The sequence below is a fragment of the Trachurus trachurus genome (assembly GCF_905171665.1).
Source record: "Trachurus trachurus genome assembly, chromosome: 1".
NCBI lineage: Eukaryota > Metazoa > Chordata > Actinopteri > Carangiformes > Carangidae > Trachurus > Trachurus trachurus.
The window spans coordinates 10,274,130-10,339,886 of NC_139891.1; the positions used below are offsets into that span (position 1 = coordinate 10,274,130).

At 43.1% G+C, this 65,757-nt stretch overlaps 1 protein-coding gene across 1 annotated transcript; it reads right to left on the reverse strand.

Annotated features, from left to right (window-relative positions):
• Nucleotides 1–32,538: 32,538 nt before the first annotated feature.
• On the reverse strand, nt 32,539–60,218 carry LOC310993962 (von Willebrand factor A domain-containing protein 7-like; the record flags this gene model as incomplete). Its single annotated transcript, XM_083982453.1, has 18 exons — nt 32,539–32,559; nt 33,119–33,478; nt 33,620–33,779; nt 34,727–34,860; nt 38,452–38,723; nt 40,142–40,234; nt 40,377–40,529; nt 40,642–40,774; nt 42,111–42,284; nt 42,374–42,490; nt 42,591–42,703; nt 42,902–43,071; nt 43,159–43,345; nt 56,056–56,175; nt 56,601–56,694; nt 56,810–56,954; nt 57,114–57,250; nt 60,033–60,218. The coding sequence occupies 18 exons, from the start codon at nt 60,216–60,218 to the stop codon at nt 32,539–32,541; spliced, it is 2,769 nt and encodes a 922-aa protein (XP_083838579.1).
• Nucleotides 60,219–65,757: the final 5,539 nt, after the last annotated feature.

The window sequence follows — 65,757 nt, forward strand, 5'->3', positions numbered from 1 at the left end:
TTCCTAAACCAGTGACAAAGAAACAGGTAATGTCATGTTTGGGCATGACAAGCTATTGCAGACAATGGGTTGCTCATTATGCTGAAACAGAGGCACCATCAATGAGCCGATTGATTCATCCGTGGTCAGTTTATCCAAACAACACCTGTAAGGAAATTCTCCGACGTGTTCGGAGGAGTGCAGAGCCACTAGAGCAGCCGAGCGGCACAAGCGGCTCACAGAGGCGGCGGCGGCGGCCGGTGTGCTGACCTGATGCCTGGGCGGTCAACCTCCCGGTGTCGCGGTAAATTGAGCACTGTACAATGAGCGCGGCATGGCGCATTTACTGTTTATTAACAGCCAGGCGCGACGTGTGTGTGTGTGTGTGTGTGTGTGTCGTGAGAGAGACAGCAGGTAGAGGGGCTGACTGGCAGAGATGAGAGATAGTGAAAGCTGTTCTTTTTTTCTGTGAGAGACTGCTGCGGCGGACCCAAACGGAACTGTGGCGGCTGATTAATGTAAAACACTGGTATAGTAACGTTATGCCGTTTCCAATTCAGCCACAGTGTCACTGTCACAGCATCAGCTGCACTGCTGTGGAGAGTTGATGCGCGCTCCCGCACCAGCTTGGCTGATGGCTGCAGTAACCCTGACGGCCGCTACGGCCGTTGTATCGCTAATGAGTTTTATTCCTTGATCTTGCCTCAAGCTCCTTTAAGTTATTTTAAAAAATAGTCAAAACTTCGAATTTTGAACATTTATTTCTCAATAACATGTGTCGAAGAACTTGACAAAAATGTGTGTGAGAAAGTAAGTAACTTAAAAAATAAAAAAATTCAAAATAAATTACTGTACACCAGGGGTCTCAAACTCAAATGAGCTGGGGGCCACTGCTGGCACTGCCATCTCAGTGGGGGGCCACTTGTTCGAGACAAGTATAAAAAAAATCACAAATATTTCAGAAAACGGGGTTTATTTTCAAATATTATATGATAATATTACAAAACTATTAAATTCACAGTAAGTGCAAATGTTTTTGGCCTCATTCTTAAATAACTAATCAAAGCCTTTCATGAACTGACAGCACTTATGTTCATTCATCTTCATATTAAATAACAACACAAAAAAGAACTCCAGCTTTGCACATTTTAACAGTTAGTGCAATTTTTACCTTCAATAAACCAATTTTAACATTTCACTCAACTCACCACACACTTCTGAGTCCATTTGCGCTTTATTTCTTGCCAGATACCTGGCAGCGCTTCTGTCCACATAGCTGAGCTGTATTTACTCTGATGGACGTTGCAGTTGAAACTCTGAGTACAGCCTCAAGATGAGCATCTGTAAGCCTTGTCCTGTACTTGCTTTTATTAAAGTTCATTGTAGAGAACAGCTTCTCACACACATATGTGCTCCCAAAAAGGCACATAACACGACTGAAAACTCTCGACAGCTCTGGGAATGAAGGAGGCAGCTCTCTGAGGAACTCACCAGTCTTGTCTGCTTTTCCCTGTGCCTCTCTGAATTTAGTTTTCAGTTCACTGCTGCACTGTAAGTCAATGAGTTCAGTTTGCAACTTGCTGGGGACACTCTCCACATCAGCTGAGAAGGGGTCTGCAAACAGCTGGAAAGTGTCACAGTGAGCCTTGAAATCAGCAAATCGCTCATCAAACTCTTGCTGCAGGTTTTCAATAGCAGAGACATATTGATCACCACTGAATACTGTTCCCTCTTCTGCCAAAGATCTGCATGCAGCAAAATGGCACAGGTTTTTTGCAGACAGTTGAGTTTTCCACAGTCTCAGTTTTGTGCAGAAGGCCTTCACGCTCTCATAGGCTGTTGTGATGAGCTGACCAGGACCCTGCAGCTTTAAGTTCAGGATGTTTAGTTGTTGTGTTACATCCACAAGGAATGCCAAATCCATTATCCATTTTGGATCATCTAGTTCAGGAACATCCAGTCTGCCATCTTCCATGAATGTTTTTACCTCAGCTCTTAGCTCAAAAAATCTCTTCAGCACGTTCCCCCTGCTGAGCCACCGCACCTCAGTAAAATACAGTACATCACCATACGAGGCTTCGATTTCTTCCAAAAAGGCACGGAACTGGCGGTGTTGCAATCCTCTGGACCTGATGTAATTCACACATTTCACGACGACAGACATGACATGTTCAAATTTCAAGCATTTGCTGCACAGCGCGTGCTGATGTATAATGCAATGCAGCGCGATCGCTGGGTCAGATTTTTCCTCCGCTAACTTTCTCTGAACCAGCGCAACCAGTCCATTTTTTTTGCCGGTCATGGACGGCGCACCGTCGGTTGTAATGCCCACCAGCCTGTTCCACGGCAGACCAAGCCGCTCCATCGCGTCACACAGTTGCTGAAATATATCTTTCGCTTTAGTGTGGCCGTGCATCGGACACACACTGAGCAACTCTTCTGTCACCTCAAACCTGTCATCTACACCTCTGATGAATATTGCAAGCTGAGCACTGTCCGTTGCGTCAGTACTTTCATCAAGTGCCACAGAGAATGCAGTGAAACTTTTTGCTTTGTCACGTAACTGTTCATAGATATTATCAGAAAGTCCATTAATCCGCTCTGCCACAGTGTTTGCCGACAGCGACATGTTGTTAAACAGGCTTTTCTTTTCGGGACACAGAATATCAACAACTCGTAGCATGCAGTCCTTCAGAAACGGCCCCTCGGTGAATGGCTTTCCCGCCTTGGCGATCAATTCACTGACCACGTAACTTGCCTGGACAGCAGCATCGCTTTCCTTAGCAGCTTTGTGGAAAACTTCTTGCTGGGATAACAGTCCTCTTTGAAGCTGCTCGGCTCGCCTTTTCCTGTCATCTCCGCTGTATTTCTCATACTGCTCTCCGTGTTTAGTCGCGTAATGTCGCTTGAGATTATATTCCTTATGAACGGCAAGTTTCTCTTTACATATCGGACAGATGGCATTTCCACCGAACTCAACAAAAAAATATTGTAATGTCCATCTTTCTTGGAATTGTCTGTGTTCGTCATCCACTTTCCTCTTACGTTTGGAGAGCGACATCTTCTGCTTCTTCTTCTCCTACTATTTACCTTTTCTTCTTCTGCGCTTCTCTTTCATGTCGCCAGCACTTCCCGTTCTATTTATTTATTTATTATTGGGGTTTTTAATTTAAATTGCACGCAAAATTATTCTTGTAATTGTGTAAAACAAACAAATAAAAATAAAAATAAAATAAATATTTTTTTTTTTTTTTTTTTTTGACAATTAAATTTACTTTTTATGTCAAGATGCGGGCCGGATGTAGGGGGGCCGCGGGCCGGAAGTGGCCCGCGGGCCGGGAGTTTGAGACCCCTGCTGTACACTGTACTTTTTTTTTTTTTACATTAGAACCTATAACAAACAAACAAACAAACCACTCAATCAAGAACCATACGAGTCAACAGACTCAACACACTTTAACAGTTCTTTTTCAGGAACACGAGCATGTCCACCTTGTCAGGTGGAGAATACTCTTTCTGAAGGAGTGGAGGATGCCTGTACACAAATATATTTTTTGCCAAACTAGCCAGTGTGGTGTATTTCATTGGCATTTGGTCAGACTTTTGCCACCACCACAGGAGGGGATTGATGGAGTTGAGGACAGATGGAAAGCTCCTGTAGGGCTGCAGCTCTTTCTTGGCCCTGTCAGTCACCGAGGGAGCACTGACATCCGCCTCAGTCTGCAGTAGCAGGGCCTGGTCCTCATCTTCAAAGAGCTGACCAAGTGCTGACAGCTTCTTTCTTCTTACAGGTGGTGGTGCTACCTCCTCTTCTCCTTCAGACTCATCATCTTCCTCCTGCAGTACATTTCTTCCTCTCTCCTCCTCCTGCTGGGTCACCACTCCGCCCTTTAAAATATGGCATAAACAACAAGTAATTAAAACAATATGTTTGTAATAGAACAGAACACATAAGTCTACTTTATGACCCAGATTAACAAACCTTGTTTCCACTTAGTGCCACAGCTGCATTTTCTAGCCGGGTCCACACAGCCTCATCATGAACCCGGATTTTGAAGCGTGGATTTAGCGCTGTAGCCTCCTCGAGGAACTCTCTGAGCTCTTTATTTGCCTCCTCCTATACAAGAGCATAAAATTATTTTGGTGATCCATTTTAAATGTGAATAGTTGTATGGTATCATTAAGTGAATAATTTACTAAATGAACAGTCAGTTGACTTGTAACTACATACCGTGTAGCGGCAGGACAGGTCGGCCCAGACCTTCTCTTTGATGGCTCTCTTGAATGCAGAGTCTTCATCTGTCACCTCGAACTTGGCCCTCAGTTTGTCCAGGATGGGGAGGATCTGCCCTGCTGTGGCGCTCTTGTCAGAGGAGACTGCAAGTGTGGATGTGTATAGGACCTTCATGGCGTTGTTGCGTTAAAAAAGAGGAAACCAACAAATGCGTGTTCGTTGATTTGAGAGAGGACAGACAACGACGTTCTAGTTGACCATTTATTAAAGTTGGATCATCAAAAGACTTGTACAAGGATCTTCACTGTTAAGGAAATCGCAGTCTGCAAGCAGTTAGCTGCAATCACCCGCCCAGAGAAGAGTGACGAGAAAACGTGACAAAGCTCTTAATATTATTCGCACTATGTGTGTGGTAATTAATTTCTATTGGTTAAAACTGATGGGGAGGAACTGCGGTTTTAGACTTAGTTCCTCCCTTCGTTGGTGCACAGGTTGGTCCCAACCTCTTGGCACACGAACATCCATCTTCCAGCAACCTGAAAAAAGAGAGAGAATTCCTCCCTACTCTGCCTCTGGTCTCCCGTGACCAAGAGCCTGCTCTCCTATCTCTCCAAGGGCACCTGCCTACGTCTTGTTCCCTGTATGTATCATTTTCCCAGCCTGGATGCTCATAAATCTGTTACTGAAGACTGGATGCTCTTAAATCTGTTACTAAGGGAGACCAGAATGAATAGCTCTATTAATGAAGTACGGCCTGAAGTTACCCTTTTAACCTTGAGAGTGTCTAAGCTTAGCAGTTTCTCACAGGAAAAGTATGTGGACGTGAGTGATCAGGGAAAGAAAGCAACGACCAAAGCTGTAAGGCTTGCTTGAACAACTTTGGTTTTTCTGCCTAATGAATGATCAACATAGAAGATATATTTCTTTAGAAAGCTTAATAATGTAGTTAATTAGTCTAATAAGATATAATCAACTAGGATGGTTAGTACGTAATTATTCTAATAAAGTAAAATCAACTGGGATTATTGATACGTGAATCTGTGGAAACACTTGACATATGGAAGCACTCCTGACGTCCTGACCTTCTGACCTAGCCTCATACTCTTCCCTGGTCATGCTCCACAGGACGCAGCAACTCAACCGGTGCTCTCCCGGTTGTAACTCAATTAATGTTTTCTCAGTTGCAGTTTCCACAGTTCAGTAAAGGGTTAGTCTATAGGAGAGGGGTAAGAGAGGTACATTTAATGCACAATGTCTTCTGTGTTCACATAGATCAGGGTTAAGTGTTGTGTAATGTCTGTGTTATTCAATGTGTTTCTAATGGTACGTGTTTCTTAATCAATAAGGTAGTATGTGTTTGTCAGAACAGCAAATAGATCAGAGGTATTGTTCAATGTCTAAATCATATGTCAGAGGTAATCATCAGTGTCTGAGTAAAAGATGGATCAGAGGTAATGGTAATCATCAGTGTCTAACTAGAGGATAGATCAGAGGTAGTAATCAATATCAGAAGTATATATGTGTATCAGTGGTGATCATTAGGGTCTAAATTTAATTTATCCTAACAATCCCTCCTTTCACACCTACTAGGTGTGAACAATTAGGAAAGGGAATGGAGTTTAAGTTCACACTCCAAATCAATATCCACGTCTGGCACCATTCGCTCCTCTTCCTCAGCCAACAAGGGCATCTGGTAGGGAGGAGGAAGATGTTCCTTGGACAAGGCTGCAGTTCATGGGGTGTCCAATGTGTTTTGCCATGAGGAGAATTTCTCATTGACATAAGGACCACAGGCAAGGCGTCGACCCATGAGAGTTTAGTGTCTGCACAGATTTTCGCCATTTTCTTTTCGTACGCTCCAGCTTTGTCTTGCATGTCTTTAATGTCGTCATTAGTCAGTTCTGGGAGTGGTGCACCCACGACTGTCAGCATTTGTCCTTGATATCCTCCTGCTTTCTTGGCTGCAGCGTCGGCAGCTTCATTTCCTTTAGCGATGGTGGAAGAGTTTTTCTGGTGTCCTTTGCATTTCATCACTGCTACTTTCTGTGGGAGGAGTATGGCTTTGATCAACTCCTCTAGTTGTTCTTTGTGTTTCACCGGGGTGTTTGCTGTGTGAGGAAGCTTCTTCTCACCCACTGTGGTCCATCAACATGTACAGCTCCATGGGCGTAGGCTGAGTCAGTGTAGATGTTAACTCTTTGTCCTTCACTGAGCTGCAAGGCTCTGGTCAGTGCTATTACTTCGGCCAATTGTGCTGATGCTGGTTGTGGGATGACTCTTTGTTCTAGCACTTCATGTTCATTTCCTGTCTGTTTCACAACAGCGTAGGAAGCAACGTTCCTTGTTCACCTTTGTAGCAGCAACAGTCTGTGAAGGGGGGTGAGGTCTGGTGTCTGCAGTGGTTGTGCTTGTAAGTCTGGTTGGAGCCTGACGTCTCTTGCTGCCACATCTGCACAGTTGTGTGGGAGATGTTCTTCCGTGGTCATGTTGATGGCCAAGTTGATGCTTTCTGTGTAGTAGGTGATGTGGGGTTGTGTCAAAGCAGTTGAGATCTTTATTTTTCTTGACGGTGAGAAGGTGAATGCACTTGAGTTCAGAAACGCAAGTGGAGTGGTTTGTGTTAATGTTCAATGGGTGGCACATTACCATGTGTTCTGTCTTTGTTATGGCTTTGGTCAGGGCGGCAAGATGTTGTGCACAGCCTCCTTGTCCTGTTTCCATGTTGTCAAGGTTTCAGCTTTGAACTCTGGTACATCAGTACTCTTCTTTCTCCCTCCTTTTTCTGATAAAGGACGGCGTTAACGATGCCGTTCTTTTCAGAAACATCCAAGTGAAAAGGGACATTGTAGTCAGGGCTTGTCAGTGTTGCAGCTTTTGTGAGGGCACATTTTGTGTCTGTGAACGACCTCTCCACTTCAGGAGTCCAAGTGAGGTTGGCAGTCAGGTTTCTGTTGCCTGCAGCAGATATCATTTCTCGCAGGGGTTGGGTCAAGCTGGGGGTTAAGGGAAGACAGAAGAAGGCGTTGGCCAGGTCGATGACGGTGAAGTACTGGTGGGAGGGGTTCAGGTTTTGGAGTGCAAGGCAGGGATCGGGGACAGGCAGGGCAGTAGGCACAGTTGCATCATTGACAGCTCTGAAATCTTGTACCATTCTCCAACTCTTTCCTTCACCCTTCTTGACAGGGAGGATGGGCGTGTTCCATTTTGAGTGACAGGGGACCAACACACCTGCTTGTAGGATCTGTGGTCTCCATACGGGGCGTTGGTTTGGCAGGGGCTTAACATCAACAGGATGTGTCGTGATGAGACCGACATCATAGGGTCCTGATGTCCAGAGTGATGATGGGATGTGTGCCAACAGTGTGGGCGTGTCATGGTGATCCACAGAGTCAGATCCATATTGTCTGGGGAGTTCCTGAGTCTCCAAGACTCCTTTTTTCAGTGCTTGAGAATGTGAGTCTCCACATGTTGGCATCTTCATTTCTGTAGAGGTGGGGAAAGGGAGACGGCGTCCAGTTGAGGTTCAGTGCACTTTTTATCATAAGGTCTGGAGACTTGGCGTGGTGGCTCTGCCCAATGGCCAGTGTGGGGCGGAGTCAGTGTCCAGGGCGTACCAGGTGAGTTGTTCTGGCATGAGTTTACAGTACGCTGCCTCACCCTCCTTTCCAAAGTAGATGTCTCCGATCTCCAGAGATTCAGTTCCTCCCTCTTTGTCTTCAGTCCAAGCTTGAGTGTACTCTTCGTCAGGAGTAGTTGTAGGTGCAGTCTCGAGGGTCAGAGGGTTCAGAGAGTGTGAGTTGAGACTGTATCCAGGGTTTCCGTTCCATATAGGCGTATTGGGCGCGTGGAATCTTTTCTCCGGTGGAGGTCAGTCGTGACCAGAACACTTGTGTGAGTTTGTCTGTGAGTTCTTGTGATGGGGCCATGTAGAGGATCCTGAGGTGTGGCGTGGGGGTCGTTGAAGGGGGATGAATGATGAGACCAGCATCAGCGCATTGTATAATGAGGTTTAACTGCACTAGGAGGTCTCTTCCTAGCAGGTTCACAGGGCTGTGTGGTGCATACAGTAGGGGTTGCACAGACTAGTCGACTAATCGACTAGTCGACTTTACTGCTCCACAATGACGTTTTCAGCTTGACGTCGACTAGTTGCTGATCATGTAACAGTAGGCTACAAGAGTAGCGGCTTGAAACAACAGCTGAGTGCGCTGAATGAAAAAAATACGAGCGCCGTCAAGCTGGATAGAACGAGCGCGTACCAGACAGGAAGTCGGGCACAGAAAAGGCGAGAGAATCCGGTCGATTTTCAAAATAAAATAAATGATGATTAAGTTTGCTTGTCCGCCTAGATATGTCAGTTGCGTCTGCACACAAGACACACATCCATACACACAGCGCTAGAGACAGACCTGTAGCCTACAGACGGGTCGATGTTTGACCGGAGCGGAGAGAGCAGGAGAAGCTGCTGCCTGACACCAGCCAAGCGCCTGTGAGGCGCTGCGCTGCCGCGGCCAGTGTGTCGGGCTGTCGGCAATTAAAAAAACAAAAAAAAAAACTCCACTCATATCGACAGCTTTACGTCGCGCACAACGACAACCAACAACAGCAACAACCAACCAGAAAAAAACTGTGAGTGAAACTGTGAGTGTGCAGGACTGTGACGGTGATGAGGCCTGTGTGTCGTTTTCCTCCCTAATTGTTTAACGGACAGTAGCTACAGTATTATCTTTTGCACTTGTATAGGAGTGCATGTTACAGAAAAACAAACTGATTTACAGCTTGTTGTTTATAGGCTAAAGCTGCTGTTCTGTGGACTAATTTCTGTGCATGAGCGTCTGTCAGTGAATAATCTACAGATTGTTGCAAAGCATTTCCCTCCTGTAATTTATGATGGGAAAAATATGAATGACGTCATCAGCGACTAGTCGACGTCGACTCGACTTTCATAACATTAGAGTCGACTTTTAAAAATCTGAAGTCGTGCAACCCCTAGCATACAGGAATTGATGCTGCAGTGTTAGGGATCTGAACTTTACAGCCAATGGCATTGTGAAACGTTGAACTTGTGGTTGTCCTGAGTATACGACGATGGTGAGAGTCTGTGAGGGGGGGGGGTGATACTTGACACTGCAGCTCCAAGTCACCATTGGTTCGGCTGCTGGTGGATTCGGCTGACTTGCGTTGTACTCAGGAACCCGTCACTGTGGCATTTGGTGGGCGTTTTGGGCTTGGTTTTCTCCTGAATTTTGGGCCTGGTGTCGACTCGGGCATTCTCTGATCCAGTGTCCGAATCTTCCACAGCCGTGGCAACGGGAATGTGAGCGTGAGTGTGGGTGTGGGCCTCCTCTTCCTCTGTAAGATCCTCTTCTACCTCTCATCATTCCTCGATTTTGGTGCGCTTGAGGTTGCTGGGGTTGGGATGTTGAAGGTGGTGGTTGAGGGGCCATGTGGGTCTGGGGTGGTGGATGTAGAGGGTATAGGAGAGTGTAGTACGGGGGTGGTGGATATGGATGGGTGTAGGGTTGAGGTGGGGAATACAGGTAAGTGTGAGTGGGAGGAGTCTGGGAGGGGGGCAGAGTAGGTGCTTGCATTGGTGGAGCCGGGCAGGGTGGGGGAGCGGTTGAGACATATCCTGCATCCGGTAGGATGGGATACATGTGGGGGGCAGAGGTCACCTTCATGTTGTTCTTCTCGTCTGTGACTTTGTCTTTGTCTTTGTCTTCTGTATATTTTTTGCCATAGATCTCCGCTTCTCTTGCTTCTCTCATGTAGTTGCAGATCGCTGTGGTCACCATTGATTTGTTCTTTATTTTGTCCACAGACCCTTTTCTCCACAGATGCTTTCCTTCTTGTTCCCATTTGGTCTTGGCCTGTGTGTAGGCTGATGTTGCTCCGACTGATATGCACATGATGGTGGCTGAGTTGGGAAGTCCAGCATCCGGGTCAGCAGTCAGGAGTCCTTGTTCTGTCCATCTTTTCCATTCTTTCTCCACGTTGTTTCTAGTGTCCATCCCATTAAGTCCTGCTGCTGTTGCGGTGGCATCCAGTCTTTTGATGATCCATTCCTTCAGTTGTCCCATGTTACAGAGGTAGGGGTCTGTTTCCTTCATGTTATTCATGATGCTTTAATCGTAGTTCATGTTGAGCAGAATAGTGATGATGAAGACGAAAGTGATTAGGACCAATGTCACTACAAAGACGAGGTAGATGGTTGATTCTTGGTCATGGAGGTTCTTGTCGAATGTTGATACGATTCTGTCCAGACGTTTTCCAATTTCAGTTTGGTCAGGGTTAGGCCTGGGACGATAATCAATAAATCAATTAATCGCACGATAAATGAAAATGAACTCGATAGTTTTTCCGGCCTCGATAAATCGCCATGTGCGCACGTATTTGTTTTCCTGGTCTCTGGCCTCCAACCAGGCTGGATGACAAGAGGCTTCACTCTGCATCGGTCTCAGCACCTGGGCCGTTTGTTTTGCAGAATGAACGGAGTGAACCCTCTTTTCAGTCATCCAGGATCTTTGTTTCCCAGAATGCATTTTGCAGCAACCGGCAGCGCTAGCTGTAAAGCTAAGCAGCTAAAAGCTATTTTACCGTAATTCTTGCTGCCGCGCTGTTAACACGTCACTTTTTAAAGTTTTAATATTTTTTCATGCCAGAAAGTCACAGTTTAGATCCCAGTCTGTGGTCAGTTTATCCACATATCGCTTGTTAGGAGATTTCCTCCGACGTTTTTGGAGCTAATGTGGTAGCAGCGAGCAGGAGGAGCGGGGCTTCCCACAGTCTGCAGCCGTCTGTCTGCAGCAGCTCACGGGCCGGTCAACCTCCGTCATTGGGGGAGAAAACGACTAAGAAAACTTATCAGCAGGTTTTTAGAGGTTTACCGCCGGCTGGTTTAATACTTTTTAGGAGATAAATGCTAGTCTCATTGATGAAATCTTACATCTGTGGAAGTCACATTAGTTTGTTTGAATGAAAAGTGGAGCTTCAGGTGTGTAACGTTATTGGACAGAAGAGCTGCACTGCACTGTTTATTATTTTTTGTTTATTTTATTTATTTAGGATAGTAGCTATATAAGTTCTTGTCATTCCAATTACAATGGTTAAAAAAAAATACTCATGAGAAATAAAAGTTTATCGCATTTAAAAGGGTCTACTTGCATTATTATGAAATATTATTATTATATTAGTGGTTAATTTGTTCTAAAAAAAATGTGTCAATAATATCGTTTATCGTCAATAATTTGTTGGACAATATATCGTCCAGCAAAATTTATTATCGTCCCAGGCCTAGTCAGGGTCGTTAGAAGAGGGTAATGGCTCTTCCACTTCTTCAATGACCGAGTCAAATGTCACGGTTTTCTTCATTAGTCCAGAGGAATCTTCTCACAGCAAAGACACCCATTGTTGTTGTTGTTTTTGTTGGATTTTGAAAAACAAATTTGAAGTAGTAAATTAATTAATTAATTAATTAATTAATTAATTAATTAACTCATTGAGTGCCGCGCTCCTTTCCAAAGTTTTAGTCAAGTGTACCGGCAATTTAGACCATTTTTGACTTTTTATGTAGAGCCACAGTGTATTCTATATTATTGCCACCAACACATACTGTGGCTCAATTGAAAGGTTTACCTTAATGCTTCAAGTGGCCACAAACCGTTTGTTTCTACGTGCCTCTGTTCCTGAGGAAAGTCAAGCTAAACATGGCTGGGTTTCACCAAAATCCCTCCTTTTTTTCTAGAAAAGGAGATAGAGCGTCTTTTATGAAAGGTGCGCTGTTTGTGTCTGTCGCTCTTCTCACACTCGCATTTCTGGATCAAAGGGCTCGTATAAGATAAATATATACAACAGTTGTTGTTCTATTCACAAAACCACCATCGGGGGCGGGGGGGGCGCCACTAAACAACAATAACACAGACGCACCGTGCCGTGTCTCAGCTTCTCCCCGCGGAGCGTGAGGGTCAGTCGGCCACCGCGGCTCGGGAAGACCGGTCCCGCCGGTGGTCGCGGTCCTTCTGTGGTTCGGGTCGGTGATGCCGGTCTGCTTTGGCCCAGAGACCATCAGATTTTACCGCGGGAGGACTTTGGGGAGGACACGGTGTTGCTCCAGATGAAGACCGGGCGGACTGTCGGCTGAGAGCTTCCTGGTTCAGCTCCGAGCAGCTCGAGCAGCTGGAGCAGCAGCGCGGGTGAGAGCAGAGCAGCTGCGCTGCAGCAGCTGCTGCATCTGCATGCAGAACTCGTTTGCAGAAGCCGAGTTATGATAAAAACTTCCAGATCATGAGCTGTCATGTGACTTTGATCGTCATCTATTTCAGTTCTCCTCGTCGTAGAGTCCCCAAATTTACATATAATGTGTATTAAAGTGTCTATTTTCATAATTTAAAAAAAAAGCAAAAAACGTAAAATTACGTTTTCGGCACTCAACGCATGGGAACGAAAAACGAGAAATTACGTGGTTGGCACTCAATGAGTTAAGTGAGGTAAAGACTTAATTATTAATGTATCTGAAATTGCAATTTATAAATCAAATTAAATGAATGTAGGTATGTAACTCTGTGGTAAAGTAATTAATGAATTAACTTGGATTGTTATTCACGTGTCAGGTGTCAATGTAATGTTCAATTATTATCTTAAAACACTATTAATGCAAAAACAATGTGAGGTGGTGTAGGACTGAAATGTAGTGTTCAAATAATTTTTTATTTTTTATTTTTTGCTATAAATACATAAAACAGCGTAAATTGGAATAAATGCAGTTATGGATCGATTGACTTCCACATTAGGCTTGTTTGTAATCATGATCAATGTAATGACTATGAAATGATAAATCAATTTCTCCCTCTTTTTTTCATGGGATATACAGTAGATATGTGGGTTGTATTCCCAAATTATCATTAAACAATAGCTCTGGGATGTTTTCTTTGTGTTAAATTATTGTTGTGATTTCAGAATAAATGGTTTCAATTATTGCATGCAATAATTTTGTTTGCCATTAGTATTTACTTTGCAGTACTGCATTTTTACTCTTTGCAAATTTCAATAGTCATCATTATCCAAAAGTATTTATGTATTTCCCAGGGATAGTGCACATCAGTTTCTCCAAATGCTGTCAGTATTATTTGAGTGGCCACTGTTAAACTAAAAACACTGACAGGAATCAGATGACAGCCTACAAGAGCAAAACATTAACATATCATAAAGCGCTTAGGCCTGAATCTCAAATAGTAAGGTTTAAAGGGAAAAATAAAATAATAGCTAAAACAGGACAAAATACCGGTACAAACATTCAAACAAACATGCTGTGAGTAATAAATCCAAACAACAAAAGCAAAGCAATCATTAGGGCCCACAGCCGTGCAGGGAACAGGGCAGAGGAATAGACAGGTCACATGATACACAGCACTTCACACACAACACTGGAGCACAAGAGGGGGGGTAATGCAAGCCAAGCCACAGACAGAGCAATAACAGTTTAGGATTTAGGGAATATTAGCTGCAGTTTTAAACCGGTTGTTCAGAGTTGGACTTCAATTTTGCTTTTGCAATATAATTATATTTATTTTATTTGTTTACTCAGATTATTCCCATTTTATATTACTTCATTTGCTTCAAAAATGTTATTTATATTGTCTGATTTCTTACATTATTGTTTTTATTCATTAGTGCATTGTTGTTGACCAATTAGCATGACTGTTATTTAGTGTTTTTTTTTTATTTTTTCAGTAATGACTATATTCCATCTATTTTTCAGCAGCAGCCATTTTCAAACCAGCAGCCGCCATTTTATCTTACAACACGCCCAACAGTTTTTCCAAACTCTTAGTTAAGTTTCATTTATGATTCTGCCATGGTAGCAGTCGCATCAGTGCACTACGGGGAGCAAAGTTCTCCAAGACTCAGAGTTTTGCCGTGAACATGACCTGTGACCCATAGCCGCACATTTTCCACAGGTACGTTTACCAAGGCTCACAAGTCAAACTACACAACACAACATTTGAACAGCAAACACACCGCCAACAGTCACACCACAGCACTCGATGCATCCATCCTCTCACAGTCACATCCTCTGGCACCCGCTTCCACAGCCTCTGGCCTTTTAACACACACACTGGCTTACACTCAGAAACATTCTTTCCATACATATAGACCTGATTACATGCACGCAAACAGTAACACATCTCATTCACAGAGACAGGCAACACCATGTGCACCTATTCAGGCACATTTCACATACACGCCAGACACACCCATGTCCACAGAGCCGCTTCACAGTCTCCTCTCAAGCACACACATACACACACTTTCTCTCCTTTCCTACAGGGCACTCCCGCTCGCGTGCACACAGACCTCTGCCAGAGAAAGCTTCTGTGTAGCCTTCTCCCACACACACTCAGGCTTTCTCACTGAGACACACATTCAACAGAGTTCACCGCCCAGTCTCCATACACACACATTTCGCTTACACATTGAAATAATATAGCAGCAATCTCCATATCGCAAGCGCTTGATTCACATCTCTTTTATGAGCACCTTTCCCAAGAATTTTCTTACCCGTGTCTTTTGTTGCATTTTGTTACCTCAACAGGACTCTAACCTGACTGACTCAACAGGACTCTAACCTGACGGACTCTAACCGCGTCACATACATTAAGTTACATTAACAGGACTCTAACCTGACGGACTCAACAGGACTCTAACCTGACGGACTCTAACCGCGTCACATACATTTAGTTACATTAACAGGACTCTAACCTGAATGACTCAACAGGACTCTAACCTGACTGACACACACAGAACATGAACATCAGCCCTCGGTTTATGTGAGGTCAACAGCCACGCTCCAACTTTCACGGCAGCGGGCTACTTAACCTACTGTCAGCCTCAAGAGCCACAAGGAAGAACAGCAGTACTGTTTTGCTGTCCGCCTCAAGGGCCACAAGGAAGAACAGCAGTACTGTTTGCTGAAGTGTCACTAATGTTTATACACAGTCAACACAGCTGGAAAACAAAAACGCCTTTGTCCGCAGACCCTTAATGGTCTCTCAGTCGACAAAACCGCACATCACACAGGTTATACCAGGAACACAGAAATGCCCCTGTCGACAAACCCTCAACGGATTCTCAGTCGACAAGACCACACATCAGACAGGTTACACCAGGAACACAGAAGCGCCCCTGTCGACAAACCCTCAACGGATTCTCAGTCGACAAGACCACACATCAGACACTGCAAATGTTATCAGACACTTAATGCAAACATTATTTAACCATTTCACAGCCAAACCGAATGATACTCTTAGCTTTTTTATGGACCCCTCCTCCAACGGAATTTCAACCAGTGTAATAAATAAGTAAATGCATACAATTGTCGGCCAAATCCGACATCACTCTTTTAACTTCTATGGGCCCTTCCCCCAACGGGATTTCAACCAGTACAAATAAACAAACTTTTAAAAATGTTTTTCTGGGTCCTTCCCCCAGCGGAATCTTCAACCAGTACAAATAACCAAACCTTTAAAAATGTTTTTATGGGTCCTTCCCCCAGCGGAATCTTCAACCAGTATCACATTTAATGATCCAACTTATGCATTTAATCAATTATTTTTATCATTAACATTTAACACTTATCATTAAATTTTATGACACTCCACCTTACCTCCTCCTCACTCACAAAATTTAGAATATTCAATATGCAGAATTTGGTTTTATTCTACAACAGGTTTCTGCTTTACCTTATCCTTGGGGCCCCTGTGAGTGGTGAGGAGTCTGGAGAAGTGGCTCCGGTGGCGGCGAAGGCTGGCAGGCCGCCTGTCCCGGTCTTCAATCTCTAGGTCTCTTCTCAAATCACGTCGGGGTCACCAAAATTTGTTGCGTTAAAAAAGAGGAAACCAACAAATGCGTGTTCGTTGATTTGAGAGAGGACAGACAACGACGTTCTAGTTGACCATTTATTAAAGTTGGATCATCAAAAGACTTGTACAAGGATCTTCACTGTTAAGGAAATCGCAGTCTGCAAGCAGTTAGCTGCAATCACCCGCCCAGAGAAGAGTGACGAGAAAACGTGACAAAGCTCTTAATATTATTCGCACTATGTGTGTGGTAATTAATTTCTATTGGTTAAAACTGATGGGGAGGAACTGCGGTTTTAGACTTAGTTCCTCCCTTCGTTGGTGCACAGGTTGGTCCCAACCTCTTGGCACACGAACATCCATCTTCCAGCAACCTGAAAAAAGAGAGAGAATTCCTCCCTACTCTGCCTCTGGTCTCCCGTGACCAAGAGCCTGCTCTCCTATCTCTCCAAGGGCACCTGCCTACGTCTTGTTCCCTGTATGTATCATTTTCCCAGCCTGGATGCTCATAAATCTGTTACTGAAGACTGGATGCTCTTAAATCTGTTACTAAGGGAGACCAGAATGAATAGCTCTATTAATGAAGTACGGCCTGAAGTTACCCTTTTAACCTTGAGAGTGTCTAAGCTTAGCAGTTTCTCACAGGAAAAGTATGTGGACGTGAGTGATCAGGGAAAGAAAGCAACGACCAAAGCTGTAAGGCTTGCATGAACAACTTTGGTTTTTCTGCCTAATGAATGATCAACATAGAAGATATATTTCTTTAGAAAGCTTAATAATGTAGTTAATTAGTCTAATAAGATATAATCAACTAGGATGGTTAGTACGTAATTATTCTAATAAAGTAAAATCAACTGGGATTATTGATACGTGAATCTGTGGAAACACTTGACATATGGAAGCACTCCTGACGTCCTGACCTTCTGACCTAGCCTCATACTCTTCCCTGGTCATGCTCCACAGGACGCAGCAACTCAACCGGTGCTCTCCCGGTTGTAACTCAATTAATGTTTTCTCAGTTGCAGTTTCCACAGTTCAGTAAAGGGTTAGTCTATAGGAGAGGGGTAAGAGAGGTACATTTAATGCACAATGTCTTCTGTGTTCACATAGATCAGGGTTAAGTGTTGTGTAATGTCTGTGTTATTCAATGTGTTTCTAATGGTACGTGTTTCTTAATCAATAAGGTAGTATGTGTTTGTCAGAACAGCAAATAGATCAGAGGTATTGTTCAATGTCTAAATCATATGTCAGAGGTAATCATCAGTGTCTGAGTAAAAGATGGATCAGAGGTAATGGTAATCATCAGTGTCTAACTAGAGGATAGATCAGAGGTAGTAATCAATATCAGAAGTATATATGTGTATCAGTGGTGATCATTAGGGTCTAAATTTAATTTATCCTAACAGCGTCCACAAAGTCCTCACACTTGCTTATGTCATCATCTGACACCCTGTCTAACCTAGGAGCAAAATACAAAGTATATATATATGGTGTTTTGTGTGAGCAGAATATTTGTAATTTAATATTTGTTATCTCTTTACTGTTGACTTATTTTTTTAGACCTGTCTCTGTCCATGGCCTTCTTTATGTGTGGGTCCCTTGCAGCAGCCTGGATGGCAGGGTACTGCTCAATGAACCGCTCCACCATCAGGAAGAGGCTGTTCCATCTAGTTCTTACATCGAGTATGAGGGAGTGCTCATCAAGGCCTAAAAGAAGACAAAAACATGAGACATAGAGTTTTGCCCTAGTGAAATGTAGTTGTAAGAAAAGTACACATAAAATAATTTGCATTTCTAAAATAGTAAAGATATTAAAAGTAATATTAAAGTAATAATCATGATAATAAAATATCAACACAGTAACTACTTAGTCATTAGCTAGCCCTATCACACACATAATCACTCATTTATACAATTAAATAAATTACCTAAACCATGGGGTGTCCACTGTGGTGAAGGGTAACATCCCTTTGACCACAAATGCGGTCACAGCTCTGTGACACTCCTCTGCTCTACAGCGAGGCAAGGCAGCCTCCTTAGCCTTCGTGAATGGTGTAACCGTTGCAGCTCTCACCCTAACTGAAGGGCGGGTTGAGAGTAGGCCAGACGGACCTGTAAATCAACGTAAGAGTGTAACTTTAACGTTAAGTGGAACCGAGCCGATTATAACAACAAATGCCAATCAAAATGCCAGGTTAGCGGGAACACTTTAGCTCATTATTTAGCCTACCTGGAGCCGACGAACTTGATGATGCGTCGGTAATTGAATTGTTGTCGTCGTCGTTGATTTTTGACGGCGATTCTTCTCCCTCGATGCCGGCTGCAGGTGACGAACTGCCGGCGGCGACTGTAGGCGTGCTGACGGTAGCTGCTGGGCGAGTCGTAGTAACAGCCTGCGTTTTAAGGCTTTCGAAAATGGTGCACTCGTCCGCCTTAAGGTGTATTTTGTGCTTTACCAAGTGCTTCCTTAGGTTTGTGGTATTGCCATGGCTGGCTTTGCACTTGGCATCGCAAATATTGCAGCGTGCACTGTCTGCATCAATTCTTGAGAAATGGAGCCAAACTTTCGAGCGCTTGCGGTCTGCCATGCTTGCTCACTGATTAACAAGCTGCCACTGACGTAATCACACTTACCGCGGCCGCACGCAAGACGTGAAGGTGCGTTCAAGTGTAAAAAAAAAAAAAACGGGCGTTTAGGTACCGAAATGTGGTACCGATTGACTTCACGTGAATCGATACTCGGTACTTCGGGCCCGAATCGGGGGCGCATGGCGTCTGTCCGACTACCCATTTCTCCGACCATACATTTCTTTATTTTTGCGTCCATTAGTCCGACCTCCCACTTCTCCGACTTAAGTGGCCCTAACCCTTTACGTTACCCTAAACCTAACCTCAATACTGTAGAATGGGTAGTGGGAGAAATGAGCTGTCGGACTTTTGGGCAGTCGGACTGATGTATGCTCCCCCCGAATCGGTCGGTACCAAAAAAGTACAGAATTTCGGTAGGTATCCATCCCTAGACACCACAAAAATATTTGTGTTCTCAGATATCCAGGTACACCCCCAAGCAATAAAGGACATAGAAGGAGTCCAAGTGCCACTACTCCTCGCTGGTGACCCTGCATACCCACTACTACCCTGGCTCATGAAGGGCTTCTCTGGTCCCAATTTAACAGTCACACAAGAGACTTTCAATCAACATTTAAGCGCCCTCCGTGTGAAGGTTGAGCACTCCTGAAGACGAGATGGCGTGTCCTGTCCAAGCAGTCTGATATAGACTATAACTTTATGCCAGTGGTGGTGGCTGCTTGTTGTGTTCTACATAACATATGTGAGCAAAAAAGACAACATCTACCACCTGCGGCATTACATCCTGCAGGGCCCAATGCTCAACAGCCCCAGGGACATCATCATCAGGACCATCCAGACCTGGGAGCAGTTGCAATCAGAGAAGCACTTGCCCGGCATTTGGTCACAGCTCATTAGTTTTCCCACAAACAAGCAAACCATCTGAAATATCTTTTGGTCAGAAGCAAAGTTAAGTTTAGCTTTGTGCATAGTTTTTACAGTAACACAAAGGCACATATTAATGGTTTATTTCAAGTTTAATGTGTGGTTTCACAGAGCTTTTTGTAACACAAAATGTTTTCTTTTCTTTGTCATATAAAAGTAACAAATAAGTTTGGCTCCATGTTTATTAAAATTTGTGATTCAACACAACTTATTTTGCTTTGTTGCCTGCTTAGAAAAATGTATTAAATAAAAGTGCCTTCTCAAACAGAATAGGTAGCCTATAGCTCCATCTTATTGCACACAAAATTAACACGTTGGCAACAGTTTCAGCATTCAGTGTAACCGTTAAAGGCCTCAATAAACATACTCAAACTTAGGGCAATTAACTGCCATATATAATATAATATTATATCGCTGGTGATGCTGCGGACCTCTTTCTGAGTTTTCTGACCGGAGGGTCAAGATTAGCTGTGTTTGGAATATCACAGCACACCACACACAATACGATCAAAACTGTTCAATCACAGATTTTTTATCTTCATGTGTGGGGTCTCTCACAGATAAAAAAAATCGGTTGAGATTAATAAAATCTTTATGTGTGTACCCCCCTTTAGCAGGGCAGTATGGGCAGGGCTCTAGGAGCAGTTAGATTCGACTCTTCAACCCCCCCTCCGCCGCATTCACACCCGCAAAATCACACAAGGGAGAAAAAAAAAGTAATAAACGCACATCGACACTTATGCTATAGCGCTAACGAGCTACTAATGAGCGACTCTGACAGCACTATAGCGGACACTACTAGGAGAGGACGCCGGAGCCGTGACAGTGCCAGGGGGAAAAAAATACACCAAATTGAAATATTTTGACTAAAATGTCAAGAGTTGGACCAGAATCAATCGACAACACCACTTCATACCCAAATATATTTGTTTTCAGCAGAAGAAAAGTGGTTTAGGGGTTTAGTTACTCTTTAACTAACTCGTTTGGGTCCGCCAGTATTATTACGTTTCACCGTCGCTCATCAGTGCCTCTTCCTGCACTCTCTCTTGCGTGCTTGCACACGCACACAAACACACCTACACGTACGTACATCCATGACGCACTCAAACACAGGCGCATGAACAGGTTGCGCTGTAATGAACACAATTCCTTTGTCTGGTGACATATTGGGTGATTTTATGATTACTTTACATACATTTCTTACATACAGCTCCTTTAAACATATCTGCCTGAATGTTGAATGTGTGTTGTATGTCTTTGAACATCAAACCATGGCTTAACTTTTCTTTTTCTAATCACTTCTTCCTCCTCATCTGTTTGTAACTCTTTTGTGTTACACGTCAGTGAAGCCTTAAATTTCTCTCTTGCCCTTAGATAATCGCCTGATCAGAATTCACAAAAAAATAATAATCAGTCTACTTCATATTGAAAGAAATTGAATTGTATCTCCAAAATGGATCCTTACCAGCTCTGGAGAGGTCACAAACATCATATAGTCTCCAGTTTGCTCCTGGCTCCTCAACTTTTTGAACAGCTGTATTGATCCCCGATTGTTTTCCCAGGCCTTTAAATGTCCCTGATGGTCTCAAGTGTGTGTCATTTTTCATTCTGGCTGTCCCAGCCATGGCTATTTTGTATTTTGTACCTTGTTTGTAATTTTGTGTTCACTTAACTGTACAGCACTTTGGTTGTGCTTTATAAATAAATTGATTTGATTTGATTTGATTTGATTTGATTCTTTCATCACTTTTGTAGTAGGCCCCCAAGTGACACCATCCACAAATCATTTCTCCGGAATATTGTTAGCAGTTTTGCTGGATTTAAATCCGACAACTAAAAACATCTGAAAATGGAAATGTTTATTGTTAATTAAAAGAAAATAGTAACATTTTCCTTCAATAGTCATTTCATGTATTTGAGTATTCAGACATCTTTGTGGGGTCAATTCTTGTGTTCAGTGTTAAGTCAGTCTACAGCCAAAAAAAAATGTGTACTTACAAGGCAGAAGCACACACTCCTGAGAGATTTGTGATGGTTTGGCCACCTTAAATGACCCTGTTGGTTCTAATGACAAATCTCTCCATCTATAGAGATTGCCAGCGTGTCGTCATCATGACGTATTCCCGGCGGGGAACGCAAAGCATTGTGGGAATCTATGGCACAAACAAACGCGCCAGACTTTGAATTTGTGGAGGCAAGAACGCCAGTTTCAAATATCTACTGCTCTGGTTTGAAGATGCCGTCAACCTGCTGTGTTGTGAATTGCAACAGTCGTTCGCACGATAGACAGGGCAAAAAGATCCGCAATGGACTATCGTTTTTTTGTTTACCAGCATGGAAAGTTGGGCAGCAGGTTAATGTCAGCGGACCACACCTTATGTTCATAGGGATCCAGCCCTTTGATTGTCTTTATTTTGTCCTCGTATCGTTTCTTTGCGGCTGGATTTAGTTTTAGGCGGTATGGTTCTTTGTTGTTTCCCTTTGCCCGCTGCATTGTGCCAGTTAATTCTGTTTTTTTATTGTACTTTTGTTATTATTTAGGGGAGCGCCGGGTCGATTGATACACTTTTCATTTAGACGTCTTTTTCAAAGATGACGTTATGTACACAAACATTTTTATCATGTGATCAACAACTCACATGTGTATTCTCTTAATTACAAGTGTAATTTAACACATATGTTGGATGATCGCGCTGTTTTATAACTTTGAACGTAAGTTGGCATTTGTCTCAAACGCCCCACCTATGCGGGTCGTTTGAGACACAGAGGAGGGACGGTTGAAACAACATGTTTTAAACAGAAACTACTGACATTACTCTCGTTTTTATGCAGCATATCAGACAACATACTAGTGTACTAGTTATTGCCAAAATGTCACATAATTTCTCACAATATAAATAGGTCAAATAAATATTTTTGTCCCGTGCGTAATTGTCAAGATCCGCATTTCGATTAAACTCGCCTTTCTTCTTTTGTACGAGTTGTTGGACAACTGCATTTTCATTTCATTTACTTATTTCCCTGTCCTGAGTCATGTTTATGGATACACAGTTGAACATATTGTCATTTTACCCTCGGCATTTTCCCCTCACTTTGCTGAATATCTGTTGATTCACGTCATAAACACGAACATTAAAAATATGTGGTGTTTATTAAAAATACATGTTGTTCATTAAAATCGGTTGTTGTTCATTGCAAAACAGTTAGGCTATTAATTTGGTGATTTATATACAGATATTGATCGCGCAATGTGACCACAATCACTACGCACGGTGGCGTGAGGGACATTTGAAACAGCTGTATCAATCGTCCCTGCAGCGACTACTGACACTTCAACCTGTTTTGCCTCTAAACTTCAAAACTATGACATTGCATACATTAGGACCTGTTTATGTACGAATTCATCTGTTGTTAGGTCATATTATTATTGCATGAAACACACAATACAACTTTTGATCACAAAAAAACTACAGCACCTAACATTTTACTTTCCGTAGTCAAAAACAGGTTCGCGCTAATAACTTTTGAATGGCGTGACGTAATTTCACAAGCTTTCCCAGGATTGGTCGGTGTTGAGTGCTGAACATAGTGACAAAATCTGACGGTTCAAGCTTGTGTGGTTTTCGAGGAAATCGCTGTGTATCAATCGTCCCGTGTCTAGCGCGCTATGTAGATCGGGGGAAATTGGCCAAAGATACCCACAATCCTTTGCGTTTCTGATGACGTTGCCGCCCAGTTGGTCACGTGTCTTGGCAATCTCTATAGGAAAAATATTATCACGTGTGGAAACTTTCATGGACTCTACGTGTGACACCAAAAAATGTGAGGTGCATGTCATCCAGAGGGAATTTAGATACCATGCCCAAATCTAAACCGGAAAATCCATGTGCTCCCTCATGGTGATAAGACTCATCAGTTCTGTCCGAAAATGACGAATCACGCCGGGGTCACACCGGACGGTGGACGCGGAAGCGCTGCGAAGAGGAGCCATTTTCATTTCGGCGCCCATATCCACAGAATGTGTTGAGCACACCAGACGCGAAACGCCGCGATCCTCCGCGGCCGGTTCGCGCCCTGCATAGATTGTTTCGGCGACTGGTCTATTTTGTGCGCGAGCCGCGAGCAATCGTGTCAAATACGAGAGAATCCGGACGATTTTCAAAATAAAATACCGAGATTGACAAATACCAGAGTCCAATGTGTGTACGTTTGTAGCCTATTTGTGTTTATTAATCTAAACAAAGCGCAAGAGAGGACACATACATACAAACAAACACACACACACACACACACACAGCTGAGGGGCAGGATCATTAATAAGATGTGTGAGCGTTTGTAGCCTATTTGTGTTTATTAATCTAAACAGAGTACAAGAGAGGAACACACACACACACACCTACACATTGGCACCACACACACATACAGCTGAGGGGCAGAATCGTTAATAAGATATGTGCGAGCATTTGTAGCCTATTTGTGTTTTTTTTTTATCTAAACAGAGAACCAGAGATGAACACATAGGCTACATACACAGACACACAGCTGAGGGGCAGAAGCGCTTGTCGACCGCCGTGGAGAAATTCGCATCTGATGTGAATAGGAGGCCTGCGGCTCACGCGCGACTTTCATGGCACAGCCCGTCCAGCGTGGCCCCTGTGTCACTCTGTGACACTAAGTCATTAATGGGGTATGTCATTCTATTGTTAATATAAACATCTGGCTGGCAACATTTGTCACATCCGTGATACGCATTGTGAGCTTTTGTATTTTTTTTTAAAAAAAGCTCTAGCTGGGGTATCACAAATAACAGAATCCAGTTCAACGAAAAATCGTTTTCCTCTAAAAAAAAAAAAAAAAAAAAAAGAATCCTTCCTGCAGCTGCTTTAACTCATTAGTAAAATCTTTCAAATAAACATCAGGGGCATTTGGTTTTTTTGTACCACAAAAAAGTCCAATGACAACAGGTTCCTTCATTGGAACACTTGACAAAAGACCTAAAATGGGCCATAATTGTATTGAGCTCTTAAACAGTGGCAAACCGTCAGTATTTATTTTTAATCTAATAGTAAATCCGTCTGCAATGTTTTCTGCTAACTGGGTCAGGGTGTGCCAGGTTACATGCTGTCATTCCGACATCCCACCATTCTGACATAACGCTATTCCGACATGCGAACGTCCCACCATTCCAACAAGGCTTTCAATAAAAGAAATGTGCGTTACTCAACATAGTTGTGCGTAATAATGCAGCAGAGCGCAGACAGAGAGTAGTCTGCCTGTCTAGCCTCTACCTGGTCTTTTTACTAAACTTAACCAACTCCTTGGACTTACGCCCTTCTGGCCCTGAAAAATACATGTAAATACATGTGGGGAGCATACATCAGTCCGACTGCCCATAAGTCCGACGGCTCATTTCTCCGACTACCCATTCTACAGTGTTAAGGTTAGGTTTAGGGTAAGGTTAAGGGTTAGGGCTACTTAAAGCAGATATCAGCTTCACGGCCGTTTCGGCTAATGCTGCGTTCAAGGCAGGCTTTTGAAACCGTAAGTTACAGCTTCAAGTCACAACTACGACTTGGTAGCGTTCCAGGTAACCCGTAGCTCGTGTTTTTACCATCCTGTTGTCTGTGAAAGTTCCCTATAACGGCCACTCGTAACTTCCGACCCGTGAACTCGTACCAGATCGAACTGGTATGACTTCACAGGAAGGAAAAACACAAAGTACGAGTTTCTTTGAACGCACCATGAGTTAGCAGCCCCCGCCCTTGTCAGGCATCAATTGGTCCTCGTGCTACGTCACCACATTCACGCGCCATCCCGGGGTCATTCCTATGTTCCCACAGCCCTATGTTCCCTCAGCCCTATGTTCCCACATTTCTAACTTTTGTTGTCACTGAAAATTAGGCCCTATGTTCCCACAGCCCTTTGGTCCCACCATTGGTTGGGTTTAGGCAATGAAGAAAGGAGTTGGTTAAGTTTAGTAAAAAGACCAGGTAGAGGCTAGACAGGCTAGATAGATAGAGTCCAGATAGGTAGAGAGAGTCCAGTGGGAACATAGGGCCTAATTTTGAGGAAAACCTTAGAACTGTGGGAACATAGGGCCGTGGGAACATAGGGCTGTGGGAACATAGGGCTGTGGGAACATAGGCACGCTCCCCGCATCCCTTGGCTGCACACACAGCCCTTCATGCCGTTCTCTCTCCTCATTGGATAACACTTGTATCCCACAAGGAAAATTTTCTCCTCGGGTTACAGCAGAGCAGAGTGACGGAGAGACTCGTGTTTAGGCTGAAATACTTCATGTAAGTGATTGCTGACGGAAAATAGGACTATTTAGGACTTATATTAACAAAAACATTCCACTGATATCTGCTTTAAGTCGGAGAAATGGGAGGTCGGACTAATGGACGCAAAAATAAAGAAATGTATGGTCGGAGAAATGGGTAGTCGGACGGACGTCATGCGCCCAATACATGTAGGACCCACATGTTTGCTCAGAGCCAGAAGGGCGTTAAGTGTAGTTGGTGCCCTTCAACAGCATTCAAAATGGCTGAGAAAACTGCAGACATGGAACTTGTCTGAGGCAGAAAAGATTTTGATGAATATTATGAAACAAAAGTCTTATGTTATAAAAAACCTGCATGTTTTTTCTCCTCATGTCCTACACTAGAGAACTTGTTCTTCTTATCACCAAACGAGGCTGCTCTCTCTCTGACAGCTGATTTTTTAAATACCATAAAGCATAACAGACCTACCTGTTTCGACAGGGGTCCGCCCGCTATTCAGACATCCCGCTATTCCGACATGTCTCTATTTAGACATCCCGCTATTACGACATCCCTCTGTCTAGACATGCCGCTATTCCGACACTTTTTGGTATCGCTAGTCCGACAAGTCATCTTTTTTTTTTTTTTTACAGCTGCGATACCCAGGCGCGTCTCTCTCTTTTTTTTTTCTTTTCAGCATGCCTATCACTGGTTTGATGAGGGAGTGATGTTCTTAATCTCAACAACTCAACTATCAAGTCCCAAACAAAACTGACACACATGATAAACAAACAGAACTATGCTGCAGTTTGTTTGTCAAGTTAACCTGTCACCTTCAGCACCACGGACAGCGCCGCGGATGAGCCGCGGAGCTGCAGCTGTGAGCGTCTGGGCTCTGGGCTTATGCCTGGGGCCTCATTTATCAAAACTGTAAGTAAGCAGTGTAAAACTGCTGCTACTAAATGTTTTTGCTTAGGCCTACGACGAAAAGACACCCAAAATATTTACACCTTTTTCAGATCTATCAAACTGTGCGTGCACAACTCTCCGCAATTTATCTTTGATAAATCAAACTGGATCCAAGAATGGTGCGCACCATATTCCGCCCCCGGAATGCCTACACAACCATATATGGTCAGCACGTGCATATTAATTAGCCATGTGCGCTCTGTGGAGCGGCTACAAAGTGACAACGAAGACAACGGGCGGAGGGGGGGGGGAGAAAGCGAGATACGTGGCATCAGGCAATAAATCAGTCAGAAAAATGATCTTGCATTTTGATAAACTACAATAAAAACAAAAACCTCCCAAATCTCAACAAAAGGGAGCAGAAAGAAGAATAATCTTATGTAATCTGCCCCTTTATCCCAGAATATATATAACCGTAACCGTTTCGACAGGCCTTTGAACTGCATGGCACTTAATTACTGTCGTTGTTCTATTCTTTGCTGCTCTTCATCTTTGTATATACTGCGTTGTCTTATTATGTTTTGTGAAGCACTTTGTGACTTTGTGCTGCGAAAAGTGCTATATAAATAAATAATAATTATTATTATTATTATAACATGTATGGAGGAGAGACGCCCACTTGTTTATATCTGATATGCTCCACCACTGGCTCCATCTAGTGGCCACGGATTTGCGTTAATGCTCCTTTAAAAGAAAAAAAATATACCCTCCTCATTGTTGAGAGTGGAATGTCATGTCTCATCATTTAGAATATACATAAAGACATTTAACAACAAAACACACATTACAAAAAACACAAGAGGCTGAGTTCCTCATTTAGTTCAAGTGGTTCAACCGTGTTGAGGGTGTATATCCAAAATGCCTCCCGAGGAGCTTAATGATAATGTCTCCACCCCTCAGGGAGGGAGGGAGTGACTTTCTCAATGCCCCAGAAGTGGAGAGTTGCAGCAGAGCTCCAGAGCTCAACGGAGGCTGGTCGGCCATGCAGCCCAGCACAAGGCGCTGGTGTGCGGATGACTGGTGCTGGGAGGCTGGGCTTGAGCTCGGGCTCTGGAGCTTTGTGCAGCTGCGGTGTACCAGGATCACAGCGTTCCTACCCCCAAAGGTAAGTTACATACATACGTATTTCTTTTATTTTGTAGACTTCCAACTTGTTTTTATATCTTTCCTTCTCGGCAGCTGACAGATTATCTAAATGAGCTATCACGATCTGGCACCCCCTGTGCTCCGCCTCATGTAACATCAACGTACTGTAAAAAATGTTGTTGTTTAAGATGCTTAGAGTAGCATCAAGCTGCCACCACCTTTGTTAACCCGGTCCGGTCCAGTATTACAGGTCAGAGAGCACCCACCACAGACAGATATGTATAAAAATAGACAATCTTTATTTCCAATTAATTTTTAAGTTAGGGACGTCTGCACCCAGCAGGCCAATGAGGGCAGCTCCAGCAGGTCAGGCAGGTAACTCCACCATCCGGCGACACCAACACTGCACACAAGAGAACACACCCAAAAAGGGACACTGCACACAAATCACTGCACAGCAACTAGAACAGGTATCACACTACACACAATGGGAGCTCAAAATCACACTGGCTCCTTAGGGACCACTACAACATAAAGGGTCGAACCCCACTCTTAACACTAGGGGGAGATAGAGCGCTGCAAGAATAATGAGCTGCCCTTAACGGGGCCGCTGGCACACTGACGTCAGTTAATTAAAACCCTTTCTTTAAGAGGGAAATCATATAACACTTGGACATTAACTGACAAGACTACAAGTAAGTTTATATGAAAATCATTAAAATATAGGACTTATCCTGCCCCGGTCTGGTGACGAGACCCCCCCGTGGGGCCTAGGCAATGGAACTGTGCACCGGAGAACAGGCTGCTCAGCTGGCAGGCGTGGAGTCGTTCAGCGTGGTCGGCGTCACTGATGTGGCTGCTGCATGAGAGCACAGGTAAGGCACGGCTACTCCCCGGTCCCTCGCTACCTAAAGGAGGTTTCTGGCCTCCCCTCTTGGTACAGGACTGATCGACACGACGAACTCCCCTACTCAGCTGTCTTCACTGCCGGCAGCACTATAAGCTGCGAACAGCACCCACCCGCCACAGTGCCACTGGCTCCCAAAAAGCTCAGGCCGACGGCTCTCACGTCTCTTCCTCCCAGCGCTCTCTCCACCGCCTCTTTTCTTCCCAGCCGCTGACCCCGGTGGGTCTCCTCCCCCTCCCAGGTGAACAGCATCAGCCCTTGATTGCCCCCCACTCCGGGGAGTTCCTCCGCCCCACGTCACTCCCTCACTACAGTACTAATTTCATGTAGACATTGCCAGCGTAATCAGATGTAAACATTTATAGCCTATATTTTGAACCGGTCAATATTTATATAACAATTATTTCTATACTATAAAAACAAATCTGTAAAATTAATACTTTTATTGTGCACCCTTCTAGACATTCTGTGGGTGTATTATTTTTTGAAAAATGTATCATTTTGATGAAAAAGTTGTAGTTACATAACCTTTAACTGACAACAATAGTACAGCCAGGATTTTCGCATTTAAAATTTTTATTTGCAGCCTGCAAATCGTGTTTATGTTGTGATTTTGTGTTTTGGCCTGTTGCGCCACCCACCGCTCTCACCCAGTCACAGTCAGTGGCATTTCAGCCTCCGGGTTGCCAGTTGAGCTACCACTGGCCTGCAGCTACAGCTGGGAGATAAAGTGATCTCCAATTGAGATCATGATAAAAAAAATAAAAAAAAGATTTTGATTATCGGCTATGGTCGTATTTCCTTGATATCACACTCTGCCGTCTGATACACCGCCTCATGTCGTGAGCAGTTAGTTTGAGCTGCAGCAGCTTAAGCTAAAAAGGGAACAATTTCAAAGTGAAAGTTAGAAAAGATGGAGGAAATGTGGTGAAATGGAGCCGATGCTAAATAAAGTGTTGGTGAACGTCGTTACACCCCGCCTTTCCGAAGCCCTGCCTTTCCGAAAATAGACTTCCATTCATCGTAATAGCGGGGTTTTCTATTTTTTCTAAAGACCTCGCTACTCCGAAAAGGCTATTGGGGGAAACCCCCCCACTCCGAACAGACAGACGGACGTAATCAGAAAGGAACCGGAGGCTGTGCAGTGCGCAATGCGCATTGATCCTTTTTTCCTTTTTGGGGTCAAACGGATCATGTGCATAATTAACTGCAAACCAAGCAAATACTTCATATTAATGACATATAATGTTCATTATGCTTCTAGCCTGTCTAGCCTCTACCTGGTCTTTTTTACTAAACTTAACCAACTCCTTTCTTCATTGCCTAAGCCCAACCAAAGCATCTCCCTCAGTCAGCTGTCAGCACGAGCAGCGGCTGCAGCAGCCTCGCGCCCGTGTGAGCTCAAGCCGGCTTCAGCTGCGCTTGAGTGGAGCAGGGGGGGGAGAAAAAAAAGTGTATTTCTATTACTGTGTGGGAGATCTCCAACAACGGAGTCAGGGAGAAAGCAAGTGGGACAGATCTGCCCAGTCTCTGAGCAGTGCATGTTTCACAGACAAGCCGCAACACAGAGGGCTCTACTTTCGTGAACTAGGTGCAGGCGGAGCGGATCAGGCCTGCGCTTCGCCAACGGGGAGTGGTCAGGAGTAGATTGCAATTTTCCTTCGAGACGCAGCGGAGCGCATCCCGCCTACTTCCCTCCCACCGGCGCAAATGGCATAGAGGGAGGAGAGAAGGCGTGGAGTGGGTTTGACACAGCCGAGTCAGATCTTCACCAATCAAATGAGCTCCTCTCCTCGCCTTTAAATCCGCCGCGCGCGCAAGGCGGACGTTTGATTTCACCGTGGAAGAGAAGATTTGAATCAGCACCTACAGATTGCAGCACACATTCAGCACATCTATATCGATTGTCCCGTCACACTGATGACAGATCAAAGGCTGCACAGATGAAAGATGAGGATGGATTACTGCTGTGTTGACACTACACGATTATCTGCTATATTTATGTATTTACTTATTGATTTATTGAGCCGCATCGTCACGCGACCATAACAAATAAAACTGAAAACAAATAAACTATCATCTCTCACAGCAAACCACAATCAGCCTGGCATCATAGTGAGCAGATATTAACATATCCATCTCAGGTAAATTCTAAAGAAAAAAGAAAAAGAGAGACGCTCCGTGATGCCTCCATTGTGATCTGTGCACACGTGTTTAAATATAGGTTACTAAATATGAGTGTCTTTATTAATGGAAAAGGGGTGTGTGTGTTTTGTTTTTTGTTTTTTTTTACTGGGCAACAGCTCTCAATCTGTCAGAGCAAGTGAGACGGGAGGAAACTGATGTTCTCGTCCGGTCCAAGCTGGCAGTGTCCGGTCGCGCGAACAGACCTCACGGGCTGATGATGCAAAAGTAGTCTGGGAGGGAGGAGGGAGGAGGAGGGAGCAGGTCTATCTATCTATCTAACCTATATTTAAACACGTGTGCACAGATCACAGCATAAACAAACAGCTGTGCGTAACGGAGGCATTTCAGTTTTATTTGTTATGGTCGCGTGACGATGCGGCGCTGGCCCCTAATAAATCAATAAGTAAATAAATAAATAAATAGCTGATCATCTGCAACGGCACAGTGTGTAGTGTCAACACCTGCTCTTGGGACATCCACGGCTGTCTCAGTCCCTCCCTGGTTTCATCTGTGTTAATTCAGTCAGGCTGAGTTTCCATTACGCAAGCCTTTGGTCTGCCATCAGTGTGACGGGACAATCTATATACTGTAGATATAGGTGTATGTGCTGATTCAGATACAATAAATAGGGGTTATTGTGATTATTATTATTATTATTATTATTATTGTTAATTGCATTTAAATGTGCCTGGAAGTGTGGAAATCTGCCTGTGAGGTCTTGGTGACGTGTCTGCACTGCGCGCTGGGCAGTCAAATTGCCACTGCGCTGGCTGCGCTTCGCCTTGCGCTGACATTAGACCAGGTTGGAGCTGGCGAGCTTTCGGCGCACTCTCCGCGCGGTCTATCGGCAACAAATTGTCACTGCGCCACGGCGAATCTGTCGACACCTCCCCCTGCTGCGCGACCACTCCCATCTCAGCGCACAGCAGTCTGCCAATTTACCGAATCCGCTGCGCACCTTGTTGCACTGGACGAAAATACCACTTCGCCAGCTGCGTCAGGGCTCGCTTCGCTGCGCCACCCTGAGTTGCGCCAAGAAATTAGGGCCCAGAGTGTAAACAACGTCACGCGGTTCAGCACCTTGGACAGCTGCGGGCGTGGGGGGGTTGTCGGAACAGCGGGGCGTCGGAGTGGAGGTGTGTCGAAATGGAGAGCCGTCCCCGGTGAACGTGTGGAGCGGTTCAGTTCACCTGTCTCAGGTCGTAATGTGTTATGATCCGACGGTAAGAAAGAGGAGGAGAAAACTCTGACTGTGAACACTTTAAATATTATTATTTTTATTTTATTTTATTTTATTATTATTATAACACATTTATTCTGTGGTAACACGTCTCATGTTGGCTCATCTACGGCATGAAGAACATACACAAAGGCTCCTGTTGATGTAGGGTTACAGTGTGTGTGTGTGTGTGTGTGTGTGTGTGTGTGTGTGTGTGTGTGTGTGTGTGTGTGTGTGTGTGTGTGTGTGTGTGTGTGTGTGTGTGTGTTTGACGTGAACTCCGCTCATAGTTACTTTGAGTCTGAACAATAAAACAAAGTCAAAAGCTAATCAAGAATCTGCTCAAACTACAGAAATGCGAACACATAGGAGATATGTTTACCATGATAACAGATGTAGATGTACTGCTGCTTCATCCCTCTGACTGCGGGTAGTAATTAATGCAGTCTAACATGTGGCATAATCATCTTTATATTCAGACTGACTGTATGGTTGCGCAAAGCAGAGTTACGCATGTGGTGTTTACAAGAAATCGAAGCCAACAAGAAATCAATCAATAGAGTGGTACATAACGTTATATATCATAAACGATGTTACAATGTGCACATTTATGTACTTTTATCTGTCATGAACAAGAGATTACGGGGTGCATTTCTGTTGCGGTGCGCAGAGACGAGAGCTGGGACACCAGGGCGGTGGTCCCGATCTTGCAAAGTTGTTTTTCAGCCAAGAGACAGAAGGCAGAGAGCCTCCATTATCCCTCGTAACAAGTTAAGCCATCTTTAAACCATCACAATCATTCCAAAGCTGTTTAATTAAGGCAAAAATGTAGCATAGTTAAGCTACAAACCCTGCGCAGTAAAATTATGAACACTGTGCCTGATGATAACTCCAAGGCTGCATTACAAAAGGAGAAAGCAGGCACAACAGTGACAATGACAGAGTTGAGGCAGGTGGGCCACCTGAACGAACAATTGATTGGTAGCATTTTCCCACATTGCCAACTTTATCCACAGCTACAAACTCAACAATCTGAGAGCAGCAGGAGGCATTGTATTTCGCCTGGATATCAGGAACACTCAGAGATGTGTATGAGAGGGTTCCATCACCCTGTTGCAGCGAGATTCTCTCAATCCCAGTGCCGTTTCCATCAGTAAGGTTGGCCGAGAGCTCCCACTGGAAAGGTCCACACTGAGACACATCGTGAGGGCAATCATCAGCCAGCACACTCACCACTTCACACAAAGGAGGAACAAAATCTGTAATCTGGAAAGAGAACAGAAAAAGTAAAGGGATACACATACATTAACTTAAAATAATTAATGTATGATAGCTGTATAACCTTTGCATAAATGTCCAAAAACTTCATTACACTCCCTTCAACTAATCCAGGATGTGACTGGTTACCTTTTTAAGAACAGACATTCTCAGAACAATGTAATTGGTGTCGGCGCCACTGGACGACTTGGCTTCCAAAGTCAGAGTGACATCAGTGCCTGATGGTGTGTTGGCAGGTGGCGTAATGGTCAATGAATTATTAGAATATAATCCGGTTGTCAGGGTGATGCTGTCAAGAGAACAGAAAAAATGACCCTTCTTAGTTAGCTATAGGAAATGTATCTGTGTGTGTACAATTCACATATGTGATTTTGATTCATATTTACAAACATGCAGTATCCGTAATGGTACATGGAGTTGCACATTACTCCACGCAGGTTTTACTTTGCCCCAACATGCTGGATGGGGTTCAAATTGTGGGTTCAAAATAGCATACTGGGTACCCATGGGCAGTGGAGGATTAAGGTACAGTAGATGGGCTCTTGGCTATTCCTTGCTCTATCATGCTCTCCCAGAAAAAAAGTAATTTTAACAATTCTAACAACCTTGTTACAAAAATACACTAGAAAGGCATTCAAAGTGCATCTGCAAGCTCATACCAGATGTAAAACAAAAAACAGTAACACAGCAGCAGCAATAGGCTAATAGTGGCAGCAATGCAACGCACTGCAGCCTAATAAATAAACACACCTTACCATTTCAGGGCTCTCTTCAAGGGCTGCACAATTAATCAAATTTAAATGTGATTTTGATTTTTGAATAATGATTATTTTTGTTGTTTTCCTAGACTATTGAAATTTATTCCTACACTCACTCACTCAGTACTGTGAATGGGGCAACTCGTGTTTGGTGACCGGTACATTTAAATAAATAAAAAAATAGTCTGACCAATCCAAGGGCCCCTCTACACATGGGGCCGCTAGGCTGCAGCCTAGGGAGAACTCTGCACTAGCCCATGGGTTGTTGTTAACATAGTGTTGGTATTAAATGTTGAAGAACTCGTACTTAACCCTGTTCACATTTTGGTTTTTGTGCCTGGTAAACTAATGTTTAATGTAGCTTTAGAGGTGCTGGTGGATTTGGTTACCATTAGAAAGAAGCTAATCCAGCTAATCCAGCCACCCGTCAGTACTGATAAGGACATTTATGAAATAACTATTTTTAGTTGCTTCTCACCTTTCTGGGTATTTCATGGGGAAGTTTCTGTCATTTCTAGCACTGATGTGGTACAGACCACCAGAGCCCTGTGTCATTACACTAAAGGGGAGCCTGAATTCCTGTCCTGGCTCCACACTGCGGTCCACCACAGCCTAGGGTTGTATATCTCCACCACTGAGGCCGATTCGATACGCATCTCGATACGCTGCCACCGATACGATACATTTCCGATACACTGAAGCTCCTGTCGATACGATGCGATACGATTCACTCCTGCTCACGATACGATGCGATTCAAAAATGATTTGATAACGATACGACCGAATTTTAAAAAGGTTCAATGGTTCAATATGATGTGATCATTCAATACAGTTAGTTGCGGTATGAGAGGGTAATAGCCCACATCAGGTTTCTTACCTCAATAGCACAATTCTATTTTACTCTCTGTATCAATTTGAGGGATGTATTTAATATTTGGTTGTTGTTTTTTTATGGAGCAAACCAATAAATCATATTTAAAAAAAGACATAATTCAGTAGACAGAGCATTCAATTTTATTTATAATTAGCACTCCTTACTTCCAATTATGTTCTCTGTCTCTATAATTATACAAAATGTATAAAACTTCACAGTTAAACAGTTTCAGAAAGCACAGTATTAACAATGTGCATAGTGCAAATATGACCAGCAACACATACTACTGTCTGCCAGACTGATGTGCTTGACGATGTTTCAGTAAGTTGATTGAATTCTTACAAAGAATGAAAATCAAATAACAATGTTTTACAGACTCAAGTGTAAAAATAAAACTATAACTGGCAGCCAGTAACAGCTGCTGTAAACAATACTCTCACCAACTCTTACACCAGTGTTGGTGTAATTTCTATGAGAAATTGAACATGTAAATAAGATAACATTTCCTAACAAGTCTTTCTTAACTGCTCACAATGTAAGCAAAAACATCAACTACTGGCAATCAAACAATGCCATTTACTGCAAACACCTCACTGCATGATTTATCTCATATGGCTTAGTTTCAGGTTTTTCTTCAGAAATATTAACTGGTCTACATGTTCTGGGAGTAGCAGACTGCGCTGAGCAGTCACTATGTCACCAGCGGTACTGAACACTCGTTCAGAGGGAACGCTTGTTGCCGGGATGGAAAGGTAGGTTCGGGCCAATTTGGACAGAAGAGGGAGATCCACCTGCTCTTTCCACCACTGCAACACATCACCATGCAGATCCAAACAATCCCTCCCCCTGTACTTGGCAGTTTCCTCCTTAGCTCTTTCTCTTGAACTCTTCTTCTGTGCTCTTGGAGTGGAGAAACGTCCAAACATCAGGTCCAATGCTGACTTCTTCATGGGAGGCTCTGGGTCATCATCTACAGAAGAGAAGAGAAGAGAAGAGAAGAGAAGAGAAGAGAAGAGAAGAGAAGAGAAGAGAAGAGAAGAACAATTTTAGACAATTCTGAGAATAGAATAAAAGAAGAATAATATCATATCAATTTTCAAATCAACAAACTATTACAGATTGTAGTCCTACGTTTCAATCAAAACAAACCTTTTTCCTCTTCTTCTTCCTCCTCCTCTCTGTAGGAGCTCTGTTCATCCTCTGAGTTGGTTTCCTGTCTCTCATTCATCCTGCCATCCTCGTGTGTCTGAGAATAATGAGCAGATCATTTCTTTTAACTAAATCAGATAAAAAACATCAGTTTAGGGCAGAATAAATATAGGGAGTAAGAATATACTTAATGAACATAATTACCATATTCTCCACTTCGGCTGTTATCCACAGGAATACGGTGTCCCTACTATGGTCATCATTCAGGAATTCAAGTGCCTTGAAGCGGGGATCGAGCGCTGAGGCTTTCCAGAGGAAGTCTTGAATGTATGTGTAACGGGTGCTGAAGTCCTGCCTAAACCTATCCTTCATCTCAGAGATGACTAGTAGGTCACTGTCATCAGGGTCAAAATGCTCCTGTAGTTTTGCCAGTGTGGGCGCGATGATGGAAATAGTGGGGTTTTTTTCTTCACTGAGACATTTGGTTGCTGTTTTCAGCGGTGACAGCAGCTTGATGACCTCTGGCATCAGGGTAATGTCCTCCTCAGTGAGGCTGGGCAGGCTCTCTCCTCGACCCCTTGACTTCATCTTCCTTGTTGTCAAAGTCACAGCAGCCTGTTGCTCCCACAAACGCTCCATCATGTCCAAAGAACTGTTCCACCTCGTGGAGACGTCATGAACCAACTTGTGGTGTTTTAGTTTCAACTGGGATTGCACCTCACGCAGCGCCTCACAAGCTTTGGGGCTTTTGTGAAAAAATGTTACAAGTTTTCTTATTTTAACCAGGAGTGCAGTAACAGTTTCAACCTTGAGAGCTTTTTGGGAGGATAGATTTAGAGTGTGCGCTATGCATCTGACATGAGGCTCCATCTCTGCATTTGCCCCAGCGAGTAGCATGTTCCTTGCATTGTCAGTGACCAAAGCAGGTTTCTTATCACTAAGTTTCCATTCACAGCAAACTTCACGCAGAAAAGCTGACAGATTTTGTCCAGTGTGGGCCTCATTAAATGCTCTAGTTTGCAGAACATGGTTTTGCATATTCCAATCGTTGTCAATATGATGTGCTGTGACTGTGATGTATGACTGAGTGGCACAGGACGTCCAGCCATCCATAGTGATAGCAACTCGTTGGGCATTAATCAGGGATTCCACTACCTCTGTCTTCACTTTGTTGTACAGAGCAGGGATTTGTGTGTCGGTAAAGAACGCCCTTTGTGGTATTTTATACCTTGGGTCTAAAATGTGGACCAGTTGTTTGAATCCCTCATTGTCTACGACGCTGTAGGGCTGAATATCCTTGCAGATAAAGTAGGATATGGCATCAGTTATGGCCTGGGAGCGGGCAGAGTTAGCTGCCAGAGGTGTGTTTTGTCCGAAGAAACTAGCAATAGACCTACTGTCACCAGCTTTGCTACCGCTCGGTGTGGCCCGTGCTTCGGAAGCATCCGACGGAGGGGGGGGGGGAGCAGCCGCAGAGGTGTCCACGCCGTGCCGTCTTTTCATGTGCGTCGCCAGGTTCGTCGTGCTGCTGACATACTTGATAGCCGCCCGGCATTGTTTGCAAATTGCGTGCGTCTTGTCAAGTTGACCTCCTCGCTTAAAAAACCCGAAATATTGCCACACGTTTGATTTATGTGTCTTTTTTGGTGCATTAAAGATCTCGTCGCTGCTACCGTCGCTCTCGTTTGCCTCCATATCTGTTGTGTGTACAACACCTGCTTGCGTCAGTGCCTGGGGACGCGGTGGTGCATTCAGGTTGCCTCGGAAAATAGGACAGGGCAGGGAACATGCAATAATCGATTTAACAATGGTATCTATCGGTGCAGACAGGCTAAAGAGATGCACCGCAGATTCACCCGTAAATTATATCCGACGCACGTTGAATCTACCGGTGCAGTCGCATCGTAAACGTTTGTATCGGACCATCGATATGAATCGGTGAATCTCCACATCCCTACCACAGCCTAAAGAGAAATTGGAAGAAAGAACGAGGGAAAGAAAAATGTGAATAAGTGATATATCATTGTAATTCTTCAAAAAGGAAACATAGTTGGATTTATTTGAGTATTTACATTCAGTAAGCCTATTTCTTTGCTACTCCTTGTTTTCTGTAAATGATCATCAAATGGAAGCTGCATGAATGGATTCACAGGTTGTGAGGAGGATGTGAAGATACAGACCTGGATATTCACTTTGGAGACTGACATCTGGGTGGTGGACTGCCTCTGAAATTCAGTGTTTGACACTTTGTCTGTTCCTTTCAGAATGACAACAAACTCTCCTTCAGGGACCGTGTCAACAGTCACCAGAATGGATCCACTACCCATGTCAGTCACTGTGCTATTGCTCATAGTTTCAGGACCAGACACAGTCACAAGGCCAATGCTTCCAACAGTCATTGAGGACGGACCTCTACTTCCCATAACTGTGACCATCAAGGAGGCTGGCTGGCCTGGGATTCCAGAGGAGAGAAGAAAAGTAAGGACAGGAATGAGTGTAAAATTATTTTTATGGACAAAAGTGGTTGTGATTGTTTCAAAAGTAAATTCCAAGGGGGTTGGCATGGGTTGTACAAAAAAAATAACTAATAGGTGAAATGTCGGCCATGCAATCTGTAGGTTCCTAATCAATGAAGCCATGAGCTTGACGCTCTCCTCCCTCGTAACATCCACTTTAAAGGCAAAAAAAACTCCACACGTTCTTTCGTTCCTTTTCATAGTTTACTCCCAAAATAAAGCAAGATACAATCCAGCATGATGAAAATAAAAAAGGCCAGAGCAAAATATCTAGAAAATGCTGAGTAAAGGCAGAGGTAAAGGCAGAGGTCAAAAAACTGTGTGGCTCCACTCCATGACAACTGACCTGACTGACTGCTTCACGTGAATCACGCACACACGTATCTATCCGCATTAAAGGTTACATGCGTGATTTTTTAACCTCTAAACATCCACACATTTTTAAGTGAAATGAATTAAATAGTAACTTATTAATATTAACTGTTCACCTGTAAATAATGTAAATAACCAATTTTTATCATAATTAACAACAACCTCTTCTTAAATGTAAACTTAAATTATTATCCAAATACTAATCAACCAAAAATAGCATTTAGGCTCCTATACAATCCATTGTAAGAAAAACACTGATTAGCCTCATGAGCTTATTCTTAAGGTACAGGTGTATGTTACTGATAATTACAAACAACAAACTGTAATATTGTGTAAATATTAAAGAGGAACTATGCAAGATATGCACCTTAATTAAACAGCTTCAGGGTAATTGTGATGGTTAAATGACTTGTTACAGGGAGAACGGAGGCTGTCTGCCTTCCCCCTATGGTCTCTTGGCCAAAAACCAACCTTGCAAAATCAGCACCTTCCACCCGGTGTCCCAGATCTTGTCTCACAAGGAACATGGACTTTTTTTTTTACGGTACTATGACAAAAACAAGCCCAGTTATCCGTAATCTCTTGTTATAATATACAAGAGAATACATTGTTTACTGGCTGCTCTGTGCATTTGACTTCCTGTGTAGGGCGATGTATAGGCCTACGACATGGACCACCAGAGCTATGATGGAGCGGAGATGGAGCGCACACGGTGGAAATGCTCTGATTGACTTGAATGGGAGCAAATTGCTCCGGTGCTCAGAGGCGGAACGGAGACGGAAATTGGGGGTCAGCGCTGAGTTTTTATAACAGTGAAAATATGCACTCTGAGGCTGTAGAGGGAGCTCCATAGAGAAAAATAAAGCAACCAAAACAGTGGAAATTTGACTGACTTGCATAGTTATCCTTTAAAACTAAATTTGAAGAAAATATCCAGAACATATCAAATGTACAACTGCACCAAAACTGATTATTATATTACCTGCTTTTGGACGCCCACTGATCACTGCAAATCCTGGGTGAGGTCCCTTGAAGCTTTCCACAAAGTCATAGATAAATGTAATGGTACTCTGACCTGGAAACACAAGCACACACTGATATCGTGACTGCAGAGAGAATAAATGTGCAGCTTGTACAGATCAAGCAAAGGACAAGAGGATGCAATGTCAACAGCTTGTTTGAACAGGAAGTTCCTGTCTAATTGTACAGTGTCTGACCTGTGACTTTAAGAGTGTATGGTTGGGTGGACTTAATGTTGATCTTCCACATTCCTGTCTGCTTGTCAGCATTGAGACAAATTCTTCTCAGGTTGCCCACTGTCTGAATGGTTCCCAGTTTACCAGTGGCCTCAGTGTTGCTCTGGCTCACACCTGGAGATTTTCACCATTTATTATTCATCATAAAGAGACAAAAGTCTACGTCTAAGAAAGATGGAAAGATTAAACACCTTTTTAAAACATTGCTTTGACACTGGACTGCTACCTGCAGGGTTGGTCAGTGTGAACGTAATGGATGTTCCTGTGATATATATGGTGATGTGGTGAAGAGATTCATCCAGTGCAAAGGAGAAAGTCTCCTCCTTCCCAGGGCTCTTTTCTCGCTGAAGAACTGTAACCTAATGCAGTGAGGGTCGGGGTTAGAGAGCAAGAGAAGACATGAGGGTCTGGCTGCAGACAGCCGACGTAGGGCTGCTTTTTTTTTATTTTATTTTTTTATTTAAGGAGGACAGTGCACATTAATAAACATTAATAAACGTAAATGTGCCAATGTTAGCCAAAGGCAAATTTTCGACTGTAGCCATTAAAATGAACAACAAGGACATAAGGAACATAATTCAATTCATGCAGCAATGCAAAGACCAGAGCAGGGTTTCATTGCAGGCTCCACTCTCAGGCCACCTCCGCTGCCAGGACGCTCGGGACAGGAAGTGCACACAAGAAACTTAAAAATAAAACTTTGTAGACACTTTTGGAGGAAGCACCTTTGTCGTTGATTTATATAATTAATCAACACTGTAACACGTGTCTCTCAGCAACATTATTATTGCATTACATTAACTGTCAAATTGGGGTAGAAATTCTGTCAATATTTAGCAACATAAGTTCATAGAAAAACATTTAACTTGTTGATTGGACAGTCTTCCAGTATTTTATTTGTCAAAAAAAGAAAAGAAAAAAAAACCTCTCATATTTATCGTTGAATAGTTTGTACCTAAATAAGGAGGGTAGTTATTTGAAATCAACCAATATATTCATTAACATAATTAATCTAAGATTTTTTCATTGCCTCAGCATCTCATGTATAAAAATTATTGAAGATAAATACATTATTTAGTCTATATTACATGATTCCACCCAAGTCTTTATATGATATACCTATTAATGGTAATAAAAAAATAAAATAAAATATACCATCTGGAATGAAATTAAAAAAAACAAAAAAACAACCCTATTGTATTCGAAAGTCAACCAAGAGAGCAGGCTGGAATCGAACCCGTGCCACTCCAGTAAAAACTGCAGAGGCTATTTGTTGTGGACCATCTACCAGGGGAGCTATTGAGGTGACTTTTATGGACTGTAAAGACAAACTAAATCCTTATTTCATCTTCATTTAGACAACAAATAACCTGAGCGTCAACAGCCCACCCACATAACATTCATTCGGTAATTTGCGTGAGATACAGTACATACCCTACTGATAAAAGCGGCTAGTAAAACGGTAATGCAACCCGTGCATTTGTGCTTACATGTTGTCATGGTGGTAATCAATCAAGTCCTTTTGGAGGCGCAAAAAAGTGTGTTATTTCCAGGCCTGACAGTGGAGGCGGCCTGAGAGTGGAGCCTGCAACGGAAGCAGCCCCACGCTGAAGGTTTGCAGCCAGACCCCTCTCAGAGAAGAACACTTTTGATTCTTCAAACTGGTCCAACCACCAAACACCTGCTGAGTCTTACCAGAGCTGAGGTAGAGGTGTCAAGGATGACGTCTGTTGCCTGAGGCAGCTGTGCCTTGGTCACCTGGATGGCCTGGCCTCCAGAGGCCAGAGCCAGATCCTTGTAGTCATCAAAGCTAGCACTTTGGAGGGAACGACGACGCCTCGTTATTGTATTGGTCATGAAGAATGACACCTGTGGAAATTAGAAACATCTTTTAAAGTTATATGTACATAGATAAACCGAGTGAACATAGATAATCACTTATGTTGATCATTATTTACTTTTGACTTGGTGCTCCTGATGAGAGCAACAATGGTGTCCTTGAGGGCGATGTCTTTGGCTGGAGCATCAGTAAAAACGTAGATGTCGGAGTATGCTGGGGCACCAGTGAGAGCCAGCTGGGGAAACAAGCACCTCAAATACATCTAAAATATCTTCAAAAGTTTCCTATCAACAACCATTCACTTACAATGTGACAATATCATATAATTGCTTTACCCGAAGTCCTGACAGACACATCTCAGGTGTATCTCCCCCTCCATCTGCTTTGAGTTCAGAGATTTCTGTTCTCATTGTCTCAGGGTCTGTTGTCCTGGTCATTGGTCCAAATTCTACATAAAGAAGACAAAAAAAAATAATTTAATTATTACAGAACCACTGTGACTGTGTGCAGTTTTATAAGATTTAACACAAATTGCCCATATATTTTACAATGTATTTAAGATATGATATGTATTACAACTCAGCAGTGAAGAATTAAAAAACTGTTCTAATGATTTCTTATACATCCAGTAGATAAAGATTCATACCAGGGTCATTGAAGGGCACCAGGATGTACAGAGAGGGCTCATCTTGTGTTCCTTTTTTGCTGTCAATTATTTCATAAAGAACACTCCTGGCTTCTTCAACATCATCAGCCATACTGCCAGTGGTGTCAATAACAAAGCACACAGCAGATGAGCGAGCAATCCCCATCATTCTGGGAGAGAAAAAAAATAACTGTCACCATCCCATGATTCAATTTTCAGATTGTACAGCAAGTATTTTTCCCATCTGGCCGTCATACCTCAGAAAGTCATTGTTACCAGCAGCTGAGCGGATGTCCTCCAGTAGCTGTAGACTTGCAGCGGTGGCTGCAGTCACAGCAGCATCATGGAAAGCCGAATTGTCAAAACGACGCTCATCTTTGCTGATGCCATCATGAGGAATCTCTGAGCTAGTCAGTTCAGTCTCACCTCCATGGCTGCATTTACCTGGCAGAGGACAGAGGGGGCAGATCGAACTGCATCATTCTTTAAATTGTAACATTTTTTATATTTACAAAAAAAATGTACACGTTTTTAGGTGACAAATGTTGATCCACATGAACGCCTGGTCCTCCCTTGCCCACACTGTTACCCGATGAGGGCAAAAATGTCCACGGACAAAACGCCATAAAAATAGTATACCTTAATCATTTTTCCAGTTGTTTTTTTTGCATAGATCTTCTATTCTACTTCTCATCTGATGATCCATACCAAATGTTCAATTCATTTCAGACTTTTCACCCCTTAAATGTCAGTGCAAAAAAGAATGCTAAAAACGCACACAAAAAGGTAGGTATTTTCAAAATACTGAATGCAAGCTGGATTTGGGGATTTTACCAGGCTTGGACATGTCATTGATTAGTAACACACTTGATTTGAATGGATTTTTAATTTTTTTTGCAATACCATTTTCCACTTTTTATGTACACTTAAACCAGTAGAGGACAAAAATGTCCACCGACAAAATGCCATAAAAATAGTATACCTTTAAGCAGTACTTAAGAACTTTCAATTTTGGTTGAGTTTGGCGGCCAGTGGCCCAAAGCGGTAGTGTTTTGCCTGAAGGAAGACTCTATTTCCCATGAGCACCAGCGCGTAGCGCCGTAAACATCCTGATCTCCCGGTGCATGGAAATTAACAGAAGAAGTCGGCAATGCTCGACCGTTGACACTGTAAGCACAAGAGATGGTGTCCACAATCCAATGAGAAAGGCGCTGTTTGGAGAGGGCACAACCCCTGTTATGACCCCCATAGCAAACAAACAACTGTTCCGTCTGCCGCACATGTGCAGTGACACTGATATAGGCAACCAGGGCCCGCACAGGACACAAAACACGCAACTCATCATCAGCCGCTGGGGGATCAAACCGCGCCAGGTCAACACGTTCTCACTCCCAGTGCGTCAACAGCCTGACGAACGGTCACTGTCCCTCCTCGTCACATGCCTGACTCATTAGGTGCCCGTTTTTCGTCAGGTTTTGACGCGCTCGGCTTTCAGTTGATTCCAATGCAGTCCCCTTCGCGGCGATATGTGACGCTCAGAGCAAGTGATCCAGCCGACCGGCTGCGGCACGGAAAGACGCTGTGAGCAGAGGAAAACTTTTTTTTAATTATTTTTTTTTACTTTTCCTTAAAGCTTTATTGAACCTGATGCTGCTGTGTCTGACGTAGCTTTCGGCAAGGACGTCCTTTCGGTTATTTATTCATTTATTTATTTAGTGATCATGGTGTTCGGTGCAGAATAATAAATAAATAAATAAATTAGGTCGGAAGCTACGTCAGACCGAGGGGGGGGTTGTGGATTCTACAGGTGAAGACCACTTCCGCATTCAAAAAGCTGCTCTGTTTAATTAATATTCTGAAGAAAGATCTGATTATTAGCCATAACGCTGTAACCATCCAAGGAAGACTGTGTAACAATATTATGTGCTTCTGCTGAGTCCAAAAGCCCTGTGTAATATCAACTTTATTTTAAGAAAACACGCTTTGTTTCCAATGTTATATCACGGAGAAGCACTACATTACCCATAATCCTCATATTTATCAGCGACGTGTCTGATTGGTTGAGCTTGCTGTTACCAGCAAATGAAAAAATAAAACAAATTGAGCTTATATTATTTTCTTAGTAACTAAAAGGTCTTAACATCTTTTTTGTTTTCTACATTGAATAAAAAAAACGGTGCTATATTGTTAAAATTCAACAATAAAGTGCATAAAAGTTGGCTTGACTTCTTTCTTTTTTTCATAATTTTCACCAGCATCTTTCTGGTCCACATCACATCACATTTATTGTAATTTTTAATTCAATGAGTGAAATTTTATTTTTTATCTGAAAAACATTATTATGAATTCAAGGGTCAGAGGTAACTGATTAGTGTTAAATTTAACCTTTTTGACCCTGTTTCCTTGAATAAATCACTAAGACTTTGATGCGGGAAGCTGAGATTTTGATTTGATTTTGTTCAGAGCACGAGGGACAAAGTTTCTGTAGAATTTCAGACCTGTCGGACGTCCAGAAGGGTCACAGCTGACCGTCCAGGCTCGTTTCTCGGCCTTCAAAGCCTAGATTTAGAAGCCTTTTGTCTAATAACGTCTACATCCTTGGGGTTATAAGGCTGAAAGTTTCATGTATTTGTCCGGGGCCTAAGGCCATCCACCATGTGCAATTTCAAACCTGTGCGACCTTCACAAGTGTCAAAGGTCGCTGATTTGTGACCTTTTTGACCCCGTTTCCTTGAATAAAACACCAAGACTTTGATGCGGGAAGCTGAGATTCTAAAATGTGGTCCAGAATGTCTAGTAGATTGTGTGTGCAAAAGATTCAGAGCTCTGTGACATTCAGAAGGGTCACAAATAGCCAAAAAGCAATGCTCCTTTCTCTGACCTCTTATTAAAGGAGAAATGTTTAAACAGCAATTCTTTAATAGCTTCCAGATGCTTTGGCCTATCAGGCTGAATTTTTGGCTACAGGAGCTGGTGTACGATCAGGAAGTAGGGGAGCTGTGCATAAAGCCAATTGGTAAGTGTCAAAGGTCACAGGGGTCAAACATCAAAGTGAATCCAGCCATTCCTGCTTTTTCTCAACAAAACATACACGCGTTAAGTTATCTGCAAACCTTTTACTGAGGGTGAATTTATAAAAGACTGTGTGAGGAAAATGGTGAAGAAAATTTGTCCTGAAAAGAAACAATTGTTTGCCAATTTTTGCCTGGCTTGTAACACTGTCGTAAGGAGAATGGAAGATGTTTCATCTGATATTAAGAGACAGTTTGAGGCAAAGGGCCATAATCATGAATTCGAGCTGAGTTTGACTTTTTTTCGTTAGCCTGTGATGACAGCACGGACACGGAGATCTGACACCGCCCAGTTACTGATTTGTTTTGAGAGGAGTGGACAATGGAATGAATGTGAGTTAAGAGCTACTTGACCTGGGGCGTGGCCAGCGAGCTATATGGAGTAGCTGTGTTCTGAGGAGGCTCTGCTCGACTTTTATTTAAATATAAATTTCCCGCTACGATAACTCTTTTAAACTTGCTAAAGTTCAGCATAAAAGGATGATGAAGATGTGACAGTGGTGGTCCTGTCACTAAGCCTCCAATTGATCATGTGCCCTGGCTACTTGGCCAAGGGGATGTCCCTTTGGGTGACTGGCAAGCGCGCATGACTCTTACCCGGGAGGTGTGGGTTCGATCCCCGCCCGGGCCCTCTTCACCTTGCCACATTCTGGCGTTGTTGGCAGGATCCATGTAGCACTAGCACTAATGTGTGGCAGCCTGCACGGAAGCACGAGGACGTGCTTGTGAAAAGAGGGGGAGAGATGTGACAGTTGAGGTTCCTGTCACTATGCCTCCAATTGATCATGTGCCCTGGCTACTTGTCCCTTTGGGTGACTGGCAAGCGCGCGTGACTCTTACCCGGGAGGTGTGGGTTCAATCCCCGCCCGGGCCCTCTTCACCTTGCCACAAAGACAAGGAACAACAACAAAGGAGGGGAGAAAAAGGACAAAACGGCCGAGGAACTCGGTGAAACGGGCGAGACGGTCGAAAAATTAGCCACCGAGATAAATGAGGCTAGCTTGGGTGTAGCTGCCTCATGCTCAGAATCGAATCCATCCACAGCCGACCTCATGAAAGCCATCGTCTCTTTGAGCAAAAACATGACAACCAAATTCACGGCCATCTCAGACACAATGGGCGCTTTGCAAACTACTCTGGCTACTGTGACAGGGAAGGTACGTGACATGGAGGAGGCCGTGAATGAACATGACGGCAAGCTAACTTCACTGGAAACTAGCAGACCTTGAATCCCGGTCAAGACGCCAGAACGTCAGAATCATTGGCATTCCTGAAGGAGCTGAGAAGGGGACACCAGTGGAGTTCATCACCAAGCTATGAAAAGCTTTGAGAAGCTTGTTCTGACCCAGCTGCAGGCTGATGTTAGTGGGTTTACTGACCCACTGCAGTTTGCATATCGACGGCACAGGGGCGTGGATGACGCAGTGCTGACCCTGCTACATGAGACCATCACCCATCTGGAAAAACCTAAGTCCCTTGTCAGGCTGGTCTTCGTGGATTTTTCCAGTGCATTTAACACCTTGCAACCACACCTGATGGGACGCAAACTGCTCCAGATGAACATTGATCCCCACCTGATCCTCTGGGTCCTCTCCTTTTTGACAAACAGACCCCAGAGGGTCAGGGTGAATGGCCACCTCAGTGCACCACGGACAATTTCCACTGGATCCCCTCAAGGCTCGGTCATCTCTCCATTACTTTTCACACTGTACACAGACAACTGCAGAAGCTCAACCCTGGGAATAACATACATCAAATACTCAGATGACACTGTTATCATGGACACCACCAACACAGACGGACTGTTACAAAATGAACTGGACTCTTTTGCTCTGTGGTGTAGAGACAATTGCCTGGACTTAAACACCTCAAAAACCAAAGAAATGGTCATTGACTTCCGCCACGGACACTTCACTCCCACACTCTCTGTTAACACTGAAATAATAGAAAGGGTGGAATCATACAAATACCTCGGCACAATAATGGACTACAAACTCACATTCCAACTACACAGTGAACATATTTTTTCTAAATGTCAGCAACGTCTCTTTTTTCTCCGTAAACTTCGCAAACTCCAGGTTCATCAATCAATACTCTCTGCTTTCTATAAATGTTTCATCGAATCCATCCTCACTTTCAACATCACAGCCTGGTTTGGTTCACTCAGCATCACCCAACGAAACAGTCTAAACAAAATAGTCAAACTCAGCAATAAAATCATAGGTCAGGAACAGGAGCCACTCATCAACATCTACAACATTCAGGTCAAGAAAAAAGGCACACAGATCGCCACAGACACAACACACACACTACACAGCAACTACAGCCTACTACCATCAGCACGCAGATACAGGTCACTCCCACTCCGGACAAAGAGAGCATCATCCAGTTTCATCCCCACCTCAATCCGACTTCTAAACACTTAACTCCCACCAGAACTTTTTCCTTTTTAATTAACTTGTTTTTAACCAATTTTTATACTTGTATGTGTCCTTTGTTTTTAACCTTTGCTGCGAGTACTGTGGTATGTATGTGTGGATTGTTGTTTTGCACCTGCACTTTTGATGTCCTTCCGCAACGAAGTTCCTAACGGAATAATAAAGTACTTTTGAGTTGAGTTGAGTTGAGTTGAAGCTGATTCCAGCTCTGAACACTTTTCAAATCCTGCGGTGGTCATGGACCGGGCACACCGCTCCCTGGGTCCAAAGCCGGCGGAGGGAGCTCGCCCACGGCCGTTCATAGTCAGACTCCACTACTACCAGACCCCGCTACAATACAATGGGACGAAGCTCTTCATCTTTCCGGATCTGACGGCGGAGGTTCTTGGCCAGCGCAGAGTGTTTGATGAAGTCCGCAAGATGTGCAAGGCGGCTGGCCTCCGCTACGGCTTTCTTCACCCTGCCAGATTTCGTGTGACACTGGATGGTGTTACCAGGATCTTCAACAACCCGAATGAAGCAGAACAGTTTCTCCGTGATAAGTTATCCGCCTCCTCCTCTTAAATCAACGGTCACGGATAAGGGATGAACATGTACTTTAAATAACTTTTCGAGCGGAACCTGGGAGGGAAAGGAGCGATGCCTACGCACCACTGGACATCAGGGAAGTTTGAATCGGGTTTCAGTTGGGGAAGCCTGTCAAGTTTAAAGGGGTGGGGGGGTAAGTTGTTCAGGGCGTTCAAACTGTTCATGTTTTATGCTGGTGGTATAATGTACACATGTTATGTTGGGATGTTGACAGAGAGAAAGCATGTTGATGAGGTTATGAATGGCACATAATATCAGTAGCAGGTCACACAATGGCACAGTGTAATATATGAAGTGGACGAAGCCATGTTTTGTCAGTATACCGCTGTATTTATTCTGTGGTCTCAACACCAGCACAGTTAACAACACAATACAGCTACAGTGCCACATATGGACCAAACTGAGTATTACACTTCTGGTACTCCAATACACTACATCTCCCTTTTTCAAGATTGTTTTTTATTATCACAGTGAGAAATGTTTATATTGAGGGCCATTTGGCTTCCTTTCAACAGTTACAACGGGCATTCCAGCTCCCAGCTTCCCATTTTTTCCATTACCTACAGTTGAGACATTTTGTGAGAACTCATGTTCCACAATACGAACGTAAACCTCAGCACGTAGCATTAGACAGTTTTTTTCAAATCAAACCATATACAAGAGGTGCAATATCTAAACTCTATGGAATAATACAGAACGTGAATAACACATTGTCGGATTCATTTAAAGAGGCCTGGAGGAGAGAATTGGATAGGGAAATTTCAGATGAGATATGGGAGAATTGTATCAAGAATATTCATGGTAGGGGCGGTGCGTGGCGCAGTGGGTAGAGCGGCCGTCCCATGTAGAGGCTACAGTCCTCGCCGCAGGCGTCCCCGGTTCGAATCCCGCGTCGGGCAGACCTTTCCTGCGTGTCGTTCCCCCTCTCTCTGCCTCCCCATTTCCTGTCTATCTCTACTGTCATCACTATCAAATAAAAAGCAAAAAGCCGAAAAAAATATACTTAAAAAAAAAAAAAAAAAAAAAAAAAGAATATTCATGGTAGCTCAATAAATGCAAGACATAATTTAAAGGTTGACTATGTAGAATTACAAGAAAAACAACAGAAAAAGAATTCCAGCAGTCGATTGCCAGACCGTTGCTAGGTAAAACGGGCCGTTGCTAGGGACTCCGCTCTGATCAGAGGACAGCAGAGGAGGAGGACTAAGCAGGATATTTACCTTATGTTTCATTTTTACCGTCATTAACAGCATAATAAATGACTTGTAGCTTGTTACAGGGACAGTGGAGGCTCTCTGCCTTCCACACCGCTGCTGCTCAGAGCCTCCGCTGTCACTGCTCTCGTCAAGTTGGAAAAAATAAATAAAAAGGAGCTCCGTGGCACCGAAAGTCCGCGACGATAAACGTGTTTATGACAGATAAGACTACACAAATACACCCATCCTAACAAGTATATGATAATCCATTGATCCACCGATTGATTATTAAAAAGGCCTGGTTGGAAACAAACGCATAGGACCAGGAGGAGGCAGGAAAACAGAGGAGAACTGAGCCACATGTCGGCTACGTGCAGGTACGAATGTAAACAGAACGTTGACAGAAAGTCATTGTCGACCCCGTCAAAAAAAATAAAAATAATAATTCAGACTAAAAAAAATTTTTTTATGGAAAAGCAATACTTTCATTCTGTACCCCTCTAAAGGCCCCGTGGATGTATTATTTTTTTTTAAATATAGCTTTTAATACATATTCTACATATTCAACCTTTAATATGTGACCCAATCCATCGAAATGTGACCCAAATTTCAAAGTTGAGATTTTGGTATCAATGGAAAGATTAGAAAATAAGCTTTAAAATGATACCCTAGTCAGAGTCATACATTTGATGGTTTTCGAGATGTGGCCATTTGAATTACGATCTCCTACTCTCTTATTCTGTTCTAAAACCTGAGAAAATAGTAGTTAAAGTTTTTGCCAGTGACTCTGGCATCTGTTCCTGTACCACGTGATTACACGCACCCAGTGGCGAACCGTGGACCCAGACCCTGGGCCTTCAATAGGACCATGTAGCAATAAAAAATTAAACATAGCAATATAAATAATAGCCAGAGCCTTGTCACATGGATGGTCGGCATATTACATGTTTCTTTGCCCTAACTGGCTTCACAACACACAAGGTGATTCTGGAAAAACAGTCATTCAAAGCTGGCTATCATGAATCACTTATTTTAAAAAAAAAAAAAAAGAAAAAAAAGAAACTAGCAAATCACACATTCACTTATTTGTTTAGCTGGAATGAAAGTAAAATGTCAATCATGAGCTGTTTTTTGTGTTTGTTTGAGCTTAGACGCAGTTGAATTTCACTGTAGATTTAATATTTCTGCCAAAAGTGGCTATAAAACAAACACCTCCTGAGGTGAAATGGGAAAAAGGCACAAGTTCTTTGTAAATGCTCAGCCATTTTTCACTGGCTTTAATGGCTATCAAACTACCGTATGCAAATTGTAGGTATACAGTACAAATTCAGTTCTGTGCTGCTGCGACACTGGGTCTGTGGGTCTGTGGGGCTTCAACAGCAGAACTGACCCAGCTTAAAGTCAGGCGTTTAATAAGCACCATTTAAACTTTTAATAAATAAATGTGCGCTCCGGCCACAGACTGTAGGCTCCGCTCTTTCCTTCGGTGGTCGGAGTTCTCAACGGGCTGGACCGAGCAACATGACCGGGTGTGGCTGCGTTCAGGCCGAGTGCCGGGTGCTCGTACCGCGGCGAGTCGGAGCTTCACCACCCGCTCAGTCAGTCAGTCTCAGTCAGGGCAGGAGTCCGTTTCACAAAGCAGGTTTAGTGAAAACTTAGTCTGTTAACCCTGAAATGAGGCAAACTCTGGGATTCCTATCTCGGAGTAGGCTAGATCAACTCAGAGTTCAGGATTAGACTCAATTTGTTGAACCTGCTTTGTGCAACGGATGAAGCAGTTAAACTGGAAACTGCTCAAACGGGCGATCGTGGGCTATGAGGTAGGAATAAAAAAATAGGAATAAAAATAGACCCACCTTGAGAATTTACGGCAACTAGCCTATTCTCTTGATCAGCGTGGTGAAAGCCAATCTCGTTGTTGTTGTTGTCACCGTGGCAAAGTGTCGTGTGTGTACGGGGGAAGGGAGGGGCGGGGGGAACGGGGGTGACACATCCAGCAGGAGGACAAACTATCCTGCGTTTAAATAACATGTCGAAAATATCTGCTTGACAACTCATGGAGCTGGAAGCAGCCCTAAATAAGTAACTACACTTTAACAACAAGCCCAAAAACCCGCAACCCACGACTACCAATATTTATAAGCGACTTCACAGAAAAACAAGCCCAAAGTCACGTATAATAAGCGGACTGGGCAACCCGCTCCCTCAGGATTTTGGCGGCTATGTTGTTCTGCTGGGTATTCGCGAATACCCGGAAGATGTCGTAGTATGGTCCCGCCCACAACTCAGTGGAATATGATTGGCTAAGACACCTGTCAATCTCAAATTCATGCCCACATTGACTTGCATTACACGGGCCTTCTAGTCCAGGCAAAATAGCGTTTTACGACAGACTAATTGTCACAGAAGGTTTTTCACCATAAATCATTTCTATGAGGTGTCTAGAACAACATACTAAAAGTCCTAAGAAATCCTAGTTGGGGAAATATGTTTAATTCGCATCATTATTTACTGTATAAAGTCTATGGTGCCGACAACAATACACCCCAATGGGGCTATTTTTTCCCTTTACTCCTATCACAATGAAACTTTACATGATGAAAGTATCCATGAAATGTAACATTTTTTGTATTACAAGTTTCTTTGAAAATGAATTTGAATATGCAAATGAGCCTCACACTAATCAAATATGCCCAAAATACACCCGAATAGGCTTCTTTTCTTCCTTTACTCCTACCACAATGAAACTTTACACAATGAAAATAGACATTAGAAGTAACATTTTTTGTATTACAAGTTTCTTGGAAAATGAATTTGAATATGCAAATGAGCAATACACTAATGGAATATGCCCAAAATACACCCGAATAGGCTTATTTTCTTCCTTTACTCCTACCACAATCACACTTATAAAACCTTGTTGTCATAGATGGATCGGAAAGCAGGGAATCTCACAATTCAGATGCTTTTTACAACTCGTTTCTATCATAAACGGTTCAGAAGTTGTCATGTTTGTTGACATTTTGTAAAACATGTGCAAGCGTGTACGTTCGGGTTAGCATCGATGCTACGTTCGGTTTAGCATCGATGCTACGCTCTGTTAGCGTTGATGCTACTCGGTTTAGCATCTGTTTCTGTATCCGTCCCTTCTCGTCATAGAGGCAACATTCAATGACCGTCGGAAAGCGGAGAATCCCGCGATTCAGATGCAGTTTACAGCTCGTCTCTATCATGAACGGTTCAGAAGATATTTCATGTTTTGCACCGAAGCAGCACTCATTTTCAGAGGGTTTAAGTTGCAGGTCAACTTTAATCATCATTTACGTGCCTTTTCTCAATTATCTGGACTGTGAAACTTTGGGAGATTGTTTTTGAATGTCATTGCTTCGAAATTAAGGTAAAAAAAAATTTTTTGATTTTCTATGGGTTTTCCATGTTATCAGCTGATTATCTAAAAATAGAACGTTGCGACTTCCGACTCATTTTGATGGAACGGGTCACATATAATTCAAGGTAGTACATAGACTACACTATTCTCCCTCCAGATTGCAGAAAATATTTCCAGATGTGTCATCCCAATGTAGCTATTAAGTGTCGAAGTGAAGAAGGGACACTATCCCACTTATTTTTGTCATGTCATAAGCTACAATCACTTTGGGGCGGCTTTGAGTTCTTCACTAAGGCCTTTAAACATCCATGTAACCCAGACCCATTCACCGTGTTATTTGGGGTGGCTAATCCAGATAATGTGAAAAGTAGTTGTAAAGCTAAGGCTATTTCCCTTTCAACATTGTTAGCCAGAAAGGTAATTTTACAGTCTTGGAAATCTGAAAGTGCTCCTACATTTGAAATGTGGCTGAGAGAACTGGGAAATGTATTACACTTGGAGAAAATCAGGTACATTATATTTGCCAAAGAGGAAATATTTTTTAAAGTCTGGCAACCTTTTCTCTAATAACTGAATTAGTGCTATTCTGCTGTTGTGCCATTTATTTTATTTTATACATACTATATGTCCTGTTTGTCTCATGTAAGAAGAAATTCTGTCAAAAAATCTGTACTGTTCTGTTTAGCACCACCATCTCTTGTTAATCTGTATCTATTTTTCTGTTAAAAAAGCAATAAAAATAAATACACACAAAAAAAAGAGCTACTTGACCTCCAGAGCCTTAAGTTCAAACAAGAGGAACAGAATTACTGTAAAACACCAAATAAAGGCCCGTTTATTTGCTTAAATTGCTCAAATCGACAGGCGTTTATTGGGGACCTGCGTTTATTTGGGACCTGCCTTTATTAACTCATTGAGTGCCAACCACGTAATTTCTCGTTTTTCGTTCCCATGCGTTGAGTGCCAAAAACGAGATTTCTCGTTTTTTGCTTTTTTTTTTAATTATTAAACTAGACACTTTAACACACCTTATGTGTAAATTTGGGGACTCTACGACGAGTAGAACTGAAATAGATGACGATCAAAAACTCATGACAGCTCATGATCTGGAAGTTTTTATCATAACTCAGCTTTTTCAAACGGAGTTCTGCATGTGGATGCAGCGCAGCTGCTCTGCTCCAGCAGCTCTCCTACACTTGAGCACCTGTCCATGGCTACACAGTGATGGCTTGCTCCACCGTCCTTTGTTTTTGTTGTTGAGGGAATGAAGTGACTAAAAATAATGCAACGTAAGATAACTAATTAAGAACAGTACATTTTTTACGCTACTTTTAAAAGGAGTAATAAGTCATTTCAAATAAGGAGCGAGCTGAGCCGAGCCGAGCCAACACCATGCAGCCCAGGACAGGTGCTGAAGTGCGGATGAGAGGAGTGGACAGACCAGGAAGGAGCAACCAGCCGAGAGGCGTCTTGTCGGTCCTCAGCCATCTTTAATGTCTCGAGACACCACTTTCAATTCGTTTAAGGTTATTTGTTTGTGTTTAATGTATATTTGCATAGAATAATTTTTGGCAACCAGAAAAACAATGTTTGACCCGACGCTTATTTGGGATGGGCATTTAATATGAAAAATATTTTGCTACACCCAGCGGTTAATTGGGGCCGGCGGCAAATTGGGACTCGGCCATTATTTGAAGTTTTATGGTATTTGTTTCTGCTTGTTCCGCCATTGATGACATGAAACTACCATATAATAAAGTCACTGCGATTATTACGGATGGTGCACCTGCCTAGCCTGGCTCTCGCCAGACCCTTGTAGTTCCGCAAAGCTCCACCAGAGGCGCTACGCTCAACTTCACACAAGGGTCTGGACTCGAGGCCAATGCAAACTTCTTCCCCGGAGCAAAAAATAATGAACCAATCAGGATCGCCGGGCGGGACTTTCTGAGGTGTGACGTAGCGCTGAAGCGACTGTTTGAGTCAAACAACAATGGCGGCTCGCAGTGAGTGGCTGAAGTAGCACGTCATTCAAGATAACGGACAAGTGGTTTATCCAATCACATACAAGATTTTTTTTACAAGGCCCCGCCTTCTGAAATGAATCGCCTATGGAGCAGTCCCAGACCCTTGTGTGGAGCTCAGCGTAGCTTTGCGGAACTACAAGGGTCTGGCGAGAGTCAGGCTAGCACCTGCCATGGCTGGCGTGCAAAGTGGATTATCAACCAGTAATGCTATAAAACTCCACTGTATTATTATTCACTTCTCTGCTAGACTGGAAAAGTCTTACAGCAATGGTGGTGGTAACAACTTTCATGGTTTTGCACAATGCCATGATGTCACCAAATGGTATCATTGTCATTGTTTTAATTGAGAGACCCATAGTAGAGGTTACACAGTTTACATACAAATATGGCCCTATCTGAATATGTTTTCTTTTTCTTTTTTTATGTAATAATAAAGTTGTTACTGATACCTTTAGGCATGTCAGAAGAGAAGTAGCCTGATGTGAGCTTCTTCTCTTTCAGGATGTTGGGGAGGATGGGATTGGGACATGTTCCACTGGCACAGTCACTGCAGGTGGGAGTGTTGAAATCTACACAATCAAAGTGTGAACATGATACAGGGTGAACAAACAGTGCATTATTTCATAATGTTTTCATCAAACCCATGTATAGTTGGGAGTGCTTCATTTGCCATCACCACATAGGTTGAAGTGGATTATTTCACTGAAATTACTGAAAGTTAGTGAACAACCTAACAACCAAATTGAGCACTCACAACATACTACTTTTGAACCCCGAGATGATATTCTACCAAACTACAATTCTATAACCACAATTAAATGTACTCTATGACTGTGCTCAACCCACAGACAGTGGCTAGGAGTTTATCCCACCTCTGGTGTGAAAGTGAGTGAATAATGGTTTCTGTAAAGTGCTTTCCGTGCCTATATGCTGCTCCAAGCCATTATTATTATAGTCATCAGGTGGATATGACAAATAGACATCATGCACATACCTGCCAGGTTTTCCAGTGGCAGATCTGGGCGTATGAGGTTGATATATGGCTCAGTGTATCCTAGCTCAACCCAGTTACTGTGGCTGTAGAAATCCTGAAAACACATGGAAACACACACAGATCTATTTAGTCTCTATTCCCTCTATTAACTCACTAATTTCCTCTCTCATATTTCATCTTTCCCTCTATGTGCCTAGTTGCTCTCTCACCTGTAGAGTATGAAGGACTCTGCCCAGTGTTTCTCTGGCAGCCTGGAAGTTCTCCTTACGAATGTTAGCCTTAATGGCTACCATCCCCTGTGTGATTAGGCTACGTCCCTGCAGGAACTCCTCTGAGTTGAAGTGGTGTGGAGCACTGACAGAATTTTCACAAGTATTTAATATATAACTTAATGAGTGTATGGCCAAATATCTGCTTTTTAATAAATGATGCAAAGCCTGTGAAGCTAGTTCAGGCAGACAAACTCAGAGTTCAGAGTTGTCTGACTGAGCTGTTGTTTAGCCTTTCTCCCACCTGTTGACAAAGTCACGATCCACCAGTCCATTCTGAGTGTAGATTTCTTGAAGAGCAGATTGGAATTTGGCACCTGACACCTCTCCTGTAGCTGTGGGTCCCAGACAGGCCTGCACCAACTCCTCAGGAGAGGAACCCTGTGGACAGATAAAAACAGTTGTCATCAGAATCAGAATGCCTTTATTTGTCATTATACTCTCTGTATAACGAAATTAGAGCCCCCCCTTCAGTGCAAACAAGCAATACCATAAAAATACAATATAAAAACACTTTCAATAATATAAAAATAAATAGATAAAAATAAATTATATGCACAGTATATAGCATAGTGAATTGTGTATATTGCATAGTACGTTGAGGTAGTTGGATATTGTAATAGTATATTTGAGGTAGTCCGGGGTGTGTCTGTGTGCGTCAGTGCATATGTGAGTCCAGAGTGATAATGGCTGTGGGAAAGAAACAGTTCTTCAGTCTGTTTGTTTTTGATTTGATGGACCTATAACGCCTTCCTGAGGGCAACAGGTCAAACAGAGTAAAGCCAGGGTGGGTATTGTCCTGGTGATGTTTTTGCTCTGGTGAGGCAGTGGGAGGTGAAAATGTCCGTCAGGGAGGGGAGGGGGCTGCCAATGATCTTCTGGGCTGCCTTGATGATTTTCGGAAGCCTCTCCCTGTCTGCCATGGTGCAGCTGTACTGTACCAGACTGTGATGCAGTAGGTAAGTATGCTCTCGATTGATGAGCGGTAGAAGGACAGCAGCAGAGAGGAGTTCAGGTTGTACTCACTCACAAATAGTCACATATGGAAATGTCAGAAAAGCCCATGAACCTATCATTGCGGTTGTACAAAGAGCCTTTTAAAATTACTTTCTTTGTTTTCTTCTTATTAAAGCCCCTGTACAGACTTTTCATTTAGTGTTAAATTTGGCGGCCCCTGTGGACGAAAGCGGTGGTGTTTTGCCGGAATGAAGACTGCATTTCCCACTGTCATGAAGACGTTTGTCTGCCTTACAGAGGTATAGAATTAGACTACTTAGAAATAGCGTATCTTCACACTGATGGGCTCATTTGGTGTTGTAGGTATCAGAGACACATCAGCAGAAACCAGAGACTTTTGCGTATCCAGTTAAAAGCTCCGTACAGGGGCTTTAATATACTCATGTAGTTACTTAAGTTTTAATTAAGCGTTATTTTGATTTTATTATCATCATATTTAGCCCCTTGTTTACAATAATGTGTAGTATGAAGTGATAGAGCTTTGTTTCATGACTTCGTACTTATTTCACATTTACTAACCTACATAACTTGTTTTTTTTTTATTGTTTTAAATTTTTTACATTTTAATCTCCACAATATCATGTGACTTTGAATATTAGGCCTTCTGTAACCCTAGGGGCTCTAGTTTCATGCACGGCGCAGTCTGGCACAGGCACTCCTCTCGTCCCTCCTACCGGCGCAAGTGGGAAAGAGGGAGGAGAGAAGGCGTGACCAATCACCAATCAAATGAGCTCCTCACCTCACCTTTAACTGCGCTGCGGGTGATGGGCACTGCAATTTGTCATTTTATACATCGACATGGACGGAGGAGACAGCGACGCCAGAGGCCAAACCTGTCCCAGGAGGAAACAGGTGTTTTGGTCACTTGGGACCAAACGCCACAGTACTTGGAGAGCGTCATGTCTCCATGACTACCGATAGAAATCTGGAAGCGCTGAAAAAGTAGAAATAACGTAACAGAGATGAATGGATAAAACTTTCATGATGGAGACTCAAGTATGCCGGTTGTTAGTAGCTCTGGTTATTTATTTCTATATTGTTTAACTCTTGGCAAACGATAGTTCCGATCTACTTTTCTAGTTTGGTACTACTGGTACTTTTCGGTTGCGTTCACCCAGCTCGGTCCCGTTAGTTCCCGGTATAAACTTTTATTTTTATTTTTTTTATTTAACCTTTATTTAACCAGGCAAAATCAATTAAGAACAACTTCTTATTTACAATGATGGCCTGACAAGAGGCATAAGCTTCTTGATGGGGGGGGGGGGGGGGGGGGGGGGGGGGGCTGTGAGGGAGAAAAGATAGGTTAAAAGACAATAGCAAATATGCACAACAATACAAACATTCAGCAGAAACAAGGCATAAAAGTTAATAACAAGGATATTCAAGCATAAACACGGGCGGACCTCTGCTGCTCGCTAATTAGCTGCTCCGCGGACCCAAGGGACGGACCCGCCGACCTGTCCGGTGTCTGAACGAACTCAGCGGACACGCACCGACCGGCTGCCCCGCTGCTGGTTTTAGCTCAAACTTGTTGACTTGTTGAGTTTGCCTGGCAGTTGGGTCGCACCAGTGTGCGGTTGTTTTCAACTAGTGTGCACTAGAGTTCGGCTGGAGCCGAACCGAGACCACCTCCTCAGGCCGCACTAGTTTGGTGCGCTTTAGAGTGCAATGGTGCTTTCACACTGACCCTGTGTGAAAGCACCCGTACTTGCTTTCCGGCCCCCAGAATGTTAGAATTGACTAAAGATTCTGTGATGTGCAGGCTCCCTAGGTTGAAATCCATGTGGTTTTACAAGCTTCTTCGAATTTGCATAACCCCACCCCTGCCTGGTACCGGTAGAATGGATAGGGCGGGGCAAGCAGTGGTTCATTTGCATTTAAAGGGACAGGCACTGAAACCAGCCGTTTTGAACAGGGCTGTTTTGAAACTATGAAAAGAGCTGTGATGTTTGATCCTTGGGGTATTTTGACCAAAGTATGTTACAGACATGTCTTCAAGACACTTGGGAACTAGTTTAATTTGTGGAAAAGGGGCATAATATGTCTCCTTTAATGTGGGTGTACTGTATATGTGCAGATGTGTGTGTTTCTCCATGTTGTGAGATAAGGTTTATGCTGGCTGGCACATATTTACCATCAAACCTACCGTGGGTCTGAACTCATGACCAGCTTCCTTAGCCACCGCTCGACATGTCTCCGTCACTTTTTGCAATAGGGCTGTTCCAGTAATCCTGTCATGACTGTTTAACCCAGCCTTGTTTGGGAAGAAGGCCATGGTGGGTCCTGCAAACAAGGCCAAGCCCAGCAGTGCTACTCCAATAATTGAAGTCATGATGAATCTACGGGGGGAATGACTCATTATTAGTTATCAGGAAAATCACTGGGAATCTGCATCACTGTCTCCCTCGTCCATGTCGAAATATAAAGAGCTCTAGTTTTGTTGACCAGGCACAGTCTAGGCGCACACCTGCGCTGCAGACCAGGCGCAAGCAAGTGTGTCCAGGCACACTTTGCAAGTTTCGTACACGATGCACCCCGGTGCAGGTACTCCTCCCGTCCCTCCTACTGGCACAAGTGGGAGGGGAGAAGGCGTGAGTGAGTTTAACAGAGCCGACTCAGATTTTCACCAATCAAATGAGCTCCTCTCCTCACCTTTAAATGCGCTGCAGGTAAGGCGCACTGCAATTTTGTCATTTTCGACAGGGGCGAGAGAGAGAGCGACGCCAGGCGGCCAAACCTCTCTCAGGAGGAAACTGATGTTTTGGTCCGGGAGGTCCAAGCTCACAGTGGCCGAATATATGGTAACACGAACATACCTCCACCGACTGAGGGGAGGTTACTAATATCATTAATCAGGTTTGCTCTGATACACTAAGAACTGCTGCCCAGTGTGAAAAACCAGACAAACAAAAAAACCTTTTTTCAACTGTAAGACGCTCACATTTAGTAACCTATATTTAAATTCTGTGTCTCCACGATGGGTAGTATGAGCACAGCACACCTGCTTTGCGCTTTGCTTGCGTCTGGACTGCTAAACTAGAGCGCTTTATCTCTGATTGTATTTACTTTACTGAGGAAGAAATTGTTCAAGTAATTTGCCTTATCAGAATATTTGGTGATAAATGCTCCATTGATTCTGTGATGGTGTATGCCCCATTTTACTTCTACCCATAACCTCATTATGTATCCTCCATAATATTTTACTGTCTCCATTACACTCCTCAAATTTGGATTGATAATACTCATTTTTCTTTTGTCCAGTCAACTTTATTATATTATTAATGATATGTAAGTTTGCCAATATGTCAAACTACCAGACCATATAAGGCTTTTCATTTCACTATCCAGCCATATAGGGCTTTGGTTGATCTTATCTTATAATTGGGGCATGCTTATCACACACAGAAGAAAATAAATTAATAAAGGAGTCCAGTGCAGAGTCTGCAGAAATCAGGGTTAAACAAATTATGTTAAATTATGCTTGTAGTTCCTTTTTTCAAGGGGAATCCTGGTGATGAAATGTTTTTGTATAAAACATTATAAAGGAAAATCCGATGCAAACACTGATGACGGGATAGAAGTACACAGTGCTTTTTTTCAAAGGGAACACATGCTAGAAACTGTGAGGACAACCACTGCTGGAAACTGAGGGCTTGTACCCTGCAATATCTGGCCACCAGAGAGCAGTATAGCACTGACTGCATACGACTACATGGTAGGGTTGTGCTTTTCAGGCTGTAATCTAGGACCACTTTAAATCTGAATTGTTGGGTGTCTGGCTACCTTTCTGAGTGATTGGATTTGGCCATATCTGATATTCAATTTGAATGACTATCTCATCACCGACACTGCAATAGTCTGGTTTTATCTCACTCAATCGGACAAACACACACACACACACACACACACACCAAGGCTCAGGTGTAATGTAGGCCACAGCAATGTGAGATTACCATGGAGGTATAGTTGTAATTTGGAGAGAATATTAGAGAGTGAAGATCCAGACACTGCAGGATTAAACAGGTCAGACAGTTCCACTTTTCCTCTCAACCATTCAGTGACAATACATTATCTTTGTCTCTCCTTTCCGTTGCAGTTCATTTCTATGCCAATGGGAGAATCTAAAGAAAATATTTTTAATAACTTGTACAGTGCTAGCATAGTAGGGTCAGAAGAAGCATCTCAGACAAGGCCCACAAAAGAAAACTAAATAGACTTAAGGTTGCAGGATGTAAATCAGAAAACCTCCTCAAAAATAGAGGACTAGGATGTTGTAACGTGGGGAACAGTGGGAATACTGGCAACACCAGAACATATCTAGAGGAAGATGAGAGAAAAGGAAAAAATGAAAGAGAGTATGTGGGGGGAGGGGGGATAGGTATTGCTAACGGGGTTTTATGAAATGCAACAGTACTTATAGCTGACAGATGTTAGCTAGAGAATTAAAGTTGAGTCGCACATCAGTGATTTTCTTTTTACCATGTACTCACTTGTGCATGCACACATACTGTACAAAGAATATACATTTGGCTGAGGATTTAAAGTTTCCAATGTTTCCAAAATTTCTCAGAGAACACCAAAGATACAGTATAGAGAAGTTTGTCTTTTGTTATTTCATATCCATTATTTCCACCATCAACCTCTGGAGGGGCTGGAGGGCCCGAAACGCTGTACCAAACACACAAGACCTAATCCACATGTGGTTTGGCTTTGGCTTGGGACAGCTGCCTTGAATGATTAATTAGGCAGTTACATTTAGTTTTTATAATTGGATGATTCCTAGGTTGATAGAACTAGGCATCCAACAAGGATGTCCAAGATGTCAGCCAGATGCCAAAAATAATAAAGTTATTGCAGGAGGGAAGAGAACCGGGGACGGCTCTCCATTATACAACAAGTAGTTCCGACCAAGCAATCTGATTGGTCAATAAGACATTTAGAACGTGCTCAAATCAGCATTACAGCACGGCTGACTCATCACTGAAAATATTACTTCGCCATGTCATGTTGTTTACACATCTCCATGGCAACATGGATTTTCCCCCCTTTTATTTAAAAAAACGTCATTTATTACTCGTGAAAATACATCACAAACTACATTGACCTCCTGTAGATTGTTCCTGTCAGCTGCCAAAGTCACATTTATAGAACAATTATGTTATTTTATATTTTGTTAATATATTGTAAACTTCCCCGTTACAGCCGAGAGGATTGTCTCCCTCCCATGTGTGTAACGTTACAAAGTCGGAGAGACACAAGTTGTGATCGCGGTATATGTTTTTTTAAAATATGGCCTGGAGCTGAATATTTCATTGGATAAAACGGAGGTGATTACCTGTATGTTTCCCTCTCTCCCTCTCTCTTGCTTGCGCCTTTTGGGCTTTTAAATAATCTGGAGTAATCGTTTGGCTTTCTCTATCGGCACTATAACTTCATTTACATGCAGAGTTTGCGGTTGTAGAAGCTACATCTGTGAAAGGAAAAAAACGGCATCTTTGTTATAACTTGGGTGAGTTTGTGCAGTGTTGATTTAGTTTGGGAAAGTCCGAGACCGCGTTAAAACATGAACGTCAGCTCAGAGTTCACTCATCTGGGACTAGAAAATAATTTCTGTTGCTAGGTCGTTACTAAGGTTCGGACTATTTGCTGTAGAGGTGAACTAAAGGTTCCATTACATATAGGAGTCTACTGACGTGACTGATTGTGTTTCAGTTATTGGTCAGACCCCATTTATTTCCATGGAAACGGGAAGCACACTCGCAAAAAACTTTAAATTTTGAGAGCAAAACGTCCATCAACATGAATATTTATTTAATTATATGCTTTATTTTGTTGGTAATTGTTGTATAATCGCAATATTACCCTCGAGGGTACCCTCGAGGGGTACCTCGGCGCAAGCGCCTCGGTCCTGACCGCATCACCGTCGTGCTCAAATGACGTTAAAGCACACCCTCTCGGGTAATATTGCTTAATTCCGACACACCTCCACTCCGACACCCCGCTGTTCCGAAATACCCCCACTTCGAAACACCGCTGTTCCGACACCACCCCCCCTCCCGCTGCTGAACCGCGTGACGTTGTTTACACTCTGTGTTGCTGCTTGTCTGTGAAACATGCACTGCTCAGGGACTGGGCAGATCTGTCCCACTTGCTTTCTCCCCGACTCTGTTGCTGCTCCGCTCGAGCACGGCTGAAGCCGGCTTGAGCTCACAGGGGCGCGAGGCTGCTGCAGCCGCTGCTCGTGCTGACAGCTGACTGAGGGAGATGCTTTGGTTGGGCTTAGGCAATGAAGAAAGGAGTTGGTTAAGTTTAGTAAAAAGACCAAGTAGAGGCTAGACAGGCTAGAAGCATAATGAACGTTATATGTCATTTATATGAAGTATTTGCTTGTTTTGCAGTTAATTATGCACATGATTCATTTGACCCCAAAAAGGAAAAAAGGATCAACATGCATTGCGCACTGCACAGCCTCCGGTTCCTTTCTGATTACGTCCGTCTGTCCTTTCGGAGTGGGGGGGTTTCCCCAATAGCCTTTTCGGAATAGCGGGGTCTTTAGAAAAAATAGAAAACCCCGCTATTACGATGAACGGAAGTCTATTTTCGGAAAGGCGGGGTGTAACCCAGCATTCCATGTCAGTCTGTCATCTATAATCATCACACCCAATGAAGTTCAGACACGTTTTCAATCTCTACTCTATGGACAGTGAAATATTTATCTCCTTTCCTCATTTGGCAAAAACCATAAATTTAGTATTGCAAATAGTCAAGGATAACTAAATAAAGAACACTAAAAACATATCACATCCAGCCTAAGTCACACACAAAGAAATACATTCATGCAAGACACAATTAAAGCTATGTTAGAAGAAAATGAGCACCAGGTAAATATGAGAATGAATTATGATTAATGTAGAGGATGGTTGTTGTCATCTAGTATTTTGTCTGCGACCGCCCAGTTTAACTTTTTGCTTTGTCTTGCTTCTGACACTTAGCTGCTCAAACCAGGATACAATATTAAAAGTGAGTATACTTTCAATCAGTGATTGGTATACTCTTTTTAAAGGACATTGGCCAACATCAAATTGCCTTTGTGTGCAAATAAGTCTATGTGCAGGTTAAAAAGGCGAGATAATAAAACGTTTACATTGACAGTGTTAAAAACATTTTTTTAAATTGATAAATAAAATGTGTGCACAGGTTTTTGGCTTATCCAGGTGTTCCTGGCATCCTCCACCCCCCTATTAGTCCTGCATGCAAACTGGAGTGGATCTGGATCTATAGATGTTGCAGAAGTGAAGTGTTAGATGGTTACATACAGTGTACTGTAATCCTCCATACACTTACTGAGAATAGAGGTGAGGGCAATGTCACAGAAATCCTGCATATATTTTTGGCTCTGGTTTTCATAGGAAATGGGGATTCTTGTTGTTTTCCAGATTGTTGCGACAGAGCTGGTGTCCATGAGCAGCTGGAAAAGTTGGGTATATATTCCCTAGTCTTTAAGAATCCTCCTCTTAATCCATCAGGTCCTTTAGCTTTGTGTGATTTCACCACCCACCACCTCTAAGGTTGTTATTTGGAATAACTTGTTCCATTGTCAACGTATTTATTGTTGTTGATTAGAATGACTGAAAGTATTGAATCAATTTACAAAGTTGACAGGGTCATTGCCTTGGATATTTTATTTGGCCTACATGTATTCCTAACATTTCCACAAGAGAAGCTCTCATAAATTGTAACAATGCTCTTTTTTTATTTTTTCATCAGGGCTTGTTTTAGTTTTTTTGTGATCCATGGGTGGGTCTTTGGAAACACTCTCCATTGTTTCCCCTACATTGACTGTAAGCAGGACAACTGCAGCCCCAGCTAGA